The sequence below is a fragment of the Apium graveolens genome, chromosome 6 (genome assembly GCF_009905375.1).
Source record: "Apium graveolens cultivar Ventura chromosome 6, ASM990537v1, whole genome shotgun sequence".
Lineage (NCBI taxonomy): Eukaryota > Viridiplantae > Streptophyta > Magnoliopsida > Apiales > Apiaceae > Apium > Apium graveolens.
In genome coordinates, this window is record NC_133652.1 from 44,189,441 (window position 1) to 44,261,529 (window position 72,089).

The following is a 72,089-nucleotide window of genomic DNA, read 5'->3' on the forward strand; positions in this document are numbered from 1 at the left end:
AATGCATAAACACTAGAAAAACGCATCAAATACACAAAATACTTGATTTCAAGACACCAATTTAAGCCATTTTAAGACGTTCTAAGTGGTATAAAATGCCACTTATCACCGCCCCAAACCAATTGAACACACAAGCACACACAGTTACGACACACACACACAATCACAATGCGCACACACAAGCACATACATATTTATATATATAGATATATACATACGTATAAGATACAGGACCACCAAGCTCACCGGAAAAAAAACATGGTGGCGGCGAGACTGGAGCAACAGGATAGCCGGAGAAGAACGCCGAAAAAAGAAAAGAAAAGAACGGGAGAAAGAAACGGGAAAGGGAGAGATACGGAGGGAGAGAGATAGATTTGAGAGATTAAATCGAGAGAGAGAATTGAGAGTTACAGCCGAGAGAGAGACAAAGGAGATGATGTTTTCCCCAAATAAACTGGCTGCAGACACGTATCCTTTATTTGGGATACGTGTCGATTTCTTATTACTACAATTCGCGTTATATAGGGCTAGTTACATCCCGAAATTACTATTTACGAAACGAGTTCGCGAGAAAACAAACTCCAAAAATTTACCGAAATAACTTTAAAATTTTATAGATATCCCGAATTTAATAAAAACATAATTTTCATGATTTTAAAATAATTTTTAAAACACAACTTATACCTGTTTTTAACAGTTAAGCGAATCGACACGAGGGTAAAATAAATCCCAAAATCTTCCAAAATAATTTCAAAATTCCCAGAATATTATAAACTTCATAAAATATGAATTTCACGTTTTTTGAAGAATTCTTGAATTAAATATTGATTTTACAAATAAACACAGTCAGAAAATCATTTAGAAGTAAATAATTAACGAAATATTGATTTCTCAATTTTGTTTAAAGTCCTAAAAATAATTAATGAAATTATAAAATTATAAAAAAATTTAGAAACAATCCAAATATTTATGGAATTAAAACTGTAATAAAGTCATTTTATTACAAGGGAAATAAAAATCGTGTAACTCACTAATAAATCACATAATGCAATTCTCATGTCAACATATCACAAATAAATATATAACAATCAACAACTGCTGCCAAAATCAATACACACATTTATTTAATTATTTAAACCTTTATTACACTTTGAAAATATTAAAAATAAAAGAATATACACGAGTCGTTATATTCCCTCAAGGGAATGGCCAAGTAAGAGTAACAAACCGGATCCTTCTCCGGGGAATCGAGAAGTGGCTCAGGGAAAGCAAAACCAAATGGCCAGAAGAATTGTCTAATGTCCTATGGGCCTACAGGACCAGCCCCCGGAAGAGCACGGGAGAAACCCTTCAAACTGGCTTATAGAACTAAAGTAATGCTACCAATTGAAGTAGGATCCCCCTCCCATCGAGCTATCAACTTTGATGAAATAGCAAATGAGGAGGGGCTAAGAACAAATATTGAGCTAATCGATGAAGTCCGAGACCAGGCCGTTGAGAGAATGTTAAAGTACAAAGAAAAAACTAAAGAGCACTTCAGCAAGAAGTCCCGGTTCAAAAACTTTCAAGTTGGAGACCTCGTATTTCGAGACACAGAAGCCTCGAATCCAACCAACACTGAGAAGCTAATGCCAAGGTGGGAAGACCCTTATAAAATCAAGGAAGTTCTAAGGCCAGGCACATACAAGCTCATGAACATGAATGAATCCGAGATCCCGAACACTTGGCATGGACTCAGGCTCAGAAAATTCTATCAGTAGAAAAGCAACCAAAAGCTAACAAAAACTTGTAGCCTATGGCAAGCAACCATTGTATGAAAATTCCAAATCAATGAAAAGAGTTTTCCTTTCTCAAAAAGTTGTTATTTCTTTTACCTTAGTAGTAAAGCAAAAATAAAACAATCCGAATATGATCTCATACCCGGATTGGAAGCAAAAAATAAAAGCAGAAAACCCGGATAGAAAATTAAATCCGGATTAACAGCAACAACTATTTACTTAGAAATTTTCTAAGTACATAGAGCAAAATATCAAAAGCAATCATCAATCCAGATTGTTAGCATACCCGGATTGAAAGCAAATATTAAAAAAAATAAGCAATCATCAATCCGGATTGTCAGCATACCCGGATTGAAAGAAAATATTAAAAACAAAAGCAATCATCAATCTGCACATGGCGTCATACCCGGATTGAAAGCAAATATTAAAAGCAAAAATCAACCCGGATAAGCATCCAAATCCGGGTTGGAAACAGTTATCATGTACTCAGATTATTCTCTAAGTATATTAAGCAGCAAAAGCAAACAACAATCCGGCTATGGTATCATACCCGGATCGAAAGCCAATATAAAAAGAAAAACAAACCCGGATAAGCATTCAAATCTGGGTAAAAAAACAACCATTGTGTACTTGGATTATTCTCTACGTACACAAAGAAGCAAAAACAACCATCAATCCGGATTTGGTATCATACCCGGATTGAAAGGCAAAATGAAAAGCAAACATTAACCCTGATAAGACTTCATACCCGGAACCACCCGGCTATAAACCCAATCCGGGTTGGGGGCCATAGTCACATCCTCGATTAAAATCATTTGTGCACTAAATATTTTTTAAGTGCCAGAGACAACTTCGATTAGAATCCAAGCCAGGATCCGGATCAAGCAGAAAAGCAAACTCACCTGGGTAGGGAGTCTAACCCGGATCAAGAGCTTAAACAAATATTATATCTTCTAAACAAGCAAATTAACAAAGCATCAGTCTAATTAAAGGCAAGATCCGGATTTCCATCAATCCGGATAGGTCCAAATATTACAAATATTTTGAATCAGAGTATGGGAATCAGAAATCCTAGAAAATAGAAATTACATGGGCAGGGCCCGAAAAAGCTTAACAAATCTGGGGCAAATCTAAAGGAAGCTTGGGTTAGGACCGTCATAAGGTTCCTGTTCACCCCGACCCTGCTCAATAGCAGATTAGGCAACAAGAAACTCATGAATAAAGCTACCCCAGTTGGCCAGGGGATCAGTCTTGATGTGCCTCTCCTCCACGATCCAGGACTTGCGAACCTCGGGAACTCCGGCTTGAGCGATCTCAAAATCATAAACATCGCTGGCTTTGAACTAGGCAATGATAGCCTCCTTATTCAGGTTCTCCTTCGCGGCCAGGTCAGCCTTGAGCTTCTCCACTTCCTTGGCAAGACCATCAGACCGAGCCTTCTCATTCTTCAGCTGCTCATTTAACCCGGATTTGACAGTCTTGAAGCCCTCCCGGGCCTCATCCAACTCGCTCTTCAAACAATCAGCTCGGATCTTCTCAACCCGGGTCTGATTGTTGGCCTCCCGGACCTCTGTGAAGGTGATATCCGAGCAAATGGACATGGCGCTCCCAACCTGGAATAAGTCAGAGAAGAAACTAAGGGTGTTAGGTCACACAACACTCTAGAAGGTGGTTGAATACAGTATAGAATACAATCAAATCGATTTAGAACACAAATAATAGAAAACAGATGTATTCGATATAATAAACTCAGTTACAATGGAACTGTTCTCTCTCAGTGATGAACAAATATCAGAGAGCTGCTAGGTTATAATGTATGATCTTCTCGATAATGATAACACATATAGTGTAAATCTTTGTATGTGTTTATATAGTACACAGTTACAAGATAACTTCTAATTGATATGGAATATAATTCTCTCTCCTAAAATATATCAATTAGATATCTTATATAATTCTTCTAGTCCTCTAACTCTTTCCTTGCATATCTTCTTCTGTATTAGTCTCAATCTTCTACTGTTAATCAGCTTCCTTCCTTAACTGTAAGTCCCCCCGTACTTAAGTTCTTATATGACCTTAAGTCCTAATATGACATTAAGTCCTGACTTCCAGTAAGTACTGATTCCAGTAAGAACTGATATTTGATGTTTGTTAAGATCTGAAAACTAAACATGAAACATATTAGACATGACATCTCAAATATATCCAACAATCTCCCCCAACTTGTAAATTATACAAGAATATACAAGTTAATAGATTTGATGATGTCAAAAACATTTAAGTTCAAATGCAATAAGAGTTTAATAAGACAATCAATTACAACTCACAGAACATCCAACTTTACCAACATTACTAGATCAATCTGAATCCATAATGATTCTTAATAAAATCTTTCACCAGCTTATCTTCAGCTTTCCTCAGAACTTTAACTAACTGTGCTTTGACCTGCATCAGTTCTTCTTCTTTACGATCACCAATCTGATAAATGGTTGTTCTGAGAGCTTGAATGGATGTTCTTTCAAGTCCATCACCAAGTCTGATAACTTTAGAATGTGAAGAGTTTTCATTATAACATAAGCATTTTCCTTTTAGAATTACTTGCACCTTAGCAGAATTCTTCAGCATAGGAATTTCTCTTTCATCATCTTCAGTAATCATTGGACTGTAATGAGAAGTCTTTATCCCAGAGATTCTGAGTAGATCTTCTATAGCCTTCAAAATATATTATGACCATCTTCTTGTAACATCAGATTTTACTTCCAGAAGATAGTGAATATATTAAAGCTCTCTGACATACTTCTTTAGTATATCAGTATCAGCTAGTCTATAAGTCCTTCCATCATTGATAAATAAGATCAATTTTTCTTTTAGATTCTCCTTATCATGAGCATCTATCAAAACTTGAGCAGACAACACCTTGTCAAGGTGCTTTTGTTTGATTTGTTCATATGGTTTGTCTGTCAACATAAAAGGATCTCTTAGAGTAACTTCTACTCATGTTTGAATCTTTTCTTCGTCAGAACCTAATCCAGCTCTATCTCTAGGTTGCTTGGCTCTCAACCCAAATGTAGCGAGTTGATTAATCATGAGATTGGATTTTGGTTCAACTGGAGTAGCTTTCTTCCATAATAGCTTCTTCTTATCAGCAATTGTCATTTTATTCAAATCGACTTGATCAGAATTTGTTATTTCTTCTGTAGCTTGTTGTCCTTCATTCTGAACAACTTGAGCAATGTCAGATGTTGTTTTAGATTCTTCAATTATCTTTTTTCTTTTCAGAATTTGAACAGTTTCATCTTCAACAAGATTATCATCAGTTACTTGAACCATTTTGCACACTGGTTTCATCAGAACTTGAGAAATTTTCATCTCCAGTGACTTGGTTGGTTCATCAATTTTTCCTTTCCCTTTGTCTTTGGGATCACTCTCAGTCTATGATCTAGTTTTGAACTTTGAAATTTCATAATTTGACTTTTCCTTGATCACAATGCCTTTTTTCTTTAGGCCTTGGAGGTTTCTTTGCATCAGAAGTTTTAGACTTAATATTTGTCTTCTCAGTTGCAAATCTAGCTTCTTCCTCCTTGAGAGCTTCAAAATCCATTCCTGGATTGTGTTTTAGAAATAATCTTCTTGCTATCTCCTCATCAAGTGTCTGGATTTTAGAATCTTTGTAATAAACAGTAGTCTGCTTCCCTTTTAGCTTTAGAGTTTGCATAAACTTCTGAGAGTCTTTTGATCCTGACTGAATTAGAATATCAGAACTTGACATCAGACTTTGTTTATCAGCACTTGACTTCAGACAATGAGCATTCACAGCATTAGAACTTGGCTTGTTCTGTATAAAAGATTTTCCTTGAACTTTTCTTTGACCTCTGCTCTTTTCAGAGTTTCCCTGGTCATCACCTTTATCATCCTTCTTCTTCTTCAGTACTTGAGTAGGTGAGCATTTGGACTTAACTACCTTCTCCCCCTTTTTGGCATCATCAGGAAGTAAGAGAGAGAGAGAGAGAGAGAGAATAAGTTCAACTGAAGATTGGATTTCATCCAATTGAGCTTTCTGAGAAGCTTGATTAACCAGAATCTCAGCAATTTGGGCCTGTTGCTCTTCTTGAACCTTCTCAATGGCTTCAATTTTCTCAAGAGTAGGTCTAACATACCTATTATTGTCAAGATTGAGCTGTAGATCTAGCTTATCAGCTTGTTCCCTGAGTGTATCAACCTTAGCATGAGTAATAGAATGTAGATCATGAAGACTTCTTGTACTCATAGCTGTAACCTTGAGTTGAGTCTTGAAATCAGAATTTGACAATAACTCATCAGCTTTTGATACATGCTCTGTCAGAATTTTGGTGCATGGAAAAAAATCTGATTCATTCCTCTTGGTCCACTCAACTCCCCTGTGAGTTTCTTCCCAAGGTACAGGAGCATCCTGTCTAACAAATTTCTTCACCAAAGCTTCCTTTCCTAGAATAGGAACTGGAGTTTCAACAAAAATACTGTCTCCAGAACTTGAGGAAGTTTCATCATTTTCTAACAGTACAAGAGTGTGTGATGCAACTGGAGATTCAAGAATAATATCATCTAAATTCTGATCATCATAATTTATCTCCAGAGCTTGTCACTTTGATGTAGATGGTATCTCAGCATCTAAGATTGGAGATTTGACTGTAGATGGCTGAGCTTCAGTAGTTGGAGCTTCCAGATAAAGAACTTGAGGTATATTCAAATTGTGAATATCTATCTCAGACTTGTCAGTTTGTTCTTTAGCATCATCTGTAGCTTTTATTGGAGAGTCAGGAGGGGTAACCACTGTATCAGTAGCAGTGTATGTGGCTTGAGCTGGAGAAATTAGAGCTTCAATAATGATTGGTTCTTGTGAGATCAGAGATTCCTGATCCCCTTCCTCTGCTTCTTTATTATCTTCTGATGAAGATTTAGTCAAATACCTCCTAGCCTTCATTTTCTTTAATCTCCTTGCCAAAGAAGGAGTTGTTGTTGCAGCATCAGAATTTACAAATTTCCTTGTCAAAGTATCAGAACTTTGAGCTGCTGTTTCTTTCTGAGAAGTAATATTCTCAGCTTCATTTATAACAGGTTCTGATGCAGGAATCTGTGCTTCAACTATTTCATTCTCAAATCAACAAAATTTATTATTGACCATAATTGTAATCAAAACATTCATCACAGGATAAAATTAAAAATAGATGAAGTCAAGATTAACAAATTGCAATTAAAACATGAACAGTCACATAATTTGAGAAACAGGGACTAAATCTTGCAATTAAAGGAAATTTCATTAATATATCAGATGAGTACATTTCATGAAATTTATCAATTACATGCAAAAAATTACAAGATAGTCCTATTCTAAGATTCTTAACATCAACAGCCTTAGTCCTAGTCTAAGGAGCCCTATCGACTAGTTCCTTCTGCTGCTGACAAAGAGCACTGCAAGATGGATGATCCATTCTTGCTGACGGAGAGCTTCTCTCCTTTATTCTTCCAATTGATCAAGATGGAGATGGTAGTCCATCGAAAAGAACAAGAGGTCTGTGTGAACCTCTTGTGGAACGGAGTTCTAGAGTTCTTCAGGAATGGCGGTGACATGCCACTCATGTTGCCAATCATCACAACTCAACGCGATATTGAAAGTTTCATAGTTCATGAACAAGTTGAAATGAACCATTTTTGTTTATGAAAAAGAAAAATGATGAGAATTAAAAAGAGATAGTGAGTTTGTGAGAAAATGGAAGATGATTTGGCTGGGATGAATAGTCGGTTTAAATAGCCAATAGAATACCAAGGGACGCGAGGACTGTTTAACAATTACAAGTAAAAATAATGATGCCTCGACTCCCTAGACCGATGTGTAATAATAACAGTCAGTAAAAAGTTAAAGCAGGAGTTAATGGGTATGGGAAATAATTAACCATTATTGTGCACATGCAGTTTTTCAAGACCAACACGTTTACCACTAACCCATAATGATTATGACTATTTTTATTTTACCCAAATATATTCTGATTTATCTATGACTGTTTCAGATTTTACCACAAATAAGTCAAGTAAAGTATAATGCCACATAAGCATCAAGGATTCCATCAGGATTTAATATCAGAACTTAACTTATATCAGAATTTACCAGTCATCTGAATTTGGCTTATGTACTCAATAAGTAAATGTTTGTTTCTGTAATTCTCCGTACAAAAACTGACTTGTTTTCTTCAGAATTTAATCATCAGAACTTCCATTAGAACTTATCCTCAGAAATTATGCAAATGATACTTAACTGTTTGTCAAAAACAACTTAATCACCACAGTATTTTTTATCATTCATATGGAGTGAAAGTGTGTGCATTCAGTAGAATATCAGATAAAGATTAAAGTCTGATAAACTTCAGTACATCTTAGAAATAAGGCATAACTCAGAAAAGTGATGAGAATCTGTCATCAATCATGAAGTCTTCTATAGAACAAATTTATGCATGAGTCCACCTCAACAGTTTGTGCTTATTTTATGCATCTTTTGAAATTCCTTTTTACAGTTGCTTCTCAGTGTAAGTGAGTCACGACTACTTATCAGAATTTATGCTATTGTCAAAGTATTTGTCCAGTAATCAGAGAATGTGAAAAGTCACCAAGAAAATTTATTTGCTTTTCTAATGCATATTACTTAATACCAGCAATGCACTTGGGTCTTCCCTTCCACATATTTACTCTAGATCTCAAAGGAGTACCTGACTTTTATTTATTTTTATTTTTTTTTCTTTTCTTTTGATAAGTGAGGCTTATCAGCATGTAGTTCATCCTTAAGATTTACTGACATTAGAATTTGACAGATAAGAAACAAGATTCTAGTTTGTGACTTAGTAATAAGATACAAAAGTAAACTTGACTAAGCTCAATATCAGAATTTGCTTGTGTTAATGAGTTTCCACATGAACAACTAATTCAAACATGGGATTTCTAGTATGTTAAAGACTACAAGGTCAGCATCTAACACAGTTATCCTCATTGATTTAAATAGTCACAGAACATTCAAAACACTTATCAGAGTATATAGATCCACATCAGATAACAATCAGCATTTAATGAATTTTCAAATTAATCACAGATTACATAGAGATAATACAATCTGTAAATACTGATCATAAAGTCTGATGCATGAGAACAAAAACTAAGCAGATTTAGAGAATAAACCTGAAACCATTCCAAGTTCATTTACCAATCTTATAAAAGTAGCTTCACATAGTAGTTTTGTGAAGATTTCTGCTAGTTGTTGATCTGTTGGAACAAAATGCAATTCCACTGTACCTTCATCCACATGTTCCCTTATAAAATGGTACCTAATACTGATGTGCTTTGTCATTGAGTGTTGAACTGGATTAACTGTCATAGCAATAGCACTTTGATTATCACAGTAAATATGGATTTTAGAAAATTCTAACCTATAATCCAGTAACTGATTCTTCATCCAAAGAATCTGTGCACAACAGCTTCCTGCATCAATATATTCTGCTTCTGTAGTTGATGTGGAAATTGACTTTTATTTCATGCTAAACCAAGAAACCAATCTTCCTCCAAGAAATTGGCAGCTTCCACTAGTGCTTTTCCTGTCTATTTTGCATCCTGCAAAATCTACATCTGAGTAACCAATTAGATTAAAATATGATTCCCTAGGATACCACAATCCTAAATCAGCTGTACCCTTGTGGTACTTGAAAATTCTTTTCACAACTATTAAGTGAGGTTATCTTGGATCAGCCTGAAATCTAGCACAAAGACAGGTAGCATACATGATATCAGGTCTACTTGTAGTTAAATAGAGTAAAGAGCCAATCATACCTCTGTAGTTAGTAATATCTACTGATTTACCAGTATCCTTATCTAACTTGGTTGCAGTGGCCATGGGAGTGGATGCAGTTGAACAATATTGCATTCCAAATTTCTTCAGTAAATTCCTGGTGTCCTTGGATTGACAGATAAAAGTGCCTTCTTCATTTTGCTTGACTTGAAGGCCCGGAAAATAACTGAGTTCTCCCATCATACTCATTTGATATCTTGACTACATTAGCTTTGCAAACTTCTCACAGAGTTTGGCATTTGTAGAACCAAATATGATATCATCAACATATATCTGTACCAAAAGTAAGTCCTTTCCATGGTTGAGGTAGAATAAAGTCTTGTCAATTGTGCCTCTGTGAAATCCACTTTCCAGAAAAAATTGAGCTAAAGTCTCATACCATGCTCTTGGAGCTTGCTTAAGGCCATAAAGTGTTTTGTCAAGCCAGTAGACATGATTGGGAAATTTAGGATCTACAAAGCCTGGAGGTTGTTCAACATATACCTCTTCTTCCAATTCTCCATTGAGACAAGCACTTTTCACATCCATTTGAAAGACTATGAACTTTTTGTGAGCAGCATAAGCCAAAAAGATCCTTATGGCTTCTAATCTGGTAACTGGTGCAAATGTTTCATCATAATCAATACCCTCCTGTTGAGAGTAGCCTTTAGCAACCAGCCTTTCTTTATTCCTTGTAATTATGCCATCACTATCAGTTTTATTTCTGAACACCCATTTTGTGCCCACAACAGATATGTTCTTTGGTCTTGACACTAGGGTCCATACTTTATTTCTTTCAAATTCATTTAAGTCTTCTTGCATTGCTTGCACCCAATCAGCATCTTGAAGAGCTTCTTCCATTTTCTTTGGTTCAGTCTGAGATAGAAAGGAATGATAGAGACATTCATTTGAAGTTGCAGTTCTAGTTTTGACACCTGCTTCAGGATCTCCAATGATTAAATCAGGTGTGCGTGATTTAGTCCACTTCCTTGCAGATGGAAGTTGATCTCTAGAACTGGATCCTCCCCCATGATCCATGATGTCTCCCTCAGCATTTTTAGATGCTCCCCCTGTAGTTATGCTCTCTGAGACTTCAGAATTTGAGTTTGATTTTTCAGGAGTTGAAGAATCAGAGCTTCCAAAATTATCAGAACTTGGCTCATTAGAACTTGAAGAGCCAGTGACAGGTTCTGATGCTTCTCGAGAGTCTTGAGATGTAGTAGGATCTTCAGCTTGCTCCCCCTAGACTGGTGCATTTTCCTTTGGAGTTGTTACCACGGTTTCAATGACATCAGAACTTAAACCGTTAGAACTTACAGGATCAGGATTTAAGTCATCAGAATTTACAGAATCAGAATTTAAATCTTCATTCTCAAATCTCAGCTGATCATGATCATTGAAATCTTCAAGTCCAGTAATCTTCTTATCATCAAAAGAGACATTGATAGATTTCATGACAATCCTTGTTCTTAAATTTAAGACTCTGAAGGCTTTTGTGGAAAGTGGATATCCAACAAAAATTCCTTCATCGGCTTTTAGATCAAATTTTGACAGCTGTTCAGAATGAGTCTTAAGAACAAAACACTTGCAATACATGAAAATACTTCAGATTTGGCTTTTTTTTCTTCACCATCTCATATGGTATTTTTCCATGCTTGTTGATTTGTGTAGCATTCTGCGTAAAACAAGTAGTCTGCACAGCTTCATCCTAAAAGTAGGTTGGCAGCTTTGCTTCATCGAGCATAGTTCGTGCAGCTTTAATGAGAGTCATGTTCTTTCTTTCTACAACTCCATTTTGCTGTGGAGTTCCCAATGCAGAAAATTCCTGTTTGATTCCATGCTCTTTACAGAAATCTTCCATGATTGAATTCTTGAACTCATTGCCATTATCACTCCTTATTATTTTAACAGAATCTTTGATCAATTTATCCAGCTGTCTGACATGATTAGTTAGAGTAAATGCAGTTTCATTCTTTTTGTGCAAGAAGTACACCCAAGTGTACCTTGTGAACTCATCCACTATAACCATAGCATATTTCTTCTTTGTAATAGACATGACATTGACTGGACCAAATAGATCAGCATGCAGTAGGTGATAAGGCTCAAGAATTGATGACTCAGTTTTACTCTTAAAAGAAGATTTTCTTTATTTTGCCTTTTGACATGAATCACAAAGGCCATCAGAAGCAAAAACTAACTTTAGCAGTCTTCTCACAAAATCTTTCTTTACAAGCTCATTTATATTGTTGAAATTTAAATGAGAGAGTTTCTTGTGCCAATTCCAGCTTTCTTCAATTGATGCTCTACTCAACAGACAGATTGCGGAACCATCAGTACTTGTTGAAAGTCTGGCTTCATAAATGTTACCATGCATGTTACCTTTCAGAACCACTTTGCCTGTAAAATTGCTTATAACTTCACAGTGTTCTTCAAAGAAATCCACATGATAACCTCTGTCAGATTTGACTTATACTCAACAGATTGTGTTTAAGTCCTGAGACAAGAGCTACAGATTCAATGATGACATTCCCAAGATTGATCTTGCCATATCCCAGAGTTTTTCCCATATTGCCATCTCCATAAGATACTCATGGGCCAGCTTTCTCCATAAAGTCTGATAGCAGGGCTTTATTTCCAGTCATGTGTCCTGAACATCTATTGTCCAGAACTAGGATGTTCTTCATGTTGCCCTGCAAACACAAAGACCACTAATGGTTAGTTTTAAGGACCCAGACTTGCTTGGATCCTTTGGTCTTATTAAGTTTGTTAGCATTTGCAGCGGATTTAACATCAAAGTTTATGCTAACATTTTTCTTACCAGATTTTACAGTATCAGACTTTGCATCATACTTTATACTAGAAGGAATTAAAGTAACTTTCTTTAAAGAAGTTTTTATCTGATAATAATCATAGTACAAACTATGATATTCCTTACAAGTATAAATGGAATGCCATATACTATCATAATGAAAACAAGGATTTTGTGGCTTAAATCTAACAGACTGACTCTTAACTCCTGACTTAGGAGGTAAAGAGTTTATATTTTTATTCTTCCTGCAAAAAGAAGCAAGATGGTTAGAGTTTCCACAGTTATAACATCTCTTTCTAGGAGCATTTGGAACAGGCATATAATTATTACTTTTATTCACACCTTTCATTACATTCCTATTTTTCCTAGCTGCTTTTACCTTGTTCACACTGCTAATCTCTTTCAGCTTATGTTTAAGCTGCTTCTTTGTCATTAAGCCTATGTTAACTTCAGTTGGTTTATCCTGTTTTAATTTGTCAGAAGTTGACTCTGTCTGAACTTCTGTCTCAATATCTTTCATCTTTTCAGAATCAGACTTTACAGTTTTAGCTACAAACTTAACAGGATTTACCTTTGGCTTAGTAGTCAGTTTAACAATAATTGGCTCAATTCGTTCAATTCCTTTTTCACTTTTATCATCTCCATAACCTAAGCCCTCTTTCCAGTTTCTACTACTTAGTATATCCTGAGTTGCTCTTCCAGAGTTAGTCCAAGTCCTGATAATTTCTCTTTCCTTTTCTAACTCACTTTTTAGAGATTTATTCATTTTTAGCACTTCATCTCTAACATAAAAGACATCATCTCTTTCTTTCTGAGTTTGATGGAACATGACTAACTCTTTTTCTAGATTATCATTCCTCTTTTTAAAAGCAAGATTTTCATAAGTTAATCTTTCACATGTTAAAGTTTGATCTCTATAGCTAATAAACATGGTTTTAAGATATAATCTCAACTCAGTAATATCATCAGTATGAAAAGCATAAGTTGTTTGAGGTACCTTTAATTCAGCAGCATCAGAACTGCTATCAGCATTTGCCATCAAGGCATAGTTCTCCTCATCTGCAGAATCTGAAGTGTCTGTCCAGCTTTTCTTCTTTGTGACAAGAGCCTTGCCTTTGTCACTCTTTCCTTTCTTGCAGTCAGGAGATATGTGGCCTTTCTCTCCACAGTCGTAGCATTTGACATTCGAGTAATATACTATGTCAGACTTTCCTACTTTGCCTTCAGATTTTCTGAATCCCTTCTTATCAGAACTTTCACTTTTCCTGGAAAACTTCTTTCCCCTTTTAAATTTCCTGTAGGCTATCTTTATGATACCCTTTACCATAAGAGCACACAATTTCATCATCTCTTCATCAGTATCTTCTTCAGGTAGACTTTCAGTTTCTGAATGATTCTGAATCAGACTTTATGATGAGAGCCTTTCCTTTGCCTTTCTTTGAGACAACCACTTTGGGGGATTCCTCATCAGCCTTAAGAGCAACTGTCCTTGACTTTCTCCCATGTCTCTTGCTTCTTTGATCCATCTCAAATTCATTAGTCTTGAGCATACCATAAATTTCATCAAGAGCATAGTTGTCTCTTATAGTAGTTGACTTCAAATCCCAACTTTCAGGAAGAGCTAAAAGGATTTTAAGATTTGAATCTTCAAGATCATATTCCTTATCCACCAGTGACAGACCATTCAAGAGTTTGACAAATCTGTCATATAAACCAGTTAATGACTCATCAGCTTTTGAGTCAAAGTGCTTATACTCTTGAGTGAGTATAGTCCTCCTTTTCTTCTTGATTGCATCAGTTCCATGGCATCTTGTCTCCAAGGCATCCAATATCTCTTTTGTAGTCTTGCAGTGAATTACCCTGTTTGACATGACATTATCAATGGCACTATGCAGCAAATGCCTTACCTTTGCATCCTTAGTAATAGATGAGATATCTTCAACTGTATACTCACTTTTCTCCTTTGGTACGGTCTTTGCTGGCCGATCTGCAACTACAATAGAGGGCTTGGTTGGCTTATGTGGTCCTTCATTAATTCTGTCAAAGTATTCTGGATCTGTAGCTTCCAGAAATATAGCCATCTTCACTTTCTATATGGGATACTCAGAAGGTCTCAGCATGGGAACCCTAATAGTCTCATATCGACTGTGGGTTTGAGTCTTTGGAGTTTCTTCAGTTTTGGCGGGCTTGGCTGGATTTTCAGCTTCTTCAGACATGATTGTTTTGGATCTTTACTGTATGTGTGTTAACAGATAGGCTCTGATACCACTTGTTAGGTCACACAACATTGTAGAAGGGGGTTGAATACAGTGTAGAATACAATCAAATCAATTTAGAACATAAGTGACAAAAAACATATGTACCCGATATAATAAACTATGTTACAATGGAACTGTTCTCTCTCAGTGATGAACAAATATCACGAGAGCTGCTAGGTTACAATATATGATCTTCTCGATAATGATAATATATATAGTGAAAACCTAGTCTGTTTTTATATAGTACATAGTTACAAGATAACTTCTAATTGATATGGAATATAATTTTGTCTTCTAAAATATATCAATCAGATATCTTATATAATTCTTCTAGTCCTCTAACTCTTTCCTTGCATATCTTCTTCTGTATTAGTCTCGATCTTCTACTGTTAATCAGCTTCCTTCCTTAACTGTAAGTCCTCCCGTACTTAAGTTCTGATATGACCTTAAGTCTTGATATGACATTAAGTCCTAACATCTAGTAAGTACTGATTCCAGTAAGAACTGATATTTCCTGTTTGTTAAGATCTGAAAACTAAACATGAAATATATTAAACATGACATCTCAAATATATCCAACAAAGGGAAATGCAATCCGGATTGAAAACAGAAAAAAAAAGCAATTGAAGTTTACCTGCCCCCATTGGTCAGTCACCCTCTTAAAACAGCAGCCATACTAGAGCCCTCTACCTCCTCCCAGTCATCTTCAGAGGGGATGTTAGACATGAATCCAGCCAAATCAACCAGGGACTTGGTCCCAACCTTCACAGGATCCCCATCCGGGCTTTTCTTCCTTGGGGGATCCTCGTTATCCAGAATCTCCTGGACCTCGGGATCAGAGTCCCCTGCATCATGACCCGAATCTGAGACGTTCTAGGGAACAGAAGATTCAGCCCCACCCTCGATGTCAACAGACCTGGATCCAGGTCCTGGGGCCCCCTTAGTGGTCTTGAAGGCCAGACCAAGAGTATTGAATGCTGCAGCATAAGCGGAAGAATACATGATTCCGATAAAGTCACGGTTAAAATGAGGAAGGCCTATAGAAACACAAGAAAAGGAGGTCAAATTTCGGAATAAGAGGATCCGGATCTAAATACACAATAAGGGACCCAGATCGGGACAAAACAAAATTTGTAGTACAACTCAAAAGCAAATAGGACCGGGATCCGGATCAACAAGCGAAGCAAGAGACCCGGATCAAGGGCCAGCATGTTCTCTAAACAAATTACAAGTCAAATGCAAATTAGAAAAAGCAAATCTAAACAGAACAGGCGATCCAGATCATGCACATATAAACAAATAATATTTAAGAGAATAGGCGATCCGGATCATGCAAATAAGGTCAAAATCTGGATCAACGGGCGAAGCAGGCGACCTGGATCAGTAGCCAACAAGATAAACTATAAGGTAAACAGGAAAAGGATCCGGATCAACAACAGGAACAAGTAATCCGGATCAAGCAGCTGAGAAGGTAAAACTAAAGGAAACATATAAACCAAATCAAGCAAGTAGCAAAGTAAGATAAATTCTAAGGGAAAAGGACCCGGATCTATATATTTAAAAACTTACATCCGAGTTTAAAGAGCAACTTATGGTTCATAAAGGTATCCCGGGTCGGCTGGAATCCGAGAGAATCACAGAAGGACCTCATTTGGGACAAAGCCCGACCTTCAAGTACATCTGGGTTAAACTTGGTTTGAACACCTTCCATCGTAAAGTAGGGGAGATAAGCTAGATCATATCCCTTCAGCAGAATGATCTCCCCGTTCCAGAATTTCAAGGAGGTCTGGTGCATAATAGGCTTGGCTCTACCCGGGCCATATTCACACTGCGTGGTCCGGAACCTAATTTCGTAAAAAGGTTTCTGGCTGGATTTGGAAAGATAGAAGATTCGGTAGAAGAGCTTCAGGGTTGGCAGGAACCCGGCCTTTTTGCAGCAGGCGATGAACCAGGTCATAGACTTTATCCCATTTGGTGTGATCTGCATTGGGGATATTCTGTACACATGCTTACAAAGGTGTTTGATAAACATATGGCATCGGTGGCTCTACCCGGACCTAAGATGCTCCATCCAGACCGGGACAAACCCATCTTCCGGGCGATGATAGATCCTTTCATGAGGTTCCGGCCACCTTCACTTAACATCAGGGGTCAACTGGAACGCAGCCCGGACCGCCTCATCCATCTCATCCAGGTCCGCCTCGGCATATAAGTCTTTCAGTTGATAATGATCATGGCTTATAGGGAACTCAGAGAACGCCCTCTCGAGAGCTTCCTGGTTGTACACCCCAGGGTGACCGTTATGCTGCCTATTATACCTAATCCTCCCATAATACACTTCGTTATTAATATCTGCGGGCTTCTCGATAAAGTGGTACTTTACATCTGTCCAATAGCCCTCGGGTGTGAAGGGGACCGAATTCTCTGGAAGCTTTTTGTACCTGAACTTCGAGATTATCTCAGTGGAAGGAGAGGCTTTCTTGACCATCTCTACCCGGATCTACGTACTCTCGGTTGAATCCAGATCACTCTCCTCGCTAGAAAAACCCGGGTAACGGTTAAAAGCTCTTCTGGGAAGCCTCTTGATCCGGACCATATACCTATTGAAATCAAGGTGAGTTAGTCTGGATATCTACAATTTTTAAGTTTTTAGCTAAGAGGTCCGGATCAAGGACGTTATGTTAAACTTTCCATAACTTAATGATCCGGACCGCTAATGCAAGTCCAACCCGAAAAAACATCAACGATCTGGATCACATACACTATGCAAACGAAAGCAACACCTTAAACAAACCCCACAATCCCAGATTCAGCAAAAACCCGGGTAACAGCAAAAATATACGAATCCGGATCCAACACCCTAGAATAGATCTGGATCTAAACAGCAAATATAAAGGTTTACACCTCCTATAGCATGCAATTTTAACAAAGCAAACTACCCTAAATCCGGGTTATAACACCCTTACCCGGATCAAATTGAAACACTTAACCACAAACAGATTCATCAAGAATCAGAAAAGCAGATTATACACTTTTTACATATACATACATATATTCAAACGGAGAACATCAAGAACAGCCATGGTGAAACCTAGAAAATCGAACCCAAAACCAGAAAAATCAACCAAAACCAAGCCAAAAACACCAAAAAAACCACAGATCCAAACAAAACAAACCACACAACAACAAAACCAAACACAAAATATAACTATAGAGGCCGATTTGTACTTCCAATTCATAAATGGAAAATAAAACTCGAGCATGCATCAATTCAAAGAAAAAGCGCAAGAAATTGAGAAAGGAAAATGAAGAGGGGAAAAAAGAAATATACAAGTCACAGACGAGCGGAGCAACGGCGGAACAGCGGTGGAAAGAACACAAACCTCCGAAGAAAAGCGAGAGAGAAGAAAATAAAAACAAGTGATTGTTGGGTTCTCTTGGTGAAGAATAAAAGAAAAAAAAAGAGGGTACAACCTTTTATAGGCGTGGGAAAGTGAAGAGCCCCTGCCACGTGGCAGGGGGTGATTGGTCTAAGGAACAGTTATAAAAAAATAATAAAAACTGAACAAATATATATAGGGTCTTACTCCATTGAGAACTTTTTTTTGGTAAAATATGAGATCTAATCTCAACCATAAAAATTTAAATCTATTTTTAATCTAGACCATTCATTTTAAATCTCATCATCTTCCCCAACCATCATCTCTTCCATCTTCTTCTTTTTATTTATCACCCACCACCACCTCCAGCAACCACCATTTCTGGCCACCACCATCTCCGGCGACCACCACAGTCTCCGACGACCACCAGAAAATCACCACCGTCAAATCAAAAATCACCACCGGAAAATCAAAAATCACCACCCGAAAATAAAAAATCACCGTCGTCCAACGAAAATCACCACATTCAAACCAAAAAATCACTGCCGCAAATACAATAAGCACGATATCCACCCACTTGTAAATCACCACGACGAAACTATCACAGACAACCATATATCAACAGTGATACTACCGGCTCCGACCACCTCGGCACTACCAACAAATCACCATATCAACAAACTAACAACAATCACCACCACCAAAATCAATCACCACCTTCACCTTCTCCTATCTTCATCTTCCATTACTACCTACATTTTCACAGCCACCATCATATCGAACCACCATAACACTACGCCTGGAAGATCACTAAAAATAGGCATAAATCATCAGTTTGACAATAATTAATTAGTGATATGTTTATCGTCTTCTCCCTCCGTTCGCTACCATTAACTGATGCGGCAAGGTTGATCGGAGTAGTCAGAGAGGCAAATCTGAAATGGAGATGTAGTTGGCGAAGATGAGTGATGAGAGAATGGGGGAGATATTAGTAGATCTGGTGTTTTATGGCAGTGGTGGAAGGGGGCTTGCGGTGGAAGGGGGCTTGCGGTGGCGGAAGACAGTGGCGGCGGAAGACAGCGGCGGCGGCTGGTGAGGGAGGGTTGGGTAGAGATGAAAGAAAAAATATAAACTATAAAGTAAAAATAGGTGGTTATGATTTAATCAAGATGTATAGAATGGGTGGATGAGATTAGATCTCATATCTCATTTTAATATGAGTTCTCATTTGAGCAAGTGCCTATATATATATATTTATATATATGCACATTGAAAGCACATTAAACCCCATAATAATTATGGGGCAATTTTCAAGGAGGTAACTGCCCGAAATTCAAAATCGTGGGGGGGGGGGGGAACAAGCAAAACCGTTACAAATTCCCAAATCTTTCAGAATTCAAAGCCCTCAACCCGGATTCCAATGAACTCGGGTCAGTGGTCTTCAAGGAGCATAATTTCTTCCAAAGCAGCTAAATTCTTCTACCTTAATCCAGATTGGCATCTACTATACCAGATCGGGATTGGGGAGCAACCAGGGAGCAGAAATTTTTTCTAAACCAGATAAGTTCTTCTACCTTAATCTGGATTGGTATCTACTACACCAGATCCGGATTGGGGGCCAACCAGGGAACAGAAATTTTTCCTAAAGTAACTAAATTCTTCTACCTTAATCCGGATTGGCATCTACTACACCGGAACCGGATTGGGGGCAACCAGGGAGCAGAATTTTTTTCTAAAGCAGCTAAATTCCACTACCTTCATCCGGATCAGCATCTACAACACCAGATCCGGATTGGGGGGCAACAGAGAAGCAGAATTTTCTCCTAAAATAACAGCCAGGGAGCAGAAATTTTTTCTAAAGCAGCTAAATTCCACTACCTTAATTCGGATCAGCATCTACAACACCAGACCCGGATTGGGGGGCAACAGAGTAGCAGAATTTTTTCTCCTAAAACAACAGCTACATGATACTATTCTACCCCCTCATCCAGAGAATCTGCATAAGGGAGTGGGGGGCAAATGATAGGTGAAAAGCATATGTCATAGCCTATTTGTTTATTCGAAGATTTAACTCAACTCAAATAAGAATGTAACAAGTAAATAGTGGTTCTATCGTCAAAGAGAACTCTCAAAGTAACATATGTCAAAGGATTAAGTAACATTGTTCATCTACAGACTTGAGGAATTACTTCACTGGAAGAAGTTCAAGAAATTGATCAAGTCTCAGTGATATAAATCAAGATTGTGGATTTAATCAAGTGACAGAGATCTTGTCAGGGTATCAGATAATTACAGGGATTTAATTTGAAGAAAATCATGTTATCAAAGTCAAGACATGAAGAAACGTCATGGAAGTTAGTCACTCATGAACCAGACAGTACATCGAGTGTCAACATTGAAGTGGTGGAATTGATTCATAATTTTCAGTGATTTTCAGAAGATTGTCGGAAGAGTGGTTGTTGTTCAAGAAGAGTATTAATTCTCTATTAATTAATTAAGTCATATAATTTAATTAAGAAAATAAATTATATCTGCAAAGATTAATTTATTGATTAATTGAATTAATTGGTTAATTAATTCTGAATTAATATTATGTTTTTATCAGAATTTATTTTGAATTAATATTCAATATTAATTCAGCAAGACAATCATTTGAACTGGTATGACAATCAATTGTCATACCGAAAGTCTTTCCAGTTCATTTAAATTGTCATACCGAAAGTCTTTGCAGTTCATTTCATTGTCATACCGAAAGTCTTTCCAGTTCATTCAATAGTCATGCTGATTGTCTTGCTAGATCAACGGATTGTCTCACCGATTGTCTTGCCAGTACAATCCAATTCTATTGATTGAATTAAATGTCAACAGCAGCAGATCATTCAAGACGGTCATCACTTATTCAATTAACTCAAGAACAGACAGAAGCAGCAGCAGCCAAAGTTTAACTCTCAACTGCATTTCAGTTCATTTATTTATAGTTATTAAAGTTAAATCTAAACCACTAGAAATCATTCTCTTGTTCTTGTGTAATTATCTAGCAGATCAAAATCCCTAGAACTTAATCTCAAATTACTTTTAGCATTTGATCTTTTTATTGCAAAAATAGAAAAAATTCATGTCGAATTTATTCTAGATTTGTAATAATTTATTTGAGATTAATTCCTTGTAAACGATACCGTTGTTGTAACACCTTTCAAGTTTAATAAGAGTTTTATTTAGCTTGAATTTTGTTTCACTTTTTATTCCGCATTAAATTCGATTAAACTGTATAGTTTGTATTCAACCCCCCTTCTACAAACATATTGGGACCTAACAATAGGGTATGAGCGACCTGGCCAGGGCCCAACCTGGATCTAAGGGGTATCAGGCTCAATTGATGGACCAAGACCCCCCACACCCAGCTCAATCAAGTTGAGAGGCTTAGGCTCAGGGCCAACCTAGGATCTGGATCATCTCCTAACCAGGATCCAGCCCATGACCTGGATCACCTGCCTAACTAGGGTCCAGCCCAGTACCTGGATCACCTGCCTATCTGGATCCATCCCAAAACCAGGAGCACCCTAAGGGGGGTCTCAGCAAGCACATGCACATTCCGCAACCCGCCAAGAAAGGGTACGTGGGCACGTGACGATGACAGCTATCAACAACCAACATATCAGATAAATACGACGCGTGTCAGAGTGCCGTTAGGACACCCTGAAGGTGGTCCTCCCCTGGACACGTGTATGCAATCCACCCAAGCCAGGCGTCCTCCGCCTTCAAGAACCAACGACCCTGATCTAGAGGTACCAACCCCTAAACCCTATCTTTGGGCTATATATACCCTCAAAGATGAAGGGTTTAGGGGTTAGAAAAACACTTTCATTACACACACTCTCGTATACTCAGCCTATACACACACAACGACCTTAGTCCTCTCTTTCTTCATCTTCCCCAACCAGCTTCTTATTCTTACACCGGAGGCGCCGCGGGGACAAAACCCCCCTCCGGTGTTGTTTTGCAGGCTCCCAACAGCAGCCACACCTCATTAACACCCAGAAGGTCAGGAACGGCGTCGGAAAGGAGCCGCCCCGCTCACCGGAGTTATTATGAATCCAACGGTAGCCAAGCATTAGCCAATATTATATACAACATATGTTTTCAGGAGTTTTTTTCTACAAAAAAAATACGATATATTGTTGCATAGATATTAGATTTTGAAAGTTTTCCCCAGTGCTACATTGCAACCAACTGCAAACTAGAAACATTTAGTTCAACAAGTTTAGAAATAATATTTTTAGTGATTATTACATCTCTTCACCTCATATTGTTTTAGAAATTTTGCTAGGGACAAATAATTTATGAATTTTAAGAATTTATTATTGTTGACTTTAAAGTAAAAAATTTAGCGTATATATATCGAACTTCTAGTCTTTATAACTGAAGTACAAATTCTCAAGATTTCCTCAAAAACTTAAATTGTGACCGGATTTTAAAAAAAAACATGTTTTAGATATTAGTTAGAGTTCATCATTTTTTTTAAAATAGAACTAATCATCAATTCTTAAATAATACAGATCTGCAAAGATTTGTTTGTAGAATACTTTTTTGAAAATCTCCTAATTTTTAAAACTTTTTTTAGAATCTTGGTGAAGTACTCCCCCCAATTATAATTAATTTCTGAATATCCAAAATTGCTTATTTCTATATTTTAAAAGATTCACAAAAATTGTATTCAAATGTACTTCTCTCCCTACTTATAGTATCATGTTTTGGTGGGTTGGGCTTGTTTTGAGGGATTCCTCACCTATAATTCATGAAAAAATTTAATGATACAAAAAATGAGTCCCATACAAATTAGAATAGGTACTAGTGTCAAAAACAAAAAACAAAGCAATTTTATATTTAACTTGGATATTTGATAATAATATTACTGTAATATATGTAGACAAATTTATAATATCTCTTTCAACAAGATATTAAACAATTAATTAATATGATTAATAACATAAGTAATTGTGACAAAAGAATAATTATATAAATTATCTTGATACACATAACATTAAATATAATTTTAAATATGGGATGGAAAATATAAAGTATAAATATAAAAATTGAATATATGAGACATAACTCTGTTATAAAAATCGGGAATCGAAACTAATGAGATTCAGTATTAATAAAAAATCGGGAATTAATCAAAAAGATCAGGATAAAATCTGATATGTTTTAATATTAAAATGTTATTAAATATATTATTATAATTATGTTTGTTATTTTTTAATAAATATATATTTATTATATCCTAAATTCTATTATGTTAGTTATTTTTTAATAAATATATATTTATTATATCCTAAATTCTATGATCCTTCATAATTGAATCCATGTCTATTTTATATTATAATAGACGAAATATTAAAAGTTTGGTAGTCGGTTGGTCGGTACTTGGTGAAATTACTTAATTACCCTTATTTAATTATTTCAATTCTAGTTATTGGGTTGATCAATTCTAATTCTAATTGATATTGAAGTCAACAACTTCCTCTATTGTTTTACCAATTTCAATTCTATTTTATATCGAACTCTATATCATTGTAATTTATATTAAATTCAATTTTTTCTACCAATTTATATGTTAGATATATTTGTGATGTCATGGCTAATATGATTTGTGTTTAGTTTTCAGATCTACCTTAACAGGACAAATCAGTACTTAACTGAAAATCAGCACTTATACTGAAGACAGAACTTAAGTTATCAAAACTTACGTTATCAGAAGATATTTATCAAGAGATAATATCAGGACTTAAGGTGACTTTCAGATAAGGCAGACGGCTGATTGAAAGGAAAGAAGATCGAGACTAAGACAATAAGAAATATGCATGGAGAAGAATTCTATGAAGAATAGAATACTTGGAAGAGAAGATATCTGATTGATATATTTTAGGAAGCAGAATTATATTCCATATCAATTAGAACATTATCTTGTAACTGTGTAGTATATAAACACAGGCTTAGGGTTTACACTATATGTGTTAACTTAATCGAAGTTATTATTCTTTGTAACCCTAGCAGCTCTCGTGATAATTTGTTCATCACTGAGAGAGGACAGAGGACAGTTCCATATTGTAACAGAGTTTATTGTGTTGAATAAAATCTGTGTTATGTTACTTGAGTTCTTATATTCGATTTGATTGTAGTAAATACTGTATTCAACCCCCTTTACAGTGTGTGACCTAACATTATATTTTAATTCATATCGAGTTCTATATTATTCTAATTTGTTTCTTCGGCCTAAATTAATAAGCAAACTAAATATAATTATTAAGATTTAGTTGATATGTCATGTGAATCGGGTTAAGATAAAATAATAATAATACCAGTCCTCCTAAAAAAATTATACAAATAAATTAGATAAATAAAATAATATATTTTATTTATCCAGGATAAAAAATACATTATACAATTGATTCAGACTAACACAAAACTAAAATAAAAATACAATTCGACCAACTAAACTAAAATAATATATACTAATTATTCAGTCTAAAACAAGATTATCTTATTGATCCATATTTAAAAAAATTAAAATTAAACTAAAGATAATTAGTTTGATTTGGTCAGTGTATTGGGCATCGGGTTAAAATAAAATAATATAAACCACTTATCCGAGATAAATCAAATTAATATTAGACTAAGTATAATTCGTATCCTATTGATATGAACTAAAAATCAAATTTTAATTAAAACATAAATATTATTTTAAAAAAACATATACAATTATCAATAAAATAATATTGTTCAATCAGTAATATTGTCTTTTTCAAATATCTTTTATAGAATTATAGTTAATCGATTAAATAATCAACATGCTGAAATAATATTTTTTAAGGTCCCAACATAATGTAGACATTATATTTTTACCCTCAATAAAATAATAATTTTATTATAATAACATTTCCCCTTACCAATGCTATCACTTTAAACAAGTTTAAATGTTCTAAAAAGTTATGCACATATACATCTACTAATATAATTATTATGAAGTTATATTATTTAAAGTTTTAAATGAACAAAATTAAGAATTGTATTCAAAAAATTTAAAAAAAATTATATAATTTAAAAAAAATATGTGTCATCCGTGCATCGCACGGGTTTTAAGTTAGTAGTATTTTAATTTTGTTAGATTATCATAGATACTCATTAAAGAAAACTTATACTCCCTCCATCTTATTACAATGTCCATTTTCTTTTCACACAATGATAAAACTTAGTTTTTATACATTACATTAATTACACATACTTCAACAAAAAAATAAATATACACATATGTACACACACAAAAACTATAAAGTAATTTACATTTTGAATTTCTATACAAGGTGTTACGAGAGAAAACTGATTATAACACCCCGAATTTTATAGGACATGATTCCTGAATTTATGTGTTTATCCTGTTATTATTTATGTTTATCACGTTTTATGGTGATAGAATCTCATTAATAGTCCATTTCATAAAGATAAAGACTGTTTTTCTTTATTGTAGGAGGTACAATTCTAGTTAAAGACTATTTATGCCTTCGAGTTACACTATTTCTGTTGACTGAGGTAAGCTGAAGCTCCCGCATCACTGTTTAGATCAAGACCCTGGCTCCTTAGTGCTGGTGCCTCCAATACCATGATCTTTCGAGCCAAAATCTCATCAAAATCTACATTATTCCATACAATTAAACCTAAACAATTTATGTGCCTTAAATCTAGCTCATGCAAGATTTTGGGCACAACACAAGGACATTTATGATCAATAAGATTTTCTTAGTTAATATTAAAATTATAAAAAAATATGAGAAATATTTTGAGAAATTTTTATTTTATAAAGTGGATTATGATGAAGGGAGTAAACATAAAAAAATATTAAAATCTAATCGACGAGAATTAAGACATGAGACATCTTGTAAAAGTTTAAATGTCGGGTTTCTGGAATACCTAAGAAAACTAACAGACGGCCTAAAATTTAAAAGCCCAAGGACATGACTAACGTCCATAAAGGTCGAAAAATAGAGGTTATGCCTACATCAGTAGTTTCATTATTTTCATTGGCTAAATCTAGAAGCTGTTATAATAATTTGGGCCGTATCAGTTTACCAGTTACTCCTGACGTATAAAATACAAGTAGTTTCAAATGAAGCCTATTTTACTTTGAAAAACAGACCCAATTGAATCTTATTCATCTTTGGACAATAAATTGATGTCCTTGATAGATGTAGGGCTGAGTCTAATTTAAGACTTGGGCGATCGAGGAAGGAATTGTCCAAGTAACATATCGATACGACTGCGAATAAGAAGAAATAATGATGGTGGGAGTTATTGGTCAGCACAATTTTTTAATGATGGGGCCCCGGAAATGGATTGTATGTTTAGTCATGAATTTGTAAAAAAAACAACTATTGATGTAAAACTAAACAATGATAGATGCAGACATGACTCATGAGCATTAAGAAACACGAGTTTGGTGACCATGTTTTTGCATATCCATTGGCTTGACTATCTAAAGTATGAACACAGAAAGTGATCATGAAACTAGGTAAATGCTTTTCTCTAATCTGAATAATTTTTAATTTTGTTCGAGTATGTGACTAAACAGTGTAGTCTCATATCAGCCATCAATAATGAATTCAGACTGGCAACTTAAAATGCACCATACAGGCACTTCTATTTCATTTTTCAATCAAACAGACTAATCAACTTACATTATTTTATGCTAACTATCTGCTGGACAGTACAAACCTAATAATCACATGATGTAGTATTAAAATGCTTAACCTACCATCCTAAACATAATTCCATTTCACATTGAAGAAAGTTAAATGACATTGTGGTCGTTACACAAACTTGTTACTTTTCAAACGTCCACTTTCTTTTCATTTTCAGCTGGAAAACTGTTCTATGCTAACATAGTCAGTTCCAGATATGAAATTCAGCAAGCAGGAAGGAAATAAGCGCAAGAAGGAGGACACGAATGAAGAAGAAAAATATCAACACGAACATAAATTGGAAGATGATAATAACAAGAAGAAAAAAGCACTGAGTAGCTCTAGCAGGAAAGTAACCGTTGGAGGGTCAACGCAAGCTTGTTGTCAGGTAGAGTACTGCACGGCAGATATGTGTAATGCTAAGTCGTACCACCGCAGACACAAAGTATGTGAATTTCATGCCAAGGCACCAGATGCTCTGATTGCTGGACTTCCTCAGCGTTTCTGTCAGCAATGCAGCAGGTTTCCTAATTCTCCCAAATAATCTGAAATACAAATATAATATTTTAATTAAGTTTGATAACAATCAAGACAGCATACTCACACGAAGCAGGTAGATGAAAGCAAGACTATTTACCTAAATGATCAGTCTAGTATTTTGTTAAAAAATATAAGATGCATTTAGTAGTTCTGCCAAAATAGGACCTTATTGACTGGGAAGAGTTGGTGATCCAAAATGGTATATGATCTTAGGTTTAGGAGAGGTTTCAAGTTCGAGCCCTTCCCTTTGTTGAAGTTCTGGGGGAGTTTGTATATTATGTAAAATAAAGGACAAGACATAACTATGCAGATAAGAAAATGTTCACTTGCAAAATTGACTGCATATATAGTGGTGTTCACGTAAATCAAAAATTTTGCATGTGTGATATGCTCGAATTCTATCAGTGCAAACCAGTATTAATGCGAATTAAACGAAATATTAAGGTAGGAAACCACCAAGCATCTTTCAATGTCTGGGTTTTTTAGTGAATTTTCATCAATTTATTTACATATATATAGTAAAACTATGTACTTTCTAGACTCGCAATGGTAATTAATGAGATTACGCGGCAAATTGCGTTAATCGGGAATAAAGGCAACATTCCCCTTGCTTGAGTTTTGGTTATGTACATGGTGTTCTGCAGGTTTCATGAGCTACAAGAGTTTGATGACTCAAAAAGGAGTTGCCGCGGGCATTTGCTAGGACATAACCAACGTCGTCGCAAGGTTTCATATGATTTCCGCGGAGAGGGGGGATATGAGTGAAATTGGCAATATCAAGTATCAGCGGAGTATAAAATCCAATTAAACGACTCTCTCCAGTCTCCAGTGTTGCCTCCCCGGTACAGTTCAGATAATATTGTGATCGCTCTCTGTCTTCTGTCAACCCTGGGATAAGTTTAAGCCTTTAGCTTTATAAAAGTCATTATATTATTGTTGTGTCTCAAAGTTCAGATACTATTGGGATCACTAGTAAGCTCTCTGTCTTCTGTCAATCCTCTCAATGTAGACAAGTCTGTCTTTCTTAAATAAAGGCATAATGCCATTGATGTAAGTATTCATTTCAAAAACTGTTGGATTAATCATTAATGAAAGTTAATTAAGTAGCAGGGTAATCCTTTTCCTACTATCTATTGAAAAAATATTTCTGGCTAATTGCTTACGGAATATAATTATTTTTTCAGAAGGCATGAATTAAAGGGATGTTTCCCCTTTTTGGCACAATTGAAACTAAAATTATCCTTAATGATAACAGGGACTTGCATGGATATCGTGTTGGATGCTTGAACTTGATAGTTGTATTACATGAACACAAAAATGATAGCAAATCCAACAAGAGCACAAAGTCTAATTTAGTGCGCAAATGGCCTGAGAGAGTACTACTTGAATTTCCATGCATATTTGTGAAAGAATTACAGTGCTTAATGTACTGATAATGAATGCTTAAACATATTACAATAAGCAACATTAGAGATTTTTTCAATATGGGATAATCCTTACAAGCTAATAGTTGGCAATACATGAAGTGATGGAAGTGTTCTGATAAATGGCTGAAAGCTCCTCAAAAGTTAATCAAAAAGATAAAGAGAGTCTTTACCATGTTAAAGTCCAATTAGCCCCTTTTGCAGCAACGTTGGCTTTTGATCCAGCAATGGGGCAAGTGAAGTCCATGACCTTTGGACAGAATTCAGGAACAAAATGAAGCAGAGCCTGAAACATCCAAGAGGTGAGAGGCCCTTGGGAAAACATGCAGAACCCTAGCAGGACTCCAGATCCCCGGGCGAAATCAGAGGCCCTTAGTTTTTATACAGTAAAGTGTAAATTTTGAGCGATTATATATAATCCATGATATTATCATTATATTAAAAGGAAAACATCTAACTCCAACATGTGAGCTCGTTCAAGACCAGTGAGCAAAATTTTCCTAAATGCCTGCACTTCAGCACCACTAATCTCTTGTCTTGGTTTGTGAGGAATCCTATAACGGCATTTTAACCAAAAGCTGGACTGCCTTCAATTTCTGACGAACTTGGTGTCAGAAGACAATCAATTCCCAATCCATTTAATAAACAACAAATAATAACCATAAAAATTGCACCAGGATGACACCGCCATCAAAATTGTTCTCTCACAAGAAGCAGTTGGATATCGATTTGCAACTGATCTCACAGATATACTAATTCAACTCTTATGAAACAAAAAGAGCGCAGATTGAATAAGATAACTCAGAAAGCAAGTTTGATATTGATTAGAATCAGAAGAGAGTATCAGAAAGTCTATATTATTTGATTCTCAATCTAAAGAGCCAAAATGTTACGGCTTGAGCCCAACATAGTGGCGCCCTAACATTAGTAGACCTACATGTACTCTATGTTCCGGGTAAAAATTTGATTGACAAGCACCAATTGGAAGATATGGCGATTTTACATTTTCCATTGTAAATACATATATTTAATGGAAAGTTTGAGCATGTTTTATACATGTTCTTAATATAATTTTCTAAAACTAATTTTTGGAGGTTATTTTTTGTAATGAGAACTTAAACTTTCATGTTCGGATCTAAGTTATTTTCTTAGTGTCAGGTGGGTCGAAGGGCGATGGACAGTGTGCCTTATCCGTTGATGTTGAGACTGATCCTGACACCACTGGATCCAGGATTTGCTGGCTGTTACGTTTCTGGAAATAGTCATTAAATGCAATTTAAGTATGAATATTTATTTTAATTAATGTAATTTATTCAGTTACGTTTTCGGTTATATATTCATATATATACTAAACAAAACGTATGGAATAGATAGACTGATACTGTAAACACAGAATCGTGAAACCCTAACTGCTACATATCTCAATTTCTCTCCTCCATAATATACAGGTTTTCTGGGCGAACTGAGGTACAAGTCATTGTTGAGTGCTACGTATCTGTGGACGAAGTACTCTGAGCTGTTGTATCCTAGAAGTGCAATTGTTGCAACCCAACACAACGTAAGTAGGGCAATAATCTCTTCAAAAATAGTCTAGACTTCTCGAAGGCTAGGCGCCTCAGTTGTTCATAGTTCTTTCAGACTTGATAAAACTTCTGTGAGAGCTAGGTATTCTATTCGACTGAGACTGATCCTGACACCACTGGATCGGGATTTGTTAGGCTGGCTGTTACGTTTCTGGAAATATTCATTAAATACAATTTAAGTCTGAATATTTATTTTAATTAATGTAATTTATTCAGTTACGTTTTGGGTTATATATTCATATATATACTAAACAAAACGTATGGAATAGATAGACTGATACTGTAAACATAGAATCGTGAAACCCTAGCTGCTACATATCTCTATTTCTCTCCTCCATAATATATAGAATATATGATAGGTTTTCTGGGAAAACTGAATAACATGTCACTGTTGAGTACAACGTATCTGTGGACGAAGTACTCTAAGCTGTTGTATCATGGAAGTGCAATTGCTGCAACTCAACACAGTGTAAGTAGGGCAATAATCTCTTCAAGAACAGTCTAGACTTCTCGAAGGCTAGGTGCCTCAGCTGTTCATAGTTCTTTCAGACTTGATAAAGCTTCTGTGAGAGCTAGGTGTTCTATTCGATCTTTGTCAATTCCGTTACTAATTTATCTTGTTATTTTGCCTTCGTTGTTTTGTTTCGTTATTTGGTTTAATTACCTGTTCATGCTATACCTGATTATATAATTGTCCCATTATTGCACGTAGTGTAGAATAATACCCAACAATCTTGAAGAGATTATCTGTGTTATATTGTAATTAGCAAGATGGTTAACGAAACTGAAGATGTTCCTAAGACTGTTGAAACTAATTCTGGTTCTGGTGGCACTGTTTCCATTGATTGGACCACGTATCGTTTTCCCCGGCCAATTGAATTATCGGGTATGCCCGATAAATTCAGTGGTGGAGTTTATTTTTCTTGTTGGCAAAAAAAGATGAAGCTTTGGTTAACAGTTAAGGGTCTATGGCCAGTGGTACAGTATGATCCTCCTGTGATGGATCAAGAGAAGGCTGAATCTGTTAAGGCTAATGTTTTATGGCCTGAGAATAATGGGGGTGGCTAGGGCAGTCATATTGGCTGCCTTGGAGAACACCTTATTCGATGTGTATTCATCAGATGCTTATACAGCTAAGGTCTTATAGGATAAGCTGGACCAATCCTATAATACTGATTCTCAAGGACTTGAGAAGTATTCTGTGGCTAGGTTTCTCGATTTCAAGCTGGTGGATGGAAAATCCATGACTGAACAGGTTCATGAGTTTGAGATATTGGTTCATGCTTTGGGTGAGTCCGGTATGGTCTTGCCTGAGAAGTTTCGAGTTGTGTTTGTGATTGAAAAGCTTCCTAAGTCTTGGGAAGAGTTTGCTCTCTCCCTGAAAACACAGAATGGAGAGATCACTTGGACTAACTTGATGTTGGACATCTCTGTACTGGAGCAGCACAAGTCCAAACAAGGATATGTGATGCCTGCTAAATATGGGAGATCGAAGGTGAATGTAGTGACTGTAGGATAGAAAAGAAAGGTAGTCACTAAGAAGGCTAACACTAAACCTGACAAGAACAAGGCTAAGAAACCAAAGGCGAACAAACCATGTTGGTCTTGTGGACAGGTTGGTCATTGGAGCAAGGACTGTCCAAGTAAGAAATCTAAGAAAGCTGGAGTGGTAGCTCAAGCAAATACTGTGCTTGGACTTGGAACCGCTAGTGGGCCTGTAGCTAAAATGGTCATTGGTGAGGTTGTTGCCTCTGGAACTGATGACGGGTATGTTACTTACAACCATGTACTATTTTCCACTTACCTGTCAAATGAGTGGTTAATTGATACTGGAGCTATTGTGCATATTTGTGCTGATATTAGTTTATTTGTATCTTATCAACAGATTCATGGAGTGACAGTGACGATGGGGAATGCTAGTGCTGCACAAGTGCCTGGAATAGGAAATGTGGACCTGAAGTTTGCTTCTAGGCGGATTATATCTCTTACTAGAGTGCATCATGTTCCTTTTATTCGTAGAAATATAATAAGCGGAAGTTGTTTTAGTTAAGAACGGCTTTGAACTTTCTTTGAAATGTAATAAAGTAGTTATTGTTAGAAAATTAGGATTTTAGAGCTTAATTTAATTATGTTCTTGATATTAATCCTAAAATCTAATGATTGGAAATTGTTCAATGATATTTGAACTTAAATTTTCATGTATGGTTTTAAGAATTTTCTTAATGAAATCCATAGAGAAATAGAGTTGAAACTAGTAGCTTGTAAAAGCTTGAAATGGAGAATGTGTCATTTATCCCACATTGAAAATAAATAAAGTGAGGATTTTATTTATATGTGATTTAATTTTTTAATTAGAATTAATTTATCAGTCGGGCTGGGTTATTGTCTCTGTTGGGCTTGGTCACTTTGTAAGTGGGCTGAGTCAGATTCAATGAATCTGGACATGTAACTGGTAAATAAAGATTCATAATTAAAAACATTAAAACTGATTTAATGTGTGGATTAAATACAAAAGCTGTTACATTTTATTTAAATTCAAAATCAGCAGTTTTGATTTATGTATTAAATGAGCAGTTTTGATTTTTGATATTAATGTATATTAAAGTCTATTAATGTCAAGGTTGTAAGTTACACTTAGCCTCTACTATAAATAGAGGGCCTAAGTTGTTGATGAAACATACCACACAACATTCTCCTCTTTTCTCCCTCTCTGTATTTTTTCTCCCAGAAACACAAGTTCGAAGTGCTGTAGGTTGGTTTTCCGGCGACTGAGGTGCTGGTCGAGGTGGAGGTTTTGTTGCTGCTGTTAACATCAACTCCGAGCTGTTTTATCCTGGTGGAGATATTGCACGCATCCCAAACGCAGCAGGTAGGGGGCAATATTCTCTTCAAGAGCAGCCAGGACTTCGAGCAAGGCCTGGTGACTCAGCTGTGATCATATTTTCTTGGTTTTTTGTATCTGTGTACCATTATTTTCAGACACTGATGAAAGCTATGGTTTCGGGTACATCTTCCTTTCTCTCTTCGTTATTTCAGTTACTAATTTTGTTTACATGCATGCTTTGTTTTGTTGACTGTGGTCTTGGCCTGAACTTGCTAAATTCTTTATACACTTGCCTCTATGTTGCAATATTTGTTAGTGAAATTTTACACAACATTCTTGAAGAGAATATTAGTTATTTAGAATTTAGCATAATGGTTAACGAAAGTGAGGTTATCGTTAGTGGTGGTAGCGGTTCGGGTGCAACTGCTGGGGCCATTGATTGGACCACCTATAGTTTCCCACAAGCTGTTGAACTAACCGGTTTACCGGAGAAATTCAACGGTGGCATTGGCTTTTCTCGCTGGCAGAAAAGGATGAAGTTGTGGCTGACTATAAAGGGTCTGTGGCCGGTTGTGGAATATGAGAAACCAGTAGTGGATCAAGAGAAGGCTGACACAGTTAAGGCTTTTGCAAAGTGGGCTGAGAAGGATGGAGTGGCTAGGGCGGCCATTCTGGCGGCACTAACAAACACTTTGTTTGATGTCTATTCTTCTGATGCCTACTCTGCAAAACTCTTATGGGAGAAGCTGGACCAGACACATAATACTGACTCACAAGGTCTAGAAAAGTATTCTGTGGCAAAGTTCCTCGAGTTCAAGCTAGTGGACAATAAGTCCATGACTGAGCAGGTGCATGAGTTCGAGATGATAGTGCATGCTTTGAAGGAGTCTGGAATGAATCTCCCGGAGAAGTTCAAGGTGATGAGTGTGATTGAAAAGCTCCCGAAGTCTTGGGAAGAGTTCTATCTCTCCCTGAAAAGACAGAAAGGAGAGATCACCTGGACCAACCTTATGCTGGACATCTCAGTGCAAGAACAACACAAGTCCAAACAGGGACATGTGATGCCAACTGAACACGGTACCTCGAAGGTAAACATAGCAACTGTAGGACAGAAGAGGAAGGCTTTTGCTAAGAAAGCTAATAGTAATAAACCTAAGAGTGACAAGGACAAGGCCAAGAAACCCAAGGCAAACAAACCATGCTGGTCTTGTGGGCAGGTTGGGCACTGGAGTAAGGACTGCCCTACGAAGAAAGCGAAGAAAATCGAGGTAGCACAAGCGAATGTTGTGCTTGGAACCGTAAGTGGGCCTGTAGTGAACATGGTCGTTGGTGAGGCTACGGCTTCTGAAACTGACGTTGACCGGTATGTATCCTACAACCCTGTGATATTTTCTACCTATCTGTCAAATGAATGGTTGATAGATACTGGAGCTAATGTGCATATTTGTGCTGATATTAGTTTATTTGTATTTTATCAACAGAGTCATAGCTTGACTGTGAAGATGGGGAATGCTAGTGCTGCTCAAGTACATGGAGTTGGAAACGTGGATCTGAAGTTCCCTTCAGGACGTATTCTATCTCTGACGAAAGTGCATCATGTTCCTGACATGCGTAGAAATATAATAAGTGGAAGCTGTTTAGTTTCTAGTGGTTTTGAAATTTCGTTCAAATGTAATAAAGTAGTTCTTATTCACACTGGTACATTCTTTGGCAAGGGTTACTTGTCAAATGGTTTATTTGTTATTAATGCGGATCCCGTTTTGGGAAATTTGAATAATAATGTTATTCCTTTTGTTAACTGTATTGAATCCTCGAATATATGGCATGCTAGACTAGGTCATTTAAACTTTGGTGCTCTTAAGAACATGATGAACTTAGAGTTGATACCAAAACATACCATAGAAAAGAATACTAAATGTAAGTATGTGTGTCTGCTAAACAAATAAAGAAACCTTTTCATAACGTTGTTAGGGATTCAGACTTGTTAGATTTAGTACATACTGATATTTGTGAATTTGGTGGTGTGTTGACCAAGGACCAGTTTAGATACTTCATTACTTTTATAGATGATAGTAGTAGATACTGTTATGTTTATTTACTTAGACATAAGGATGAAGCACTTAGTAAATTCATTATATATGAAACTGAAGTAGAAAAACAAACTAGTAAGTTACTTAAAGGTTGAGATCTGATAGAGGTGGTGAGTATACGAGTAATGCTTTTAATGAATTTTGTGCTAACAATGGTATAATTCATGAAGTTACTCCACCATACACACCTGAGTCTAATGGGGTTGCTGAGCGAAAGAACAGAACATTTAAAGATATGATTAATAGTATGCTTATTAACTCTGGGTTGCCTAAATACATGTGGGGAGAGGCTCTAAATACGACTTGCCATATTTTGAATAGAGTCCCTCTGAAACACATGGATAAAACACCCTTAGAGTTATGGAAAGGCAGGATGACTAGTCTTAAGTATCTTCGTGTGTGAGGGTGCCTTGATAAGGTGCTATTTCCTGAATACAAGAGAAAGAAACTAGGTCCAAAGACTGTTGACTGTATCGTTTTGGGCTATCTTGAAACCACTACAGCTATGAGATTTTTAGTGTTAAAATCTGACATATATGATATAGTGGCAAACACGATAGTTGAATTTCGAGATGCGACATTCTTTGAGGATGTCTACCCTATGAAGACTGGAATACCTGAAACGACTTCTAAGGAAGATCCTACTCACACATCAAGTTCTATTCCTGATCATGTGGAAAAGATGACAAATGTGGGGGCGGAACCTAGTAGTAGCTCTATTCCTAAGGAACTAGAGGAAGCAAGGAGAAGTAAGCGTGCAAAGGTAGTCAAGGATTTTGGAGGTGATTTCATCACTTACAATATCGAGGACGAACCTTTAACTTTCCGACAAGCTATGGATTCTTCTGAGTCAAGGCACTGGAAGGGCGCTGTGAAGAGTGAAATTGACTCTATTGTTTCTAATGAAATATGGGAGTTGGTTGATCTCCCTCCTGGGTGTTCTACTATTGGGTGCAAATGGATCTTTAAAAGGAAGTTGAACACTGACGGCTCAATTGACAAGTACAAAGCTAGACTGGTAGCTAAGGGTTTTAAGCAAAAGAAAGGAATTGATTACTTTGATACATACTCTCCGGTTGTAAGAATGGTAACAATCTGAATGCTTATAGCATTGGCTTCAGTCCATGGTCTTATCGTCTATCAGATGGATGTAAAGACGGCTTTTCTTCATGGTGAACCTGAAGAAGAGATTTATATGGATCAGCCTGAAGGATTTGTTGCATCGGGCAATGAAAGGAAAGTATGTAAGTTGATCAAATCCATCTATGGCTTGAAATAAGCTCCCAGAGATTGGCATAAAAAGTTTGATGAAACTGTATTGCCTTTCAGTTATAAGATTAATGAAAGTGATAAGTGTGTCTACACTAAAGTTAAAGGTAATGAGTGTGTTATTTTGTGCCTATATGTGGATGACATTTTACTGTTTGGAACCAATATTGAGATTATTAACGAGACTAAAGAATTCTTGAAAAGGCATTTTGAAATGAAGGATATGGGTGAGGCAAGTGTGATTCTTGGAATCAAATTGATTCAGTCCACTGAAGGAATAACCTTGACTCAATCTCATTATATAGAGAAATCTATACTTGAGAAATATGGTTATTCACAGTGTAGAATCGCTAGTACACCCTATGATTTGAAAGTTGCCCTTGTCAAGAATACTTCAGGAGTGCCTGTGTCTCAATTAAGGTATTCTCAGATTATTGGGAGCTTGCAGTATCTTGTTAACTGTACTAGACAAGATATTTCATATTCTGTGTCTAAATTGGCTAGATATACAAGCTGTCCAAACAGAACTCATTGGGATGCTCTTGATAGAGTACTTAGATATCTAAAAGGCACAATGTACCTTAGTTTACACTACAGGAGGTTTCCTGGTGTGCTTGAAGGGTACAGTGATGCAAGTTGGATAGCTAAGAAGTCTGGTTCCAATGGAGTAACTGGATACGTGTTCACCTTGGCTGGTGGAGGAATATCCTGGAAGTCAAGCAGACAGACTATAGTTACCCGGTCTACTTTTGAGGCTGAGTTGTGTGTACTTGATGCCACAGGGACGGAGTCTGAATGGTTACACAAACTTATGTCTGCAATACCTGTAGTAAGCAGACCGCTTCCTGCTATTGCTATTCACTGTGATAGTCGAACAACTATCGACAAGATTAGCTATAAAAAGCATAATGCTAAAACTAAGAGACACATCCAAGTTAGACTCAAGTCTATAAGGGGTTTAGTGACTAATAGGATCATAGCTATAGAGTTCATAGGAACTCAGAATAATATAGCTGATCCTCTTACTAAAGGACTGGAACCTGCAGTGGTCCTTAAGTCAAGGTTGGGGATGGGACTGTCAACCCATCATAATTCATCAACAGTGGGAACCCAATACACATGAGAGGAGATCCCTAGAAGTGTATTCAATGGGTAATAACAAGCTGTAAGGATGAATTGGTAGTACCTTTGCTACATAGTTGATACTATAGTATCTGAGTCTATCCCCTATAAACCTAGAAGGTACTGACACTGCTAGAAAAGCAAGAGTGTTAAAACTCTGAATGGGGTCAAGTCATTTGACGAGATAGAGGCAGTATATCTCTGGAGATGCCCAGCTAAGAGAATGTAATTGTGTGGTCGCAATTAGAGGATAGGGTTAATCCTTGAAGCATTCGACGAACAGGATCGAGACATGACCATTAATGTCTCAAAGCCGTAGATTGGCACCATAGCCTTTGACTTGTCATCGTCTATGGAACATGGTTATACTAAACGGATTAAGATTCAAGGTGAAACATTCCATCTGAATCCGATAGCCATTGAAGTAGAGGACTTAGGAGGGTTCAAACCCGGAAGGGTACCTACTCTGAAAAAAAAGTCATGATGAAAAACCTGATCGCATTTCTGTATGGATTTGTGGGGGATTGTTAGAAAATTAGGATTTTAGAGCTTAATTTAATTATGTTCTTGATATTAATCCTAAAATCTAATGATTGGAAATTGTTCAATGATATTTGAACTTAAATTTTCATGTATGGTTTTAAGAATTTTCTTAATGAAATCCATAGAGAAATAGAGTTGAAACTAGTAGCTTGTAAAAGCTTGAAATGGAGAATGTGTCATTTGTCCCACATTGAAAATAAATAAAGTGAGGATTTTATTTATTTGTGATTTAATTTTTTAATTAGAATTAATTTATCAGTCGGGCTGGGTTATTGTCTCTGTTGGGCTTGGTCACTTTGTAAGTGGGCTGAGTCAGATTCAATGAATCTGGACATGTAACTGATAAATAAAGATTCATAATTAAAAACATTAAAACTGATTTAATGTGTGGATTAAATACAAAAGCTGTTACATTTTATTTAAATTCAAAATCAGCAGTTTTGATTTATGTATTAAATGAGCAGTTTTGATTTCTGATATTAATGTATATTAAAGTCTATTAATGTCAAGGTTGTAAGTTACACTTAGCCTCTACTATAAATAGAGGGCCTAAGTTGTTGATGAAACATACCACACAACATTCTCCTCTTTTCTCCCTCTCTGTATTTTCTCTCCCAGAAACACAAGTTCGAAGTGCTGTAGGTTGGTTTTCCGGCGACTGAGGTGCTGGTCGAGGTGGAGGTTTTGTTGCTACTGTTAACATCAACTCCGAGCTGTTTTATCCTGGTGGAGATATTGCACGCATCCCAAACGCAGCAGGTAGGGGGCAATATTCTCTTCAAGAGCAGCCAGGACTTCGAGCAAGGCCTGGTGACTCAGCTGTGATCATATTTTCTTGGTTTTTTGTATCTGTGTACCATTATTTTCAGACACTGATGAAAGCTATGGTTTCGGGTACATCTTCCTTTCTCTCTTCGTTATTTCAGTTACTAATTTTGTTTACATGCATGCTTTGTTTTGTTGACTGTGGTCTTGGCCTGAACTTGCTAAATTCTTTATACACTTGCCTCTATGTTGCAATATTTGTTAGTGAAATTTTACACAACAGTTATCACACATACTGCTACATTTTTTGGCAAGGGTTATTTGTTTGATGGTTTATCTTTAATAAATGTTAAACCCGATTTGGTTGGTTTTATTAATGATAGTTTTGCACCTTCTGTTAATTGTGTAGAATCATCTGACTTGTGGCACATACGACTTGGTCATTTAAATTTTGGTGCTCTAAAGAATATGATGAATTAAGAGTTGATTCCAAATCATGCCATTGATAAGAAATCTAAGTGTCAAGTGTGTGTAAGTACTAAACAAATAAGGAAACCTTTTCATAATGTTGTTAGGGATTCAGACTTGTTAGATTTAGTTCACTCAGACATATGTGAATTTGGTGGTATGTTGGCTAAGGATCACTATAGATATTTTATTACCTTTATAGATGATTGTGGTATATATTGTTATGTTTATTTGCTTAAACATAAGGATGAAGCACTAGATAAATTCATTATGTATAAAAATGAAGCTGAAACTCAAACTGGCAAAGTACTTAAACGTTTGAGGTCTGATAGAGGTGGTGAGTATATGAGTACCTTGTTTAATGAATTTTGCGCAAACAATGGAATAGTTCATGAGGTTACTCCACCATACACACTTGAGTCTAATGGGGTGGCAGAGTGAAAGAACATAACTTGTAAAGACATGATTAACAATATGCTAAGTAATTCTGGGTTGCCTAAGTACATGTGGGGAGAGGCTCTGAATACGGCTTGCCATATTCTGAATAGAGTCCCTTTGAAACATATGTATAAGACACCATATGAATTATGGAGAAAGCGTAAGACAAGTTTGAGTTATCTTCGTGTCTGGGAGTGCCTTGCTAAGGTGTTTGTCCCTGAACACAAGAGAAAGAAACTAGGTCCGAAAATGGTTGATTGTATCTTTCTGGGCTATTTTGAAACCACTAATGCTATGAGATTTTTAGTATTAAAATATGACATAGATGGTATTGTGGTGAATACGATAGTTGAGTTTCGTGATGCAACTTTCTTTGAGGAATTATTCCCTTTAAAGACTGGTATACATGTGGGTAATTCTGAGGATGATCCCACTCACACATCGAGTTATATTCCTGATCATGTGAAAAAGATGACAAATGTGGGGGTGGGTCCTGGTAGTAGCTCTACTCCTAATGAAGTAGAGGAACCTATAAAGAGTAAGCGTGCAAAGGTAGTCAAGGACTTTGGAAGTGATTTCATCACTTACAATGTCGAGGATGAGCCTTTAACTTTCCGTCAAGCCATGAATTCTTCGGAGTCAAGGCATTGGAAAGGCGCTATGAAGAGTGAAATTGACTAAATTATTTCTAACGGAACATGGGAGTTAGTAGATCTCCCTCCCGGGTGTTCTACTATTGGATGCAAATGGATCTTCAAGAGGAAGCTAAACCCTGATTGCTCCATAGATAAGTACAAGGCTAGGCTAGTTGCTAAGGGCTTTAGGCAAAGGGAAGGCATTGACTATTTTGATACATACTCTCCTGTTGCCTGAATGACAACAATCAGAATGCTTATTGCATTAGCTTCTGTACATGGTCTTATCATCCATCAAATGGATGTAAAGACACATTTTCTTCATGGTGACCTTGAAGAAGAGATTTATATGGATCATCCTGAGGAATTTATTGCTTCTGGTAATGAGTGGAAAGTTCGTAGACTAGTCAAGTCCATCTATGGCCTTAAACAAACACCTTTAGACTGGCATAAAAAGTTTGATGAAACGGTTTTAGACTTCGAATTTTTAGAATGAAAGGGACAAGTGTGTCTACTATAAGGTTAGAGGTAATGATTGTGTGATTGTGTGCTTGTATGTAGTTGATATTCTGTTGTTTGGAACCAATATTGAGATTATTAACGAGACAAAGAGTTTCTTAAAGAGGCATTTTGAAATGAAGGACATGGGTGAGGCTGAAAGGCATATGTCATAGCCTATTTGTTTATTCGAGGATTTAACTCAACTCAAATAAGAATGTAGCAAGTAAATAGTGGATCTACCGTCAAAGAGATCTCTCAAAGTAACATTTGTCAAAGGATTCAGAAACAAGGTTCATCTACAGACTTGAGGAATTTCTTCACTGAAAGAAGTTCAAGAAATTGATCAAGCCTCAGTGATACAAATCAAGATCGTGGATTTAATCAAGTGACAGAGATCTCGTCAGGGTATCAGATAATTATAGGGATTTAATCTGAAGAAAATCAAGTTATCAAAGTCAAGATATGAAGAAACGTCACGAAAGTTAGTCACTCATGAACCAGAAAGTACATCGAGTGTCAACATTGAAGTGGTGGAATTGATTCATAATTGACAGTAATTTTCAGAAGAATGGTTGCTGTTGAAGAGGAGTATTAATTCTCTATTAATTAATTAAGTCATATAGTTTAATTAAGAAAATAAATTATATCTGCAAAGGTTAATTTATTTATTAATTGAATTAATTGATTAATTAATTCTGAATTAATATTAGGAATTTTCAGAATTGATTTTGAATTTATATTCAATATTAATTCAACATGACAATCAATTGAACTGGTATGACAATCAGATTGTCATACCGAAAGTCATACCAGCTCAAATAGATTGCCATACCGAAAGTTCTACTAGTTCAACAGATTGTCATGCTAGTACAAATGATAGTCATACCGATTGTCTTCCTAGTTCAATCAATTGTCTTACCGATAGTCTTGCCAGTTCATTCAATTGTCTTGCCGATTGTCATGCCAATTAACAGATTGTCTTCCCAGTTCAAGTAGGTCTGTTGAATGAATTATAAAAGAACAGAAGCAGAAGAAGTCAAATAACATCCAAAAAATAACTCAAGAACAGAAAAGAAAAGCAGCCGCAGAAAACATTCCATCTTCAACTGCAAGCTTCAAGATTATAAATTTCTAGTTTTAAAGTTAAATCCAAACCACTAGAAATCATTCTCTTGTTCTTGTGTAACTATTTAGCGGATCAAAATCCCTAGAACTTAATCTCAAATTGCGTTTAGCATTTGAATCTTTTTATTGCAAAAATAGAAAAAGTTCATGTCGAATTTATTCTAGATTTGTGATAATTAATTTGAGATTAATCCCTTGTAATCGATACCGTTGTTGTAACACCTTTCAAGTTTAATAATATTTTTATTGAACTTGAATTTTGTTTCAATTTTTATTATGTACTAAATTCGATTAAACGGTATAGTTTGTATTCAACCCCCCTTCTACAAACACATTGGGACCTAACAATTGGTATCAAAGCCTTCTGATTAGCGAACAAATCAAGATCCTAGACTTTTTTGATTCTTCCACTCCTTGAATTTTTATTTACTCAAAAATTCATAATGACTACACAAAAAGTTGGAACCGTTAAAATTCCACCGTTCGATAAAAAAAATTATATTATGTGGAAGAAGAAGATGCTCTTGTTTTTACAAGTTGCAAATCCCAAATATCTGGACGTGTAAAAAAAGGGTCCAAAAATTCCGATGGTTATTAAACCAGAGGTTATAGAAGATGATGTTTGTATTACCAAAGCTAGAACCTATGTAAAAGATCCTGAGGATTTTTCTCCTGCTGAAAAAGAAGAAGCCTCCTTGGATTCCAGCCTTCAGTTAATTTTAGTTGATTCCCTCGATCCCTTGATGAACAGGCATGTGATGAATTGTAAAAATTTCAAACACGTCTGGGAAACTATTGAGGTGATTAATGAAGGTACAGAGGAAGTTAGGGAGAAAAGTTGGAGTTCCTAACCTCTGAGTATGAACATTTTAAATCCAATCCAGGAGAAGGAATTACTGAAGTGTTTGAGAGGTACAATGTATTGATCAACAACCTGAACATAAATGGAAAATATTATTCAATTAGGGAGGTCAACAAAAAGTTTATGTTAACACTGCCAACTCATCGTGAACATAGAATCACTGCCATAAGAGAAGCTAGAGATCTGAGTGAGATTTCTTTGGATAGACTCTATGGTGTGTTAAAAACCTATGAGTTGGAGCAGATTCAGCAGAAGGAAGTCTACGGGAAAGATAGAGTGGTCAGCACATCTACTGCTCTAGTAGCTGAAGGTCAACAACAACAACAACAATCTTAACAGTCAGAGAGAATGGTACAGTATTCCAAGGCTGAGGAAAATGTATTAGTAGCAGAATATGATCCTCCTACTACAAATCAATCTAGTGATGATTTTTACTCCTTGGAAGAGCTGGAGCAATTGGAAGATGAGTCAATGGCCCAAATTGTCAAGAGATTCTCTAATGTCAGATTCAAGAGAAATCCCAAGTTCAAGTACAAGTCCAACTACAACAGATTCCAGACAGGTGGATCTTCATCCTCTAACACCAGTAGTGGTGGATACAAAACAGGGATGGTTGATCGGAGCACCATTAGATGTTATAACTGCAATGAGTTGGGACATTTTGCCACAGAATGCAGGAAGCCAAAGCAAGTAAGGAAGAACTCTTATGATTCAAATCAGAAGAGTAACTCTAAAAGGGCTTACCTGGCAAAGGGAAGAAGATGGGATGACACTGATAGTGAAGATGAAGAAGATGAGAATCTTGCTCTTATGGCTATTGATGGAAAAGCTTCATCGTCAAGAAAAGAGGTAAAATTTACTGATGTTGAATTAGTTTATCATCTAGGAGGTTCCTTAGATTGTGCTCGTCATGATAATGAACTGTTAAGTCAGCAGATCAAAGACCTTGAGAAAGAGGTCAATGAATTAAGACTTGTGCACATTAATCAAGACAAGTTAAAAGAACAAGTATCTTTTCTAGAGAATAGAGTTAACTGTTATAGACAACTCGAAATTATTCTCAAAGACAAGATCACCGGTCTTGAGACTAAGGTTAAAGCCTACTTCAATTCTTGTTCGAATGCTAAAGAGTTCTACAGTAAGCAAGTTGTTAATCAAACATCTGGAATAGGTTATGATTACAATGCTGTTATTAGAGAATTAGGCATAAACTCCCCTCCTCATGTCTGTGCTAAAGGTAGGGAAGTACCACATGTGCTTAAGGGTGTTGATAAACCCCTTTATAAAGCATCAATTGCTGAACCATTTGATGCGACCTCCTCTATTATTCAAGAAGAAATACGTGCTGAAGATCATGCTAATGAGAAGGTTGTTTCCAAGTCAAGTGTGTCGAAAGTTCCAGTCAAAGTTGTGAAAGCAACTGAGACTAACTCAGACACACATGAGTTGGATAACAAAACTGCCATGTCTACCATGCATATTTTGCCTATTGTTAATCCCTCTCATAAAGCATGTGGTGTTGCTAATTGTATGTCTTGTGCTTTTAATTTGATGTATGCTTATTTTAATGGTAAGCATGTTTCTAGTGATAAGACTACTCCTCGTCAGCATGCGAATAATAGAAAGCATGATAGGTCTAAGACTGCTAGTCCTTCTAAGGCTAGAAAGGAGACATTTCTGCCTAAGCCTAAACAGAAATTTGTTAAGGCTGTTTACAAGGTCAAATGTTCAGTCATTGAGAAAGTTGAGAATATAAAAGTTAAGAATGTTGTTTTGCCTGATAAAGGCAAATTCTACAAGTATGCCGGGCCCAACCAAGTTTGGGTTTCGAAGAAGGTCTAATCCATTTATAGTGCAGTGCAGTAAACAGGTAGAACCGGTAGTGTGGATTCTTGATAGTGGATCGTCAAGACATATGACCGGAGATAGAGCCCTGCTATCAAATGTGGTTGAGAAAGTTGGCCCACTAGTTACCTTTGGAGATAACAGTAAAGGTTTAACTGAGGGATATGGCTGTTTGCAAGCTGGTAATGTTATCATTGAACTCAAACTTCTTTCAACATTAGTGATTTATCATTTCATTAAAATCTTTTGAAATCACTATTGTACATCATTTCTCTCAAAAGATTAAATGTATAATTTTCATTCATTATAGATCTTAAGTACATTTTATCTCTCTATTGCCATAAGTTCTGTGATACCGGTTCAGTCTCCAATGGCTTTCTTTCATTGACAGTCATGAGGTTGAAAACCCACAACTTCTATCCCAGATTGTAAAGACAAATACAGAAACAGAACCAACCAACACTCTCTTACCACTAAATGAAGTATGAATGAGTGTGAGGGAGATAGTTCCTTAGTGCACCACATAAGGAAGGTTCTGAAGTCAACCCAGCAGCTCTATCTCCTACAAAGATGAGTAGTATTTAAACCAAGACAACTGCTAGCCCCCATACATCTTCTCAAAAAGATGTAATGGCTGAAAAGGCTCAAAAACAGTTACTAGATTCATTCTCTCAACAGGGTGCGTCTATTGAAATTTGCCTGTCCGCCAGGGTATCCGATGTAGTGTCACCACTTTAAACATAAACAATTCTTGATGCACAAGGAAAGGTTACACACACAAAGGATGAGTTGACGGAAACAAGAGTTTCGACCATTTTAAGGTCAGATTCGATTGTTCAAGGTTCTTTAATGGACCAATTGCCTTTATAGGTGTTAGGAGAGGATACTGATCCAAAAGCTATATGTCAGTGGTCAGTGTCTACCTCCTCAGGCTTAAATCCCCTGGATGCATCTGCGGATAGTGGATCTGACATAGGTGCAGATCGGAAACTTGTTGACAATGATTCAGATATTACCTGATAAGTCACAAGGAAATGTCTTCACAGACATTAGAAGGGAACTTTGATCTTTATGCTAAATTCGTTGGATCATTGTTTACCTTCCCAGAATTCAAATCTGGAACCCTAAAAGGGAAACTAGCAACTTGTAGGTTATGACTCAGATTCATCTGACGAGTTTAACAAGGATGGGGATTTGCGAACTCCCATTGCACCACCTGTGACCTCCTTAAGGATGGCTAAGGTGATTTTTCTTGCAGGTATAGCTGAATTTTGGAGCTCTGAGAGGAGTGATACACTTGTGAGAATGAGTGTAAACACGAGTGGAGAGAAGAGTGGAACACATGTGAGGTACACTAAACAGAATCACACACTCACAGTAAGGAAGAAAGATGAAACTACTTGTTATTTATTTTCCAACCAAGTGAAATATAAGAACTCCTTCAGACAACGGCATGCATTCCTTCTCTAAGGGGGAGATAAAAGCTTAAGTATTAGTTTGGAGGATTCCTCAACTAAGGGGGAGAAATAGCAGGGAGGAAGAAAAAGATCCTACATCTGTACACTACACCACACCATTGTTGTTTGTAACTACGGATCCTATTGTACGGGAGAGGTGGTAAACACAAGGTGATTTCCTAGTAATCAGAAGAAGTGGTTTGGTTCATCACTATTCTTCATAAGGGAAGAAGCTGTTTTCCAAAAGGGGAGTACCATTGGTTTTTATCTGCGGATCCTATTGTACGGGAGATGTGGTAAACGAAGGTGATCTTCTTTAAGTAGTTGATTCTTATAGGGGGAGAAGCAAGAGAGATATGCGCTTCTCAACAGGAAATGTGGTTGTACAAATGAAGATGAAACTACTTGAAGATATGTTCAGTCTAGAGGAACATCTATTTGGAATCTGGAAAATGTTAAATGTTATCCAGAACTTTTCTGCTATTTACTTTGTATTTCTGATTACATCTTTTTCTTATTTGTTAGTTGAGTTATCCTCTAGGTATTTGTTGTTATTGTCTAACAAACAAATAGGGGGAGATTGAAAGGCATATATCATAGCCTATTTGTTTATTCGAGGATTTAACTCAACTCAAATAAGAATATAACAATTAAATAGTGGATCTACCGTCAAAGGGATCTCTCAAAGTAACATCTGTCAAAGGATTCAGAAACAAGGTTCATCTACAGACTTGAGGAATTTCTTCACTGGAAGAAGTTCAAGAAATTGATCAAGCCTCAGTGATACAAATCAAGATTGTGGATTTAATCAAGTGACAGAGATCTCGTCAGGGTATCAGATAATTACAGGGATTTAATCTGAAGAAAATCAAGTTATCAAAGTCAAGACATGAAGAAACGTCACGAAAGTTAGTCACTCATGAACCAGAAAGTACATCGAGTGTCAACATTGAAGTGGTGGAATTGATTCATAATTGACAGTGATTTTCAGAAGATTTTCAGAAGAATGGTTGTTGTTGAAGAGGAGTATTAATTCTCTATTAATTAATTAAGTCATATAGTTTAATTAAGAAAATAAATTATATCTGCAAAGGTTAATTTATTTATTAATTGAATTAATTGATTAATTAATTCTGAATTAATATTAGAAATTTTCAGAATTGATTTTGAATTTATATTCAATATTAATTCAACATGACAATCAATTGAACTGGTATGACAATCAGATTGTCATACCGAAAGTCACACCAGCTCAAATAGATTGTCATACCGAAAGTTCTACTAATTCAACAGATTGTCATGCTAGTACAAATTATAGTCATATCGATTATCTTCCTAGTTCAATCAATTGTCTTGCCGTAGTCTTTCCAGTTCATTCAATTGTCTTGCCGATTGTCATGCCAATTAACAGATTATCTTGCCAGTTCAAGTAGGTCTGTTGAATGAATTATAAAAGAACAGAAGCAGCAGAAGTCAAATAACATCCAAAAAATAACTCAAGAACAGAAAAGAAAAGCAGCTATAGAAAACATTCCATCTTCAACTGCAAACTTCAAGATTATAAATTTCTAGTTTTAAAGTTAAATCCAAACCACTAGAAATCATTCTCTTGTTCTTGTGTAACTATCTAGCGGATCAAAATCCCTAGAACTTAATCTCAAATTGCGTTTAGCATTTGAATCTTTTTATTGTAAAAATAGATAAAGTTCATGTCGAATTTATTCTAGATTTGTGATAATTAATTTGAGATTAATCCCTTGTAATCGATACCGTTGTTGTAACACCTTTCAAGTTTAATAATATTTTTATTTAACTTGAATTTTGTTTCAATTTTTATTCCGCACTAAATTCGATTAAACAGTATAGTTTGTATTCAACCCCCCCCCTTCTACAAATACATTGGGACCTAACAGAGGCTAGTGTGATTCTTGGGATCAAGTCGACTCAGTCAACTGATGGAATAACATTGTCACAGTCTCATTATATAGATAAATCTATAATTGGGAAGTACGGTTATTCAAATTATAGAATCTCTTGTACACCATATGATTCAAAAGTTGTCATAGTCAAGAATAGTTCAGGAGTTCCTATGTCTCAGTTAAGGTATTCTCAGATTATTGGGAGTTTGCAATATCTTGCTAATGTGACTAGACCAGATATTTGTTATTATGTGTCTAAGTTAGCTAGATATACAAGCTTTCCAAACAAGACTCATTGGGAGGCACTGGATAGGGTTCTTAGATATCTCAAGGGAACTATTTCCCTTGGCTTGCATTACCGGAGATTTCTGGGTACTCGAAGAGTACAGTGATGCAAGTTGGATAGCTAAGAAATCTGGTTCCAATGGAGTGACTGGATATGTGTTTACCCCTACGGGTGGAGCAGTTTCCTGGAAGTCTTCTAGACAAACTTTGATTACTCGATCTACTTTTGAGGCTGAGTTGTGTGTACTTGATGCCACGGGGACGGAGGCTTAATGGTTACATGGACTCATGAGAATGTTAGATGTAGTAAGCAAACTGCTTCCTGCCATTTCTGTTCATTGTGATAGTCATACAACTATCGACAAGATCAGAAGTGTTAAGTATAATGCTAAAACAAATAGACACATCCAAGTTAGACTAAAGTCTATAAGGGGTCTTGTGTCTGATAGGATTATTGTTATAGAGTTCATAGGACTCAAGATAATATAGCTGATTCGCTGACTAAGGGACTCTGGCATGCTGTAGTCCTTAAGTCGAGGTTGGGGATGAGACTGATAACCCATCATAATTCATCAACAGCGGGAACCCAATACACCTGAGAGGAGATCCCTTGAAGTGTATTCAATGTGGTAATAACAAGTTGTAAGGATGAATTGGTAGTACCTCTACCATATACATTTAGATACTTATGTATCCGAGTCTATCACCTGTAAATCTTAAGAGGTACTTGAATTGCTAGTCAGCAAGAGATTTAATATACTCTGATGGAAACAGTTTTGGATCAGGATTTGATAAATCCAGATGGACCAAATATTGTGTCAGGATTTATAAACTCTGAATAGGGTCAAGTCGTAAGACAAGATGTTAGCTGTACATCTTTGGAGATGCCCAGCTAAGTGAATGCAATTGTGAGGTCGCAATTAGAGGAAATGGTTATTCCTTGAAGCATTCGACGAACAGGATCGAGATAAGACCATAATATCTCAAAGCCGTGAATCTGCACTATAGCCTTTTGACTTGTCGTCGTCTATGGAGTGTGGTTACACCAAACGGATAGAAATTCAAGGTGAAACATTTCATCTATATCTGGTAGCCATCAAAGTACGGGACTTAGGAGAATTCAAACCCGGAAGGGTACCGAATCTGAAAAGCAAATCATGATAAAATCTGATATGCATTTCTGCATGGATTTGTGGGGGATTGTTAGAAAATGGAAAGTTTGAGGCATGTTTTAGAATTTTTCTTGATGTAATTTCCTAAAATTAATTATTGGAGGTTTTTTCTTGTAATGAGGACTTAAACTTTCATGTTTGGATCTAAGTTATTTTCTTAGTATAATCCATAAAGAAATTGAGTTGAAATTAGTAGCTTTAGAAGGGTTGTGTGGGTTTGTCCCACATTGATTAAGTAATGAAGGGTGTAGTAATTTATATAGTACCATGTCCAAGAGTAGTATACCAAATACTAAGGTATGTGGGTGTGCATAGTGTTATTATATGCCTCGCGCGCGCGCACACACGCGCGCCGCCTCCTCGCCACGACACGACAAGACTCGAGCCGGGTCGAAGGGCGATTTGGGCGAATGTCTCGGCGTCTCGCGTACGCGAGGCGACCTGGGCGAGGAATTTTAATTACTGTTTAATTAAAATATAAACTGAATTATTATATTGTTTTAATATGAATATTTAATATGTATAACAGTAAGGATTAGTTATGCATTATCCATTGGTGCACTGAACTGTTTATCCGTTGATGGATAATGTACATTATCTGTTGATACACTGAACTGTTTATCTGTTGATGGACAGTGTGCCTTCTCCGTTGATGCTGAGATTGATTCTGACATCACTGGATCAAGATTTGCTGAGTGCAAATCCTAATGGGCTGGCTGTTATGTTTCTGGAAATATTCATTAAATGCAATTTAAGTCTGAATATTTATTTTAATTAATGTAATTTATATTTTGGGTTATATATTCATATATATATATATACTAAACAAAACAAAATGTATGGTATAGATAGACTGATACTGTAAACACATAATCATGAAACCCTAGCTGCTACATATCTCTATTTCTCTCCTCTATAATATACAGAATATAGCGTAGGTTTTCTGGGCGAACTGAGGTACAGGTCGCTGTTGAGTGCTACGTATCTGTGGATGAAGTACTCTGAGCTATTGTATCCTGAAAGTGATATTCCTGCAACCTAACACAACGTAAGTGGGCAATAATCTCTTCAAGAACAGTCTAGACTTCTCAAAGGCTAGGCACCTCAGCTGTTCATAGTTATTTCAGACTTGATAAAGCTTATGTGAGAGCTAATTGTTCTATTCGATCTTTGTGAATTTTGTTACTAATTTATCTTGTTGTTTTGCCTTCGTATTTTGTTTCATTATTTGGTTTAATTTCTTGTTCTTGCTAAACCTGATTATATAACTGTCCCATTATTGCACGTAGTGTAGAATAATACCCAACAATATTTACGTTTATCCAAGGAGTTTTAATAAAGGATATAACAAGAGATGCCTGTTAAGAAATGTTCAGGACATAAGACACCAAATGTCAAGCTTATTGCCAGAAGAAGACCCCCCTTATTATTTAGGACCGAATTCTTAACTTTAGAGATATTTGATACTATTAATCACACACTTTCATCCTCCAGATGCAACTGTATATGCTGAAAAAGAAGAAGCGAGAGCTGCATTGCTTTAGGTCCTGCATTAAAATATTAAACGATATCAATTACATGTATAATGTAACCATAACTCCAAGTATGGTTAGAATTTCAAACCCCTCACTTTCAACCGTTCATACATATATAATAATAGATGCACATCAAATGATATTTTATGATTCTTGGATAGTTAATAGTTTCTGCAGAGAATTAATACTAAAGACAAAGCTCCTGGTATCTGGGCTTTCAACAGCAAGAAGGTGATGCAGCTGCTTAAAAGTTTATGGCTAATATAGAATGCTTAATATGTAAGTAAGAATCTACTGCTACAACATGGTCTAGCAGTAAATATGGTCTCGAAAAAATGTTGGCTTCAGATGACAATCCAAGAAACAGGTAGCCCAATTACTATAGTGTCAATGTCAAATATTTACACTAGGAGAAGTAAATGCTGATGGTCGCATAGACCAAATTGTAGACTGTAAAAATAAATGTATTAGTGATGCATGCAGTGATGTTATATTATATTTATAACTCTATCTAGACTCTTGCCTATAAATAAGGTCTTATAGTTGTATGCCAAAAAATGAAAATACATCGAGTGAAAAGAAAGTAGAAAAAGAGCTGAAGCTCTCGAGTTGTCGGAAGGAAAGGCCGATGCCTGTGTGTGAAAAAAATATGTTGTATTTCTTATGTTTGAATAAAAATATCAGTTGTGTGTTTAAATTATATGCTTTAATATTTATATTTTGTGCAAATGCTTATTATATTTCCAAAAAGTGGTATTCGAGTTATGGTTTAGTTTGAAGAAAAAATGGCGAATATAATGCAACCTACGGGTACAAATAGGGTGGACTTTAATATGGGTTAAGGTTGGCTCAAGCCCGGTTAAAGTCCAGCAGCCCATATATATTTTTTAGACTAATAAACCTTTAGCCCAGGTAAGAAAAAAATTTAGCCCAATATTAGTAAGAAAGTTTGATCATGTTAGCCCACTTTAGAGACGTACATATATAAAAAAAATAAGGACATAAAGTAAAAAACAAAAATTAAGAGAGAAACAAAATAATTGAAAATTTCAAAACATAAAAAATATATACAACTAAAAAACTATATCCGGCGCTCGACACTGCAACTCACGTGTCTTCAATTGGCATATTGGATTATTTATTCTTCCATTGTAGATTGGACCACTCGGGCACTCATCATGTGAGTAATTTTAATTTTTTTAATTTTTAATTAATTTTGTATATGTGTAATGTGTTATGTGTGTGCCTATGTATACATGTGTGTAGATGTTCTTTTTTTTAATTGAAAGAAACTAGATTGTGAATCCTGTAATTATTGTAAGTTATTAGTGAGTAATCTCTTAGTGATGAGTCTTTTTTCCCCATCAACCTATTTGTCACAATTACACTAATTAACGTTTTTCTATATATATGAAGCAGGGTAAAACAAATATCTTTAGTTAAAATTAATACATCGTTGAAATTAATTTATTTTGAAAACTTTTTGTGTAAGTTTTCGACTTCTTTCTTATTTATCTGAATTAATTTATTAGAATAGTTAATTATGTTATTTTTAATTTAATAGGCATCGATATTTAAAATTTAGTATAAATTAAATGACATAATAATTGAATTTTTTTACATGAATAAAATTTCATTTATTTTTTGTTTCATTACGGACAAATTTTAATACATTCATTCAAGTTCAGTTTGAACATAATAATTTTTTATGTACTAACATAAATTAAATATAATGTCCTGTTTTGACTTGTTGCAGGATTCAAGATCGAAGGAGGAAAACGTTATATTTCCTATTTTTCTAATCCTACGATTACCACTAGTACTCCCCCTACATCTACAACTCGTAGTAAGCCTCATACAACTACAACTCCTAGTGCCCCTGCTACAGCTGCAGCTACTCCTGGTGATCCTTTTATAGCTACAATTTCTACTGCCTCTCCTACAATTGTAGATACTCCTATAGTGCTCGTCCAACACCTACTACAGGTCATATTAATCTTGCATCACTTGAACGTGATTAGGGTCTTCGACGTCCATTTTGGAAGTATCCACCTAATTCTTGTGATGACATTAGACGTGAAATATTAGACCGGGAGCATGTCAACCTAAATTGCAGAAAAATCAATATCCACCTACTCAGTTTGGCAATCAATATCATCGATTTCAACATCTTGGTTAAACTCGTGAACTTGGCTAGAGTATTCAGTTTTGAAAGATGCAACATTCTATTTTCCGTGCTTTTTATTTGATGATGATACATTTACACAACATGCATTTACTATTGATGGATTTAGGTGTTGGAAAAGAGTCAATGATGGTCAGAGATGTGCTTTCTTGGTGCATATTGGAACCGGTAATTCACTACATAAAAATGAAGTAAAATCTCTTGAGGGTTTGTAAAATGTTATAAGGCATATTGATAAGGTCATAAATTGTCAATGTCGGAAGAAGTAAAGAAGAATAGACTGCGTTTGAGAGCTACTATAGAGGCTGTTAGATACCTGATTTTGCAAGCATGTACATTACGAGGTCATGATGAATCATTAACTTCTCATAACAGAGGTAATCTTATTGAGATGGTCAAAGTTCTTGGTAGATAAGTGTTGATATTTCAAAAGTTATTTTGGAAAATGCACCAAAAAATGCCATATATACTTCTCCAAAAATACAAAAAGATATTTTATATATCCTTGCTTATAAAGTAAAAAATAAAATTCGTATTGAAGTGGGAAATTCTAAGTTCTGCATTTTAGTTGGTGAAGCAATAGATACGTCACATAAAGAACAAATGGCCATTGTGCTTTGATTTGTTGATGTTCATGGTATTATCCATGAGCTTTTTTTATATTATTAACGTGTCTGATACAACATCATCAACTCTTAAGAAATAAATATATGATGTTCTAACACGAAATGATTAGAGCATTTATAATATGAGAGGTCAGGGGTATGATGGTGCTAGTAATATGTGTGATGCCTTAATGGTTTACAAGATCTTTTTCTTAAAGAGTGTCTGCATGCTTATTATGTACACTATATTGCTCACCGTTTACAACTAGCATTAGTTGGGGCTGCTGAGAAACAAGATCTTATTTGAGAATTCTTTTCAATGTTGTCTAATGTGCTGAATATTGTTATCAGTTCTTCTAAACGCCTATTGGAGTTACAAACTGCACATGGCATAAAGGTTGGCAATTCTGTGGCTAGTGGAGAACGCGAGACTGGTAAGGGGCTTAATCAGATTGGTAATGTACAACGATCTGGATTTATCAGGTGGAGTTCTCACTTTAATTGTGTTTGTAGCTTGATTGATAAGTTTGGTTCAATTATTATTGTGCTAGAAAGCATTAATAATTGTAGTACTCTTCGAACTCTATGCGTGGAGAAGCCAGAGGTTCTTTAAAGGCACTAAAATTATTTGACTTTTTGTTTGTGCTATATTTAATGCATAAGATCATGGGCCTTACAAATTTTCTTTGTCGATCCTTACAAAGTAAATCAATTGATATAGTGCATGCCATGGATTTAGTTGCAACAACAATAGAATTGTCACAATCTTTGAGAGATGAAGGTTTTGATGTTCTTTTGGATTATGCCATGTCGGTGTGTGTAAAGTATAAAATTGATGTGCCAAATATTAATGCTCGTTATATGGATAATTTTTATTCAGTGAGATAAATAGATGATATATCAGTTGAACATCATTATCATTATGATGTATTTATTTCTGGAATTGATTTTTAATTAGAAGAGCTACATTATAGGTTCAATGATAATATTGTGCAGCTTTTGTGATTAAGTTCATCTTTGGAACCGAAGAACAATTTCGAGTTGTTTGACATGGGGAATGTTTGTACACTTGCTACTATATTTTATTCGGCTAATTTTGGATAACAAGAGATGTACCACCTTAAAATACAACTTGAACAGTACAAGATTGATGTGGTTAATCATGCTAGGTTTCAGAATTTATCTACTCTTTCTGAGTTATTTCTACAACTAGTTGAGACAGGAAGGGCAGAACACTACAATTTGATTAATAGGTTGATTTGTCTTATATTCACACTTAATGTTTCTACAACGACTACGGAAAGGGCTTTCTCAGCTATAAAAATAGTTAAGACGGTTCTTCAAAATAAAATAGAGGAAGAATATTTGAGAGACACTATGCTTATCAACATTGAGAGGGAGTATGCTGAAGATATTGATCCAGATTAACTGATAGATGAATTTTATGCTCAAAAGAATCGCCGAGTGCAACTCAAATAATGTGAGTAAATCTCCTTTCACTTTATATTATAAGCTAGTATCGTTTTTAATTTAGTTTTTGCATATACTGAATTTCAAGTTAATATTATGGTTGAACTTTGAGAGTTTGCTTTTGCATCTATACACTGGTTTACTCATATATATTATATTGAATGCGTGAAACAAATAATTACTCCAGCCCCTGTAAATTTATATTCCTGGGTCTGGCCATAGGTACAAATTACGGGAACTGGAGAATCCAAATAAAGGTGTTACTTGGTTCTTATGATTCTTGGGATATTGTGAAAAGCAGGTTTGAAAAGCCCACAGATGAAGCCGCTGAAACACTTTCAAATGCCGAGAAGACGGTATTAAAGGAGTCTAAAAAAAAGATCAAAAGACATTGTATATGATTTTTCAAGGTGTTGACGAATTAAACTTTGAAAAAATTTAAAACACAAAAATGGCGAAAGAAGCATGGGAGATTTTATAAAAATCATTCAAAGGCGTAGAGAAAGTCAAAAAGGTACGGCTCCAAATTCTTCGTGGCGAGTTCAAAAATATTAAAATGAAGAGTTCGAAAAATATCGGTGAATATGTTACACATTTGAAAACAATAACAAATGAAATGAAAAGAAATGGTGAAAGTCTTGATGATGTTTGGGTCATGGAAAAACTCCTCCGCTCATAGACCAAAAAATTTGATTACGTGGTTACTTCTATCGAGGAGTCAAAAGATTTGTCAACACTTATAATTGATGAGCTCGTTGCTTCACTTTAAGCGCATGGGAAGCGGATGAACCAGTATGATAATGCAAGTCATCTGAAAAAGGCATTGCAAAGTAAGGTTTTCATCGGTGACAATTGTAGCAGTAGCAGCTTTGTTCATGGAAGAGGTGGCATTAAAGGTGGCTACCGAGGTGGACGAGGATGTCGAAGGCAGTCCTTCAACAGATTGAAGCCAGAATACTGAAGTCTATCAATTATCTAGCCGAAGTCAAAATTTCAGAGGTCGTGGAGGAGGTGGATTTCAACGAGGCGACAAATCTCAATTTCAGTGTTATAGCTGTAATGAATTTGGTCACTTCAGTTACAAGTGTAGATCTCCGAAAGTGGAAGAAAGAAGTCATTTTGCAGCAACAAATGAAGATAAAGATGTGACATCCGCTATGTTCCTACTTACAAAAAAATGAGGAAGACAAAAAGAATGTTTGGTATCTTGATTCCGGTACGAGCAATCACATGTCTAGACACAAGGATTTATTTACGGAGATAGACAAGAACGTCATAGGAGAAGTTACTTTTGGTGATTCAGATTTCGGTCAAATGCAAAGGTAAAAATACGATTATAACAAAGAAAGGTGATAGAAAGTATATAAATGATGTTTATTATAAACCTACTTTGAAAAGTAATATCATCAGTCTTGGCCAACTTGTGGAGAAAGGATATAATATTCAAATGCAGAATAATTCTCTTAACATCATAAATCAGGTTCGAGAATTGATCGCTAAAGTGGAGATGTCAAGCAATCATCTATTCACACTTGATATGTAGATGAAGTTGCAAAAGTGCTTAAAGTCGGTCATTAAAAATGACTCATGATTATGGCATTTAAGGTATGGTCATCTTGGATTTTCTGGCCTTAAGTTATTGTCAAAGACAAAGATGGTGAACGGTTTGCCTGAAATCAATGAACCAAATAATTTGTGTGAAGCTTGTGTTAACGGGAAACAATATAGACAAAGTCTTTTTGCTGGAAAATCATGGAGAGCCAGGGGTCATTGGAGATAGTTCACACAGATATTTCCGGTCCATTTGATGTTGCATCTCTTGGTGGCAACAAGTATTACCTAACATTTATTGGTGATTTCAGCAGGAAAAGTTGGAAGTATATCCTTAAAGTAAAATCAGAGGCTATTGATAAATTCAAGGTGTTCAAAGTATTGATAGAAAAGTAAAGTGATCAATATTTGAAGATACTCAGATCATACATAGGAGACGACTATATTTCAAACTTGTTCAGAAATTTTTGTAGAGCACATGGAATCAATCATCAGTTGACAAAAGCATATACTCCTTAACAAAATGGTATTGCAGAAAGAAAGAATCGCATTATTTTTATATGGTGAGAATCATGGTGAAAGCAAACACTTGCCAAGAACATTTTGGGCAGAAGCTGTTTTATGTGTAGTTTATTTGTTGAATCGGTGTCCAGTAAAAAGCGTCAGAAACAAAACTCCAAATGAAGCATGGAGCGGAAGCAAACCATAAGTTGGACATCTTAGAATTTTTGGGTGTATTGTATATGCACATGTTTCAGATCAGAAAAGAAAGTAGTTGGATGAAAAAGGAAAAAATTGTACATTTCCCGGATATGACAAAAGAAGCAAGGCGTACAAGCTCTACAATCCACTGACAAAGAATTTATATTTTTCTCGTGATGTTGAGTTTGATGAATCGGGTAACTGGAAATGGAGCAAGGAAGAAAGAAAAATTAGTTTATTCTTTAATGATGATGATGACGAAAATCACAACTACAATAATGAAGATGATGTAGATGATGATCCAACTACTCCGTAAAGTCCGACTAAACAGACTCCCGCGTCGACATCATCGACGGGAGGAAGTAGTAGTTCAGGGGGAGCATCGAGAAAAATGTGAAGTCTGGATATTATCTCTGAAGTAACAAGTTCGGTATAAACATCCATTGATTATTCTTTATTTTGTTTGATGGTTAAATGTGATCCAGTTATTCGAGGAAGCTTCTGAAGAAAGCAAATGGTAAAAAGCGATGAATGAAAAAATTGGCGCAATTAAGAAGAATGATACCTGGGAGATCACAGATCTTTCAGAAGAATGCAAAATAATTGATTTCAAATCGGTCTATAAGACCAAGATAAATCAAGATGGAAAAGTAGAGTAGTACAACGCAAGGTTGGTGGCTAAAGGCTACAAACAGTGATGTGGCATCGACTATGATGAGGTATTCACATCAATTACAAGAGTTGATACCATACGAATTCTAACAGCAATTGTAGCTCATAACCAGTGCAAGATTTTTCAGATGGATATCAAGTCATCCTTCCTGAATTAATATCTCGAAGAAGAAGTCTATATTGAGCAATATGTTCAGAAAGGCTGGGATAATAAAGTATACATACTGAATAAAGCCTTATATGGTTTGAAGCAAGCTCCACGAGCATGGAACATGAGGGTTGATGAATAGTTTCAGAAAAATGATTTTGCGAAAAGTTCATACGAGCATGCTCTCTACACGAAAATAAATTCAAGGGGAGATATTATGATCGTTTTCTTATACGTAAACAACATGATCTTTACCGGAAATAACCCTGGTATGTTTGATGATTTTAAGAAAGTTATGAATAACGAATTTGAGATAACAGATATTGGTCAAGTATCATACTTTCTTGGAGTTGACGTAAAGCAAGCAAAGAGGGATATTTATGTCTCAGAAAAAATAAGTGGAGCAAATTTTAAAGAAGTTCATAATGGAAGAATGCAAGCCGATGAGCACGATAACAGAAGCAAGCATAAAGCTCAGAACTGATTTAATAAGCGAGTCGGTAAATCTGACATTGTTCAAAAGTTTGGTTGAAAGTCTGAGGTACCTAACTTTTACTTGTCCCGATATTATGTATGCGATCGTATTGGTTAGTAGGTAAATGGAGAAGGCGAAGCATGATCACTTCATGGAAGCTAAAAGAATTTTGAGTTACATAAAAGGTACACTTAATCATGGTTTATTTTACACACATTCTCAAGATTCGAAATAAGTTGGCTACTCAGACGGTGACTATGGCGGTGATAAGGATGACGAGAAAAGCACTCCGGGTATCTTTTTCATATCGGATCAGCGGTATTTTCGTGGTCATCAAAGAAGCAACAAACATTTGTTCTCTCAACATATGAGGCAGAGTACATGACAACAGTAGCGTGCGCATGTCAAGCTATGTGGCTAAACTATATATTAAGCGAGTTAAATCTTACAAAGGAAGGTCCGGTTATAACTTACGTGGATAATAAATCCTCTATTTCACTAGCAAAAAATCCAGTTTTACATAGCCGAAGCAAGCACATCAACATTAAATATCACTTCATTCGAGAGCAAGTGAACAATAAAATTATGGAATTGGTGCACTGAAGGAACGAAGAAAATTTATTGGATATTTTTACGAAACTGTTGAAGCCAGACGTGTTTGAAAAAATGAAAGAGAAGCTTGGGATGCAAGATCGGATTTGAGGGGGAGTTTTAGAATTTCAAACCCCTCACTTTCAACTGTTCATACATATATAATAATGGATGCACAATAAATGAGATTATATGATTCTTGGCTAGTTAATAATTTCTACAGGGAATTAATACTAAAGATAAGGCTCCCGGTATTTGGGATTTCAATAGCAAAAAGGTCATGCAGCTGCTTAAAAGTTTATGGTTGATATAAAATGCTTATTATATAAGTAAGAATCTACAGGTATAATATGGTCTGGCTTTAAATATGGTTTAGAAAAAATGGTGGCTTCATATGACAATCCAAGAAACAGAGGCAACCCAACTATAATGTCAAATATTCATACTAGGAGAAGTAAATAATGTTGGTCATATAGACCAAATTGCAGGTTGTAAAAATAGATGTATTACTGATATATGCAGTGATATTATAATGTATCCGCTAGCCTATAAATTGTTAAACAGTATAAGTTCATGTTTGGATATTCCTCTATTACCTTAAGATTTTAGATGAACTGATTACTTAACATGATATTAAAACTCGGTTTAAGGAGGGATTCGGGGGGAATGTTAAAGAGTATATGATCTTGTTCGGGCCTTCCTGGAAAGGCCAAAGCCTGTGTGTGAAAAAAATAAGTTGTAATTCTCATGTTTGAATAAAAATATTAGTTATGTATTTAAATCATATGCTTTAATATTTACATTTTGTGTAAAAGCTTATAACATTTTCAACAAGTATAACGTTCTATGAGTGGACTCCCTGTGATGGCTGGATTTCTTAATACTTCCCCTACCATTGGCCCCATGCTTCAGATGGAAGATTACTGGACCTGGTCCGAAAAGTTGACAATTTATATCAAAACAATATGGTTATATAGGCAATCAAATTTTTAGTAATGACATTTAACCACTTATAAATAACAAAAGTAGGATTTCCCCAACAATCGCATAGGACCAATAGAACCAAAGATAATGCTAGCGGAGTTCTAATATTTTACAGAGTGCGCAACTTATGATAAAAATAATATATGGTGATCAACTACCAAAAAGTACTTATTTTCTTTACCAACCTCGTAATTATGTCCACACTTCCCTTTTGTTTCCTTGTTCACCAAATTATGTATTTCACTTATTTCAACCAAAAGCGATATGATCATAACTTCAAAAATAAAATAAGGTACTATGTCCAAAACTGAAGTTAATATTATCTTTTTTGACAAAAGTGGTTGAGTAACATAGAAAGAGGAGCATAATAGAATTATCAAGATTTATATAAGAGAATCAATTAGAGAGTTTAGAACTAAAATCACATGACTAACAAGAAAGAGATTATTCAATTTTAGAAATCATATTAACATAGAGGTATTAGTAGTCAACTAGATCTATAACTCGTGTGAGGCACATGCATACTCCAGAATATTACATAATTATTTTTACTGATTTTAATTTGTATTTGAGATATTTGAAATTTAAGTTAGTGATAGATGTTGCAATATTATAAACTTATTTTTGTGTTATATTCATAGAAAATTTCCAGCATGGTTATATTATTGTCTGCTTGCGGAAAAGGTTTAATACTACATACCATGTTCTTTGTGTTGTATTAGTTCATTGTGCTTTGTTGATATGAATATTGTTCAAGATACGTGCATGTTGTAAATACAATTATATTATTGTCAAATTGCCACTAAATATTTGATACTATATTATATGTTCTTTGTATTGTATTGGTAGGAATTTCCTGTTAGATATTGAATGCAACATATAGGGGGGGCGGGGGGTGAATGTGTTTCTTGGATTTTTAGCCTTTTTAAAATTATTTGGATTGTAGGTGAACAAAACAGTTAAGATATTATAGAGATATTATGTTTACAGAATTAATCAACAAGCACAATGTTTTCAAAACTTACTTAATTTGTATTAATTAATTTTGTCTTGCAACAAATTCTATGTTCTTAAAAAAATAAGAACTCAGCTTCTATCTTGAGAGAATATAAGAAAATCTAGATCTGTTTGTTACTTGTGAACTACGGACCCATGCATGCTTTATAGACTAGCAACACGGGTTTACAAGACTTGCACCAAAATGTACTAAACTACTTTCTAAAGAAATCTTTTTCTATTTCCATTTCTAGCTTAGCAAATCTGTGCAGAATCTTGCAGGCCTGGGACCACCCTTTGTCCAGTTAATCTTGGCCCTTCATCTTGTATTCTTCTAGCTATTTTGTAGACTTTTCAATCTAGTGAATAGATCATTTGTTGACTGATAATCTTGAACTTATCTGCATTCTGAATTTGAGAAGTATGTCGAGATCTCCAGTTTTTTCTATAGAGAAGTGACATCTCAATAGGTATAATGATTTATCAAGATCTCTGAGTTCTCTATATGTATACTTGACTATCAAGGTCTCTAGATCCTTGCATGTGAAATGACTTGTCGATATATCTGAGATCTCTACATGTAGAAATAACTTGTCGATATCTCTGAGATCTCTATATATATAATTTGTCCTACCCCAGTTTGTAGCCTCTGACCATCTAAATGTTGTTCTTAGATGGTGAGAATAGTTTCTTGAACTGTGTCACTTTATTTCGGCAACACTTGAGAAGAGGATACAAGTGTTTCATTATAAGAAGAAGAAATTTGAGATATAAGAGTTGTGATATTAACATTGAGTATTGGCAGCTCCCCCTGAATGGATGAGGGAGATTCAATTTATGTGCTCTCAGTGTTTGTGCAAACCATATTTCTCTTTTCACCAACTTGAGAGTGCTCAAGTTGGGGTGCAGACTCTGTATAGATTGCACTATGGAGAGTGGTTTATTCAATAAAGACACTTTGTTGAGAAGGTGCCCCTAGAATCTGTTTATTTCCCTCTTTTATAACTACATCCTTTTGGGAGGATACAAAGGTAGCTTTATGAGTAGTCAGTTCAATTTTCTTTGTCTTCTTTGGCTTCTTGACAAGGTGAGACTCTAGTTGTGTTTCCTCACCACTCTCAGCAATTACAGTCAAGGGTGCATTTGTTTCTCTTCTTTTTACTCACTCCCGCCTATTGGGAGGATGAAATGGTTGGTTTTCTAGCTTCTAATGGTAATGAAGAAGGAGTCTCAGTTGTGGAAGGCTCATGTTGATTTTCTTGTGTTTGTACTTCCACAAGTACAGAAGCCATAAATATATTAGATATGACACAAGACCTCATGTCAGGCATAGGGTATAGGTAGGTTCTAAATCTCTCTAACATAAAGTTAGTGATTTTTAGACCTACTGGTACCTTATTCTTTGTAATTAATGAACCAAATAATATCTTGGACACTTGTTTACAATTTCCCATTTTAGTCTTATCAATACCATTAAGTAAATGTATGTCTGTAACTTTATAATTTATGTTAGATATATTTGATAATGTCATGGCTAATATAATTTATGTTTAGATTTCAGATCTTACTTAACAGGACAAATCAAGACTTAACCGTTGATCAGTACTTATACTGGAAGTCAGGATTTAAGGATATCAGTACTTATATTATCAGGAGATAATCATCAGAAGTTAGATATCAGAACTTAAGTGCTGAAGGACGATCAGATAAGGACAGTAGCTGATTAAAGGAAAGAAGATCGAGATAAACATAAGAAGAGATATGCATGAAGAAGGAGTTCCGTGAAGAATGGAATACTTGGAAGAAAAGATATCTGATTGATATATTTTAGGAAGCAGAATTATATTCCATATCAATTAGCGATTATCTTGTAACTGTGTAGTATATAAACACAGACTTAGGGTTTACACTATAAGTGTTATCATATTCGAGAAGATTATTCATTGTAACCCTAGCAGCTCTCGTGATATTTGTTCATCACTGAGAGGTAACAGTTCCATACTGTAACAGAGTTTATTGTTTCAATAAAGTTTGTTTTCTGTTACTTAATATATTAAAGTTCGATTTGATTGTATTATACACTGTATTCACCCCCTCTACAGTGTGTGTGACCTAACAAGTGGTATCAGAGCCAATCTGTTAACACACATATAGTTAAAGATCCAAACACAATCATGTCTGACATAGAAACTCCAACTAAGCCTACCAAAACTGAAGAACCTCCAAAGACACAAATTCAAAGTCGGTATGAGACTATCAGAGTTCCCATACTGAGACCATCTGAATATCCCATATGGAAGGTAAGGATGACCATGTTCCTGGAAGCAACAGATCCAGAATACCTTGATAGAATCAAGGAAGGGCCTCACAAACCAACCAAGCTTGCTGTTGCAGTTGCAGGTGAAGCAGCAAAGACCGTACCAAAGGAGAAGAGTGATTATACTGCTGAAGATATAGCATCAATTGCTAAAGATACTAAGGTACGACACTTACTGCATAGTGCCATTGATAATGTAATGTCAAATAGGGTAATCAACTGCAAGACTGCTAAGGAGATATGGGATGCTCTGGAAACAAGGTGTCAGGGAACTGATACAATTAAGAAGAACAGGAAGACAATACTCACTCAAGAGTATGAACATTTTGACTCAAAGACTAATGAGTTATTGAATGATTTATATGATAGATTTGTCAAACTTTTGAATGATTTGTCATTGGTTGATAAAGAGTATGATCTTGAAGATTCAAACCTTAAATTCCTGTTAGCTCTTCCTGAATGCTGGGATTTGAAGGCAACGACAATAAGAGACAACTACAATCTTGATGAAACAACTCTTGATGAAATCTATGGAATGCTCAAGACTCATGAACTTGAGATGGAACAAAGAAGCAAGAGAAAAGGAGGAAAGTCAAGGACAGTTGCTCTTAAGGCTGAAGAAGAATCCCCCAAAGCAGCTTCCTCAAGGAAAGACAAGGGTAAAACTTTTTTCATAAAGTCTGAAACTGAGTCATCAAGTTCTGAAAGTGATGATGACTCAGATTCTGAAAGCTTGCCTGAGACTGATGCTGATGAGGAGATGATGAAGCTGTGTGCTCTTATGGTGAAAGGAATCACAAAGATTGCATACAGGAAGTTCAGGAAGGGAAAGAAGTTTTCCAGGAAAGGCATAAGTTCTGATAAGAAGAATTTCAGAAGATCTGAAGGTAGAGGAGGAAAGTCTGACAGAGGAGATTATACCAATGTTAAATGCTATAACTGTGGTGAGAAAGGCCACATATCTCCTGATTGCAAGAAGGTAAAGGGTGACAAAGGCAAGGCTCTTGTCACAAAGCAGAAAAGCTGGACAGACACCTCAGACTCTGAAAGTGAGGAGAACTATGCATTGATGGCAAATGCTGATAAAGAAAGTGCTGAGAGCAGTTCTGAAGCTGCTGAAACAAAGGTACCTCAGACTACTTATGCTTTTCATACTGATGATATTAATGAGTTGAGAAGATATCTTAAAACCATGTTTGTTAGTTATAGAGATCAAACTTTAACATGTGAAAGATTAACTTCTGAAAATCTTGCTTTTAAGAAAAGAAATGATTTCTTAGAAAAAGAGTTAGTCATGTTCCATCAAACTCAGAAGGATAGAGATGATGCTTTTTATGTTAGGGATGGAGTGCTAAAAATGAATGAATCTCTAAAAACTGAGTTAGAAAAGGAAAGAGAGATTATCAGGACTTGGACTAACTCTGGCAAAACAACTCAAAATTTGCTAAGTAGTGGAAACTGGAAAGAGGGCTTAGGTTATGGAGAAGATAAGAATGATAAAGGAATTGAAGAAATTAAGCCTGTTGTTAAGCAAAAGCCAAAGTTAAAACCTGTTAAGTTTGTAACTGTAAAGTCTGAAAATGAGAAATCAGAAGTTAAAGAGGAATTAACTTCTGACAAACTAAAACAGGAAAAGACAGCTGAAGTGAACATAGGCTTAATGACGAAGAAGCAGCTTAAGCATAAGCTGAAAGATGTTAAGAATGAAAACAAGGTAAAATCACCTAGGAAAAATAGGAATGGAAAGGAAGGTGTGAATAAAAGCAATGATTATAAACCTGTTCCTGATGCTCCTAGGAAAACATGTCATAACTGTGGAAGTTCTAACCATCTGGCTTCTTTTTGCAGGAAGAATAAGAATATTAACTCCTTACCTTCAAAATCAGGAGTTAAGAGTCAGTCTGTTAGATACAAACCACAAAATCCTTGTTTTCATTGTGGTAGTTTATGGCATTCCATTTATACTTGTAAGGAATATCATAGTTTGTACTATGATTATTATCAAATAAAACCTTCTTTGAAGAAAGTTTCCATTGTTCCTTCTAGTGTAAATTCTGATTCAAAGTCTGATAGTGTAAGTTCTGATAAGAAAAATGTTAACATAAACTCTGATGCTAAATCCGCTGCAAATGTTAACAAACTTAATAAGGCCAAAGGATCCAAGCAAGTCTGGGTCCTTAAAACTAATAATTAATGGTCTTTGTGATTGCAGGGCAACAGGAAAAATATTCTAGTTCTGGACAGTGGATGTTCAGGACATATGACTGGAAATAAGGCCCTGCTATCAGACTTTGTGGAGAAAGCTGGCCCAAGTGTTTCTTATGGAGATGGAAACATTGGAAAAATATTGGGATATGGCAATATCAATCTTGGAAATGTCATAATTAAAGAAGTAGCTCTGGTCTCAGGACTTAAACACAATCTGCTGAGTATAAGTCAAATCTGTGACAGAGGTTATCATGTTGATTTCTTTGAAGAACGCTGTGAAATTGTGAATAAATCTAAAGGCAAAGTTGTTCTGAAAGGATACAGGCGTGGCAACATTTATGAAGCTAAGCTTTCAACAAGTACTGATGGTTCTGCAATATGTCTGATGAGTAGAGCATCAATTGAAGAAAGCTAGAATTGGCACAAGAAACTCTCTCATTTAAATTTCAACAATATAAATGAACTGGTCAAGAAAAATCTTGTGAGAGGACTGCCAAAGTCAGTATTTGCTCCTGATGGCCTTTGTGATTCCTGTCAGAAGGCCAAACAAAGAAAATCTTTATTCAAGAGCAAGACTGAATCATCAATTCTTGAGCCTTATCATCTACTACATGTTGATCTATTTGGTCCAGTAAATGTCATGTCTATTGCAAAGAAGAAGTATGCGTTGGTCATAGTGGATGAGTTCACCAGATACATATGGGTGTATTTCTTGCACACAAAAAGTGAAACTGCATCTATCTTGATTGATCATGTCAAACATCTGGATAAACTGGTCAAAGATTCTGTGAAAATTTTAAGGAGTGATAATGGCACTGAGTTCAAGAATTTGATAATGGAAGAGTTCTGCAAAAACCATGGAATAAAGCAGGAATTTTCTGCTCCTGGAACTCCACAGCAAAATGGAGTTGTTGAAAGGAAGAATAGAACTCTCATTGAAGCTGCACGTACAATGCTTGAAGAAGCAAAGCTTCTAACCTATTTCTGGGCTGAAGCTGTGCAGACTGCTTGTTTTACTCAAAATGCAACACTCATTAACAAGCATGGAAAAACACCATATGAGATGGTGAAGAAAAAGAAGCCAAATCTGAAATACTTTCATGTATTTGGATGCAAGTGTTTTGTTCTAAAGACTCATCCTGAACAGCTATCCAAGTTTGATCTAAAAGCTAATGAAGGAATCTTTGTCGGATATCCACTTTCCACAAAAGCCTTCAGAGTCTATAATTTGAGAACAAAAGTGGTCATGGAATCTATCAATGTCTCTTTTGATGACAAGAAGATTACTGGTCTTGAAGATTTCATTAACCATGATCAGCTGAGATTTGAAAATAAAGACTCAAATTCTGATACTGAAAATCCTGACAGTCTAAGTCCTGATACTGTAAACTCTGATGGATTAAACTCTGATGTTATTGAAACTGTGGTGACTACGTCAAAAGAAGATGCACCTATGCAGGGGGAGCATACTCAAGATCCTACCACATCTCAAGAAATATCATAACATACATCTGGCTCTTCAAGTTCTGATTCGTCAAGTTCTGATAAGCCAAATTCTGATAGTGCTGAAAATCTAAATTCTGAAGAATCCAACTCAGAGAGCATAGTTTCAGGGGGAGCATCAGAAAATGAAAATGAAGACAACATGGATCATGGGGGGAGCATCCAGTTCTAGAGAAAACCTTCCATCTGCAAGGAAGTGGACAAAGTCACATACACCTGATTTGATAATTGGAAATCCTGATGCAGGTGTCAGAACTAGAACAGGTACTTCAAATGAATGTCTTTACAATTCTTTTCTTTCTCAGACTGAGCCAAAGAAAGTGGAAGAAGCTCTTCAAGATGCTGATTGGGTACAAGCAATGCAGGAAGAGTTAAATGAATTTGAAAGAAACAAAGTCTGGACCCTAGTGCCAAGACCAAAGAATAGATCTGTTGTTGGTACAAAATGGGTGTTCAGAAACAAAACTGACAGTGATGGCATAATTACAAGGAATAAGGCAAGGCTGGTTGCAAAAGGATATTCTCAACAGGAAGGAATTGATTATGATGAAACATTTGCACCAGCTGCTAGGTTAGAAGCCATAAGGATATTTTTGGCTTATGCTGCTCACAAAAAGTTTACTTTCTTTCAAATGGAAGTGAAAAGTGTTTTTCTCAATGGAGAATTGGAGGAGGAGGTATATGTTGAACAACCTCCAGGCTTTGTAGATTCCAAACATCCAGATTATGTCTACAGGCTTGATAAAGCACTATATGGACTTAAGCAAGCTCTTAGGGCATGGTATGAGACTTTAGCTCAGTTTCTTCTGGAAAGTGGATTCAACAGAGGAACAATAGGCAAAACACTATTCTACCTCAACCATGGAAAGGACTTACTTCTGGTCCAGATTTATGTTGATATCATTTTTGGGTCTACAAATGACAGACTTTGCAAGAAGTTTGCCAAACTAATGCAGTCAAAATATCAGATGAGTATGATGGGGGAACTTAGCTATTTTCTGGGCCTTCAAGTCAAGCAGAATGAAGAAGGCACTTTTATTTGTCAAACTAAGTACACCGGAAACTTGCTGAAGAAATTTAGAATGCAAGATTGTTCTAGTGCATCCACTCCCATGGCCACTGCAACAAAACTGGATAAGGATACTGGTAAATCAGTAGATATTACTGATTACAGAGGTATGATTGGCTCTCTACTCTATCTAACTGCTAGTAGACCTGATATCATATATGCTACCTGTCTTTGTGCAAGATTTCAAGCAGATCCAAGAGAACCTCACTTAATAGCTGTGAAAAGAATCTTTAAGTATCTTAAAGGAACAGCTGATCTGGGATTGTGGTATCCTAGAGAATCAGATTTTAAACTAATAGGTTACTCAGATGCAGATTTTGCAGGTTGCAAAATTGACAGGAAAAGCACAAGTGGAAGCTGCCAATTCCTTGGAGGCAGATTGGTTTCTTGGTTCAACAAGAAACAAAAGTCAATTTCCACATCAACTGCTGAAGCAGAGTATATTGCTGCAGGAAGCTGTTGTGCACAGATTCTTTGGATGAAGAATCAGTTACTGGATTATGGATTAACATACTTCAAAATCCCTATTTACTGTGATAATCAAAGTGCTATTGCTATGACAGGTAATCCAGTTCAACACTCTATGACAAAGCACATCAGCATCAGGTACCACTTCATAAGGGAACATGTGGATGAAGGTACAGTGGAATTGCACTTTGTTCCAACAGATCAACAACTAGCAGATATCTTCACAAAACCACTGTGTGAAGCCACTTTTACAAGATTGGTAAATGAACTTGGAATGATTTCAGGTTCTTCCTCTAAATCTGCTTAGTCTTGTTCTTGAAAGGAATATGTCCTAAGTCCAATCATGTATTAGGATTTAGGAATAACTTTTATGTAATCTGTTTTGATTTCATTGATATTAATAAAGACTTGTTTTGTTTTTATTACGGGCTTTATCTATTTAAGTGTTTAAATAAGATATACCATAGTTTAGAGTAAAGCTTTTTATGGATTATGATGAGATCATAATAGTGAGACCTAAAAAGATGATAACTCTAAACTTAAATAGTTCCTGGTCATAGGATTACTAACTGGTAATTAATAATCCGCAAAGATCGGTACATACTATGCTTGCTTCATTATGAAGGATGTCTATTCTCATAGACATTTGTGTGGTGACACTATAGCTAGTATGTAGGTGATTATTATAGAATAAGTTCACTGAACATGACTCGCCAAACTGAACAACTGATGGAGTTCACTCACATGTCAGCAGTTGTTCGCTTAGTGATAGTTGTACAAGTATCCTTACACTTGAGGTCATCATAGTCATCTTGTGTACATTGAACTATGCTTTGGTTTAGTTCTTAGTCTCCAGGGACAATTATTAGGGCTCTTCTGGGTATAGGAATTTGTACACGAAGATAGTGTATGATCAATAAAGGATCTACCCCTTCCAGTGAAGGAAGCGAATGTTCAAGGCTGATCCACTTATGCTAGTTCAGGAATCTCTGGCCAGAGTGAATGAAATTAGAAAAGAGTTTCTAATTTGCATAGAACTACGCATAGTAAATGGTAAGCAAGTGATTGAATTAGATAGGCTTGACACGAGATCCATGCCTTGTATTTAATCGGGACATTGTAGGGTAGAAGGAGTTTATTGTACGGTAACTATTCACTGACAGGTTCTTGGTATTCTAAGCAGTGAATTCATATTATCCGGATAGTCGCGATATGTTGAGAAACATCACTCACGATGTAGAATAAATGTGATTAATTAATTAATCATATTTAATAAATTAGAGAATTTATATAAATAATGATAAAATAGTTTTATTATTATTTATTTCTACTACCGGCTTAATATTGAACCTACAGGGTCATACCATAAAAAGAGAATGATTTATTGGTGGAGGAATTAATTAATAATGGCTAATAATTATTTATTTGTGAAATAAATAATTATTTGGCAAATTTAATAATTGATTAAATGAGATTTAATTGATTATAAATTAATTAAGAAAAGTTCTTAATATTATTAATTAAGGATTTAATTTTTGGAAATTAAATCAAGAGAGAGAATTATTTCTAAAGTGTTTAGAAAAAGAATTAATGATGAGAATAATAAATGGGATAATAATAATAATATTTATGGGAAAATTTCAGCTGAAAATTTTGCCTATAAATACACTATTATAGACCCTAATTTTATTCTAACCTCGAAACCCGAAAACCCAAAAAGTTTGGAAAACCCAATTCTCTCCACCTCCTTCCTCCTCCTTAACATCGTTTTCTTGGTGGATACCGGTGGAGTGCTTCACACTTGAGGAGCAACTGCTAAGGATCTCTGATCGTTGTCTCCGAATTATTTTAAAAGGTTAGATTCGATCCCTCGAATTTTTATTCACGATTTATATGCTTTTATTTGGATTTTATATGTGTAAAAGTGTTTTGTCATGCCCCCGCTGCGTTTAAAAATCCAACAATGGTATCAGAGCATAGGTTGTATGCATATAGATCTGTGGTAAAAATTTCAGAATTTTATGTGCTTGTATGAATTAATTATGATTTTTACAAGTTATATCATGGATTAATTTTGTCTGATGAGAAATCGTTTCTCAGAATTATTTTGAATGTTGATCTGGGTTCTACAAGTGTTGTAGATCGTCTAGGTATTTTTTCATAATTTTATGATGTATAGATTTTTTATTATGAATTTTTGAAGATCTTACTATTAAATTCGTAATTAAATAAATAAATATATGTGTATATAGTATATATATATATATATATATGTTTGTATTGCTGCTGTAAAAGAATACATCTGTCTGCTGTATTGTCTGTTATTCTGCACGGAGAAAAGAGAAGATGACAGAGAAGGTACGGCGGCTCGCTAATCGAGAAACGGCGGCTGCTGCAGAAAAAAAAAATTAGGGGTGTAACGCATTCCGGGAATGCGTTACTAACCTGTGGCGCATTCACGGAATGCGTTACACCCTTTAATGGCTGAAAAGGGGTGTAACGCATCACCGGAATGCGTTACAGGTCTTGTAACGCGTTCCTGTAATGCGTTACAGCCCTTCTGTTGATTTTAAAATTGATTTTCTGGGAGTTTCGTAACTCCGTTTTGGGCGTGCAATATATATTTGGATTCGTTTTTCCGAGACGAATCTAATGGAGTGATCAATTTTAGTTTATATAAAAGTTTTGAACTGTTTATATTTCTATGAAGTGTTTTAAAGCTGTTTTTGATTGTTTTAATTGATTTTAAATGCTTCATGTGATACATAGAGATGTATAATGCTTAGACTAATGTGCTAGATGATGTAACATGCCTACCTTGATGTTTATTCATGTTGATATATGTGATATATGCTTAGTTTATCATGCGATGATAGATTTAGGTGAACTTAAATAAACATAAGGCATTTTTTAGACAACCTAGTATAGTGAAATTGTTTC

At 35.7% G+C, this 72,089-nt stretch overlaps 2 protein-coding genes across 2 annotated transcripts; both read left to right on the forward strand.

The window, feature by feature from the left end:
• Positions 1-26,795: 26,795 nt before the first annotated feature.
• On the forward strand, positions 26,796-28,452 carry LOC141664137 (squamosa promoter-binding protein 1-like). Its single transcript, XM_074470031.1, has 2 exons — positions 26,796-27,325; positions 27,988-28,452. The coding sequence occupies exons 1-2, from the start codon at positions 27,021-27,023 to the stop codon at positions 28,106-28,108; spliced, it is 426 nt and encodes a 141-aa protein (XP_074326132.1). The 5' UTR covers positions 26,796-27,020; the 3' UTR covers positions 28,109-28,452.
• A 3,804-nt stretch (positions 28,453-32,256) lies between these two features.
• Positions 32,257-55,423, forward strand: LOC141664970 (uncharacterized). The gene is made up of 6 exons (XM_074470928.1): positions 32,257-32,386; positions 52,962-53,191; positions 54,127-54,233; positions 54,347-54,599; positions 54,659-54,808; positions 55,136-55,423. Exons 1-6 carry the CDS (start codon positions 32,257-32,259, stop codon positions 55,421-55,423), a joined length of 1,158 nt encoding a protein of 385 aa, XP_074327029.1.
• Positions 55,424-72,089: the final 16,666 nt, after the last annotated feature.

What these genes read in the sequence shown, in the direction of transcription:
- LOC141664137 (XM_074470031.1), top strand. Translation starts at nt 27,021, where the DNA reads ATGAAATTCAGCAAGCAGGAAGGAAATAAGCGCAAGAAGGAGGACACG. An exon ending in TTCTGTCAGCAATGCAGCAG is followed by an intron (nt 27,326 to 27,987) that starts GTTTCCTAATTC and finishes GGTGTTCTGCAG; the next exon opens with GTTTCATGAGCTACAAGAGT.
- LOC141664970 (XM_074470928.1), top strand. Translation starts at nt 32,257, where the DNA reads ATGGGGAATGCTAGTGCTGCACAAGTGCCTGGAATAGGAAATGTGGAC. An exon ending in TCGTCCAACACCTACTACAG is followed by an intron (nt 53,192 to 54,126) that starts GTCATATTAATC and finishes CGAAATGATTAG; the next exon opens with AGCATTTATAATATGAGAGG. An exon ending in TATGCGTGGAGAAGCCAGAG is followed by an intron (nt 54,600 to 54,658) that starts GTTCTTTAAAGG and finishes TTAATGCATAAG; the next exon opens with ATCATGGGCCTTACAAATTT.